The 72089-nt window shown below is 38.2% G+C and overlaps 1 pseudogene; it reads left to right on the plus strand.

The window, feature by feature from the left end:
- The first annotated feature begins 15271 nt into the window (after nucleotides 1-15271).
- Nucleotides 15272-46382, plus strand: LOC127214946 (peptidyl-prolyl cis-trans isomerase A-like; annotated as a pseudogene).
- The last annotated feature ends 25707 nt before the right edge of the window (nucleotides 46383-72089 follow it).

Below are 72089 nucleotides of genomic sequence, written 5' to 3' on the forward strand. Positions count from 1 at the left end.
AGTGGAATTTATAAAACCAAAATGGATTGGATTGGGTCTGAGGATCGAATTTTGCTACTTTTTATAGATACATAATCTGTCTATAAAATCTTTTATATCATATCATGCCACTTTCAATGATGGAGTACTGTGATGTTGGTATGAAGACAGAGTAATTGTATGGTCTACCTAGTACCTGCTTATTGGTAAATATTTGTATATGTGATCAAATCTAGTCAGAGACTTATCCCATTATTGTTTATGGTAGGGAGTTAGGTAAGTGATTTTGTTGTACACAGTGTGTGTTCCATGCCCATCAGCAAAATAAAAAAAAGATTTTATATTTTAATGGAAGTGGGGTCCTGATGTGTTTACATTTAACTGCCAGTATAACATTGTGAATTAGGTAGGTGTATAGATTTAAAAATGTACAAATATACAACACCAACATTAGAGGTGCTCATTCATAATTTACCATCCAAAGATCAGTTAAGATACTGTTTCATATCTGTTGTCTGGAGTAGGAAAGTGAAGCAAAATTATAAAATTTGTACAAAAATCAATGTTATGCCCATGTGGTTTGACTTAACTAGTGTGACTTGGAGATGAACTTTTGATTTTTGAAGTGACCCATTGTAGGTAACACTAGAAATAACTGAGAAAATAGATTACAGACTGTAACTAGAAGAGTGGAGATTCATTCCTTTATTTATTTTTGCCATATTTTCTTCCTTTCTGTCTCCTTGCCATTATACTGGGAGTTAATGCCTATTTCATCATTTACAGGTTACAAACATTTATTAAATCACCTCCTCTGTGTATTTTACTATGTTATCTGCCCTGAAGGCACAAAGGTGCAAAAAGTATGATCCCAGATATTGAGGTCAGATGCAAAAAGTGAAGGAAGACTTTTTGTGTGTGTGTGGAGAAATCATGTACTACTTCATATATCTGGTGGTTCAAAGCCAAGCTTGGATGTAATAAAAGGTAAGAGCCCCTTGAAAAGTGAGACTTCTGAGGGTGTTTACACAATCTAAGTTACACAATCTAAGTCTAGGAACAATGAGGTGTTATTGTTCTTGGGGATATGGGAGTCTTGAGGAAGGAGAATAAGAAAGATTGGGACATTGAATCACTACTTTTCACAATGAGAAATGAGCTCTTGAAGAATAATAGTACTGTGCTACAAGTCCTCACCAGGTAACACCACTTGAGTTCTGACATTATGGTCTGTCTGCTCTGAGAAGAAAAGAGCCAAGGTCTGTGTGATTTTTTTTTTTTTTTTCTGAGAGCGAAGAGAAAAGTCATGTCACTAAGGATGGTTCCAATTCTAGAAGGGAGGAGATTGGTGAAAACCTGAACACACAATAAGGTGTGAAGCTGGTAGGTTGCTGAGACTTTGTCTCTGTTCATTTCTTCCTTCTTGTCTCTCATAACAGAGATGGTCAGGTTAACTAACCTCCTTGATGTATTTCTTACCTCTATAGAAATTACCTGAAGAATGTTTACATATGCAGAGTTCTCAGATCCACTGTAAGTCTAAATCAGTATAACTTTCAGGTCCAGTGATAAAGAGTTTGAATGGATACAGTTTGATCTTTGTTGTTATGGATTTGTACTATACATTAGTGGCCTCAACTCAAAACAAGTAAATGACCTGAGCAGGAGTAGGCCCAGTTTGACAAACAGTCTACTATGGCCCAGTGACAAGGAATAATCTTGAATCTTCTGAACCAGTTTGAAACATCTACAAATCATAACATGGTCCAGAACTTTTGGGAAGAACACATGAGTAGAATCTTGGGATTGTTTCAAATCAAAGTATGAATGTACTGCCACTTGCCATTGAAAAGATTCAAAGAGATCTGCGGGTCCACTCGGAGTTCCTGCAGGCAACATCCTTGATCCCCAAATCCTGGCCTCGGCCAAAGAATGAGGTCTCAGCTGGAGAGCGCCAGTTTCCAGTGAGATATCACTTTCCTGCAAAACTTTCTCAAGTTCCAGCTCAGCCCTAGTCCTCTTCCACCACCAGCTATTGGCCAGAGGTGAGTCTGGGCCCAATCGGGGCTGCCTGTCCCCTACAACCTCTTTTTCCCCCTCCGCCGCCCGAACTCCCTGGGTTGGCCCCTGATCCTGCTGCTCCTGTCTCAGGTCCCCATAGAGAACACCCTTGGAGCTCTGATACACCCCCACCCATCCCCACTGCCAGCCTACCCCCCCTACCCTGTGCCCTACCCTACCCACGGTCCTGCCGCTCTGGTTGAGCACTGGGACTGAGGGTGGAGACAACAGTCCACCCTACTTTGGAGACTTCTCAGAGCAACTCTGAACAAAGGAGACCTAACTATCCTCATATGACCACTCACCATCAGCTTGGTCTCTGACCCCGCCTCCAGTCCTCTGCTGGAGTCCCAGGCCCCTCCCAGAGATCCGCCTATCTCTGCAGGCCCACTCAGAGTTCCTGCAGGCAAGATCCTTGACCCCCAAATCCTGGCCTTTCCCAAAGAACCAGGTCTCAGCTGGAGAGGGGAGCACCAGTTTCAACTGAGATCCCACTATCCTGCTAAACCTTCTCAAGTCCCAGCTCAGCCCCTGCCCTCTTCCGCCAGCTACTGGCCAGAGCTATTGGCCAGAGGACCACTGTGAGTACCTGCATACATCTTCTGGATCCTCATCCTTGACCCCATCCCTGGATCTCTGTCTGCGGAGAAACCTCCTAGAGAGCTTGGACCACACAGAGCTAGACATATTGAATCTCAGACCCAATTAAGCCCATGGGGGAAGTACCATAGGGAGAGGGGGGATACACCACCAACACCTATGGGAAGAAACTATAGGAAGAAGGCAATACAAGAGAACACCTAACAACAGAAAGACAAACATGACACCACCAGAATCTAGGCAATCTACACCAACTAGAATGGAACACAACAACAAAGCAGAGGAAGCAGAAGGGTACGACTTAAAAATTACCATCAGAAAAATGATAGAGACCATCAAAGAAGATGTGAGAAAATCCCTTAAAGAAATGGAGGAAAAAACAAACAAAAAAGTGGAAGAAATGAACAAATTCCTTAAGGAAAGTACAGAAAGCCAAGAAAAAACAATTAACCAGGTGAAGGAAATGGTTCAAGACTTGAAAACTGAAATTGAGAAAATAAAGGCAACACAAACGGAAGGAATTCTGGAAATTGAAAAGCTGGGCAAAAAATCAGCAACTACGGACACAAGCATAACCAATAGAATTCAAGAAATGGAAGAGAGAATCTCAGGCACAGAAGATAAACTAGAAGAAATAGATTCATCGGCCAAAGATAATCATAAATCCAACAAATCCTTAACACAAAACATCCAGGAAATGTGGGACACGATGAAAAGGCCAAACCTAAGAATAATAAGCATAGACGAAGGTGAGGAAGCCCAGCTCAAAGGTGCCGAAAACATATTCAACAAAATCATCGAGGAAAACTTCCCAAATCAGAAGAAGGACATGCCCATGAAAGTACAAGAAGCATACCGAACCCCATATAGGCTGGACCAAAGAAAAAAGACCCCTCGACATATAATAATCAAAACACCTAGCATACAGAATAAAGAAAGAATATTAAGAGCAGCAAAGGAAAAAGGACAGGTAAAATATAAAGGCAGACCTATCAAAATTACACATGATTTCTCCATGGAAACCCTCAAGGCCAGAAGGTCCTGGATAGATGTTCTAAAAGTATTAAGAGAACACGGATGCCGGCATAGGCTACTATATCCAGCAAAACTCTCAATCACTATAGATGGAGAGAACAAGATATTTAATGACAAAACCAGATTTTCCCAATATGTATCTACAAATCCAGCCCTACAGAAAGTATTGGAAGGAAAACTCCAACCCAAGGAAGGTAACTATGCCCACAAAAATGTAGGCAACAGATAATCCAACTACACCAGAAACCAAGGGTGAAGCAGAACAAATATATTCACAATACCATTGCCAACAACATACCTAAATCAAACAAGCATCAACAATCAATGGTCCTTACTCACCCTCAATATTAATGGTATTAACTCACCTATAAAAAGACACAGGCTAACAGAATGGATACAAAGACAGAATCCATCCTTCTGCTGCATACAAGAAACATATCTAAGCTTCAAAGATAGACATTACCTGAGGGTGAAGGGTTGGGAAAAGATTTTCCAATCAAATGGAAATAAGAAGCAAGCAGGTGTAGCTATCCTAATATCCAACAAGTTAGACTACAAACCAAAATTAGTCAAAAGAGATGAAGATGGTCATTTCATATTCATCTCAGGAGAAATCCATCAACACAAAGTGTCAGTTCGGAACATCTATGCCCCTAATAAAAAGGCACCCACATTTGTAAAAGAAACACTACTAAAACTCAAAGCTCATATAAAACCTCACACACTTATAGTGGGAGACTTCAATACACCACTCTCAACACTAGACAGGACCACAAATCAGAAACTCAACAAAGAAACAAAAGAATTAACAGAAGTTATGTCTCAACTGGGGTTAACAGACATCTATAGAACATTCCATCCAAAGACAAAAGAATATACCTTCTTCTCTGCTCCACATGGAACCTTCTCTAAAATCGACCACATACTAGGTGACATAACAAACCTCAACAGATACAAGAGAATAGGAATAGTCCCCTGTATCTTATCGGACCATGCATTAAAATTGGAATTCAACAACAACACAAATAGCAGAAAACCTGCAAACTCATGGAACCTGAACAATGTGCAATTGCACCACTCCTGGGTCAAAGAAGAAATAAAGAAAGAAATTAAAAACTTTCTAATATTCAACGAGAATGAGGATACAACATACCCAAACTTATGGGACACCTTGAAAGCAGTGCTACGAGGGAAGTTCATTGCACTAAGTGTCCATATGAAGAAAACAGAGGATAGTCACATAAGAGATTTCACAGCCCAACTGAAAACCTTAGAACAGAGAGAAGCGAATTCACCCCGCAGGAGTAGACGCCAGGAAATAATCAACTTGAGGGCTGAAATCAACAAAATAGAAACCAGGAAAACAATACAAAAAAATCAATTCAACAAAGAGTTGGTTTTTTTGAGAAAATCAACAAGATAGACAAACCTTTATCCAAATTAACGAAAAAGCAGAGACAGAACATGCAAATTAACAAAATCAGAAACGAAATGGGGAACATAACAACAGACACAGAGGAAATCCAGACAATTTTCAGGAGCAAACACCCATACGTAAACACTGAGTTGAACTAGAACCCATAAGCAGATGGAGAGGACAAGACCATGCGGCAGAAGCACATAGAGACAGCTTACCTGAACAAGGAGGAGCTAAAGGGCCCCCAGACTGATAGCTGGGAAGCCAGCATGGGACTGACTCAGGCACCCCTGAATATGGGTCTCAGCCAGAAGGACTGAGCAGTCTAAGGGACCTCAGACAGTGGTGCCAGGATGTATCCCTGGTGTACAAAAGGACTTTGCGAACATATCCCCCATGGAGGGATAACTGCCTTAATCTAGAGACAGGAGAGAAGCCCTAGTCCCTACTTCACATGACCTGTCAGATCTACATGACCCCAACTGGATGGCCTTCCCCTACACATGGAATTGGGGTGGGGGGATGGGAGGGGAGGGTGTTTAGAGTGCATGTGAGAGGGCAGAGAGGGTAAAAGGGAGGGAAGGAGGGAGGGAGGGAGAGGGAACTGGGATCGACATGTAAAACAATAAATTAAATTAAAAAAATGCTTTGACTCCAAAATTTAAGTTAAAGGACAAGTTACTGGGGAAAAGGATTTCTATTTTTATTTCCACAGAAAATGAAAAGATGTGGATTCCTTCCAGACTAATGAGGTTTGATCAAGCCAGACCACCTGAAACAGAGCACAAGCTAATCCTACATTCAAAACAGCTGGACAAAACAGCCCTACAGACTACAGCCAGGATATCTGAATCTTCTTCAAATTCCCCCAAAACAGAGCCCGTTACCAGCAGAAAGTAGCTTGGAAAGAAGGACGCCCAAATTACCAAATATTGTGTATAAATATTTGTTTTCATTTAATTGGACTTTGTTATATAAAATTAAATAAAATATAAAAGAAAAGAAAAGATTCCAAGAGAGGACTGAATACACACACACACACACACACACACACAGAGAGAGAGAGAGAGAGAGAGAGAGAGAGAGAGAGAGAGAAATCCATGGCTGCTGTTAAAGTTGTTTTCTGTTTAGGAAGATTTTGTTCATATTTCAATCTTTTTCCTGAGGTGCTATTCTGGATGGTCAGGTATTCGGCAGGAGGCTTTTTAAAAGGGGGAAAGAAAGGAAAGAATGTGTTTCAGGTTTGCTTCTTAATGATGTTCAAAAGATGCAAGTATAGGTGTTTGAAGTATGAACCTACAGGCAGGGTACTTTTTAATTTCCATTTAAAGTGGAGAGCAAGCCAGTGGGGAGCTAGCCTGACCTCATTTAGCTGGCAAAGGCATGTATGTGCATAACTAATAATGAAATATCTTATATTTATAAAGGATTTAATGTTTTAAAAATTCTTTGACATACTTTATTATATTTTTTATCCTTCCAATTGTCCCAGGAGGGGGTCAAAATTATTATTGCCTTTTTGGCATATATAAAAGGAGACACAAAAACAGCAAAGATGAGCCAGTGTCACCTGTAGTCCCATAATTACAGTGGGACAATGACAGCTCTTAGAGGTCACATCTGTGCTGTTTCTGTAACAGTAAAAACAATCAGAAAATATGCTAAAAAGTTCACTTTAAAATCAAAGCCAAATCACTATCTTACTAGGGAGCACCTCTGAGTTCTCTGGATTAATTTTCCAACTAGGCACAACATTTTATGCCTCTAACATCCCCTCTTGAAAAAATCTGATGGCAAAAGAGCCCTAAATTTCATCTGTCTTAAAACTGTGCCTTCTTTCCTCTTTCCTCCTGTCATTTCTTTTATTCTTTTCTGGCAGGGTCTCATGTGAAGGTTGGCTACAAACTGAGTACATATCCAAGGCTGGCCTTGAACTCCTGATCCTCTGGCTTCCACCTCCTAAGTACCAGCTTTGCAGGCATGGTCACCACAGTACCTAGTCCTTTACTTCCCTTTTAAAGATTTATTTATTTGTACTCCATGTGTTTTGCCTGCATATATGTTTGTGAACTATGTGCATTCTCATCATTCCCTAAAACTGAAGCAAATTATACCATGTGTGTACTGGAAATCAAACTCAGGCCCCCTAGAAGATATTAATAGTCAGTATTCGCAACCATGTCATCTCTCTAGCCCCAAGTCCTTCACTTTCAATGCAACATTTCATCCCATGTTCTCTTACCAATTTCTAGAAAGGTGAAGTACATTTTAGTTTGTTTTCCAGAAATGGTTTGAATATTTAGGACTTTGTAAGCATACCTATAAAGATACAAAGACTGTTTCTCTTACTGCTAAGGCCAGAGAAGAAATCAACCCAACTAATATGGTCCTAAAACTATAGCTATGCTACAATGTCATCAAAAATACTATCTACATTATGTATACACAAAGGCACATACTCAGTCATGCGTGCTTCCTAAAGGTTGAGAGATGCAGCTCAGTGGTAGAGTACTGGCCTAGAATGCATGAGGTCCTTAATTTAATGTGTAGCACAATATTACAGATGTTTTAAAATTTCTCTGCAGAATTAATGGTAAGGAAAATGATGGAAAGGTTGAAGGAAGGCAGTATAAAACTAGAATATTCTGGTAGATGTCAGGAAAAAAAATGTAAAAACATATGTGTTAAAAGAAGCACAGTGTAAGAGCTAGGAAGCTGCTAGGATCCTAGAATCCATAGCTCAGTGGTAGAACACTTGACTGGCATATACAATCCATGGGTTCAATACCCAGAACTGCAAATTCTCCTCACTTCACATGCATGAACCCTTGGCTCAGCAAGGTCAAATAACTTACCAGAAGTTACCAGTGCCAGAAAGAAGGAGTGTATTTCTTGTTTGTTTGTTTGTTTGTTTGTTTGTAGCCTTTAAAATGAAAATCTCTAGATATCATGCTTTACTTGTGTCTCTAGTTCTTTCTTGCCACCTCAGGTTATAAACTGTCCTTCTGATCCTTTAGCTAGGATTGGCCTTTGTTTGGTGGGTCTTCACAAATATAACCAAGCCAAAGGGAGGCCATTAAATACAATATGACTGACATCATGACAGACATAAATGCACAGAACCATCCAGAACCAAGAAGAATGTGCTGGAACCAATCCTTTTCACACAAGCTCAGAAGAAATTAGTTGCCAAGACTGAGCTCTTAAACTTCCAGCTCCTAGAACCCCAGGAATGTGGATTTGCTTTGTTGAAAGCAACCAGGGTTTTATGCATTGTTACCATAGCCAGAAATAACTATCCTATGACTGACTATGAGAGTTCAGGGAGCTGAAAGGCCATAGTTATGTAGATTATTGGAGTCCCTGGACAGAGGAAGGAAAATGCTCACCTTTCTGTCCTCACAAATATTGTAGTGCTGTGAAACTATTGAAGGCTTCAGAGCATGTAGTGATCACCCAGTTTTCTTTATAGGTGAACCATGTAGTTTTTCCACATTGTTTTTAAAAGAGAGGCTTTTTTCCTCAAGTATTTCAGCTGTGAGAACTGGTGGGTCACATATAGAGGTGGAAAAGCCTTCAGCTTTAGCAGCTGGAAAATTTAAACACTTCAGTGTATTAAGTGGCTTGTTTTTCCTTGAACCCAAATACAGCTGTGGTGTCCCAGTGGTGCAGGAGGCAAGATGGACTCTTTCCATTGTTAGGAATCACACAGTGAATGGGTTAAACTGTGAGGTAGTGGTGCCCTCTGACAGGCACCTAAAAGCTCTAAAAGTTCCTTAGACTGAGACAATGCCTACCTGTCTCCTGGTTCCGTGTGTGTGAGTGTGTGTGTGTGTGTGTGTGTGTGTGTGTGTGTGTAGAACAGATGAAAGTTTGTATATGGTTCCTTGGGAGCCTTGTTTTTGACACAAGGTTTCTCAGTGGCTTGGAGCTTGCCAAGATGGTGATGCTGGTTGGACAGTGAGTGCTGAATAAGGTGTTGGGATTACAATCATGTCCAAACTAGACTATGGGTTCTAGAAAAGAAACTTCAGTGTGGAAGGCAAATACATATATTACTGACTATGCCATCTTCCCAGTCATTATACTCCAAGGGTATTATTTTTCAAATCAGTGTAACTGTTTTATCAGCAAGGTCTCTTCTGAGTGAAGCTTATATGCAAATATTCAACTACTGAGAGCTGGAGAGGTGTCTCAGAGGTTAAGGGGATGGCTTCTTTTGCAGAGGACCTGGCTTCAATCCCCAAAATCCATTCAATGTCTGACAGCTGGCTGCCTGTAACTTCTATTCCAGGGGATCCAATGGCCTTGTCTGAACTCCACAGTGACCATGTACACACATGGCAAATAGTTATACATGCAAGCAAAATACTCATACTGTAAAAATAAAACAAGACATAAAGAAATTTAAATAAGTACCCACCTATTAAGTTTTGTTTTTTAAAATCTTTAAACTAAAACTTTGTTAAATAAACCTCTGGAAACTCTGTCTTGTGGATTGCTATGAGGATGAAATAAAATATGTATCCAGAAATTAGTAAGGAATACCCTAAAGGAAACAATTTTTAATCAGACTATAAGTAACCCATATAAATGTTATAAATGTCTTATCAGTCCTCATTTAGAAACTACATCCAAGGTATTCCCATGCTGTTTCTGAAGTCCAAAGTGAGGGTATTTCATTTTTGAGGAAAAATGATCAATAGATCCGAGGCCTTGATGTTAACTGGGATGGCTCTCCTATTCCAATGACAAGATATCTGTTCATAAGTTTCTCTTATTGGTTGATGACTAAAGTACTGATTGGTCAATTACCAGTAAGGAAGTATAGGCAGGGCTACCAGACATGGAGAATTCTGGGTGGAGAGGAAGGGAGAGAGACTGCCAGGAGGAGACACCATGTAGAGACCAGGAAGATAGAACACACCAGGCATTCTTTAGTAAATAAGGCCATGTAGAAATACATAGATTAGTAGTTATGGGTTAATAATTAAGAGAGCTAGTAGCTATTAGCTAACAGTTTTATAATTAATATAGCATCCATGTGTTTATTTGTGACTGAAGGATGGCCAGACCTGGTAGAACAGAAATCTCCATCTTCAAAATTGCTTGCTGTTACATTGCTCTACAAGTTCTCATTCTACTTGTTTCTGTGTTTCTATCCCTACTAGGCCAGCCAATGATTTGTGCTTACAGAAGTCCAAGATTTGAGTTCTTTTTTTTTTAAGTAAAAATGCAAATAGTGCCATTTCTTCCATACTGCTAATATCACCCCCCCATACACACACACACACACACACACACACACACACACACACACACACACACACCTCCCATATCCTCTCTTATATCCATCTGGATAGGTTTTTGGGATTCAGGAAGAAAGAAAAGAAAAAGGGTTTTATGAAATTTGGCTAACTTTGAGGGGGAGGTAACAGAAGACAAATTCATGTGTAAGGTCTGTGGAGTGGAGAGTTAATGTATGTGATTCAAGTTGGGGCTGGACACAGGCTTCATGGCTTTAAATCCCAACAGTTTCCTATCTATGCCTACATTTCCTCATCCATAATATAGATATGATACAAGTGTAATGAAGAATAAGCTATACATAGATGACAGAGCTCAGGATAGGCATTCCATGCTAGCTATTTTTACTCCTTTATGATAATGTTCTCTCTCTGAGCCTCCCAATAGACAATGAGCCTCTGGGAGATGTCCTGTTTACATTTCTGCTTTTTAATGAACACTAAACTGTTTCTTCTTACCACATCTCCTATTCCTAGTTCCTTTGTCATGCTCATCATCAAGGAGAATGTGAGTGTTAGTTTTATGGGTAGAGTGGAGCCAGGTATGGAAATCATTCCTGCATATCTCCAAGTATTTGGTTCAGGTTGTAGATAAGACATGAGAGGTCTTGGATAGCCCCTTAAGTGGCAGCAGCACAAACTCTTAAGTTAGAGACAAAAAGAAGCATTAGAGGTTTGTTACTTATCATGTGTTACAGGCATCTGCCTAGAACAAAGTGACTGTATATAAAATTTGTTTTGACAGGAGGGAGGGCCTAGTCCCTACTCCAAATGACTTAACAGATTTTGTTGATCCCTCCTGGAAGGCATCACCCTCCTTATGGAGTAGGGGTAAAGGGGTGGGAGGGTGGTCAGGGGGCATGGGAGGGAGGGAGCGAATGAGGAAGAGAGAGAAAGGGAACTGGGATGAATATGTAAAATAAAAAAATTAAGCATTTAAAAAAAATTGACCTTGATGAATCAGCTGTTTCTTCACAGATCTTGAATGACTCATTGGTTATCATAGACCTGCACTGTCCTGGTTTTATGTGGCCTTGCTGTTGTTTACCTCCTATATTTCCTCTTTTTAGTAGCAAGGTTGTTTGTGGGGATGCCATTCTTCACCCTAAGAGAGTGAGGAATTCAAGAGAAGAGCCATTTTTCCCTATTCTTGTTGTCTTCCTCTCCTGCCTCACCCCACAGAAATTACAAAGTAAACACTAGAGATGCAAGATGAATTTAGTTCCTGCATCCTTCCATCTTGCTCCCCTCAAAGCTAAACTGAGGCTTGCATAACTGTGAATCTCACACACTCAAATATATTTCTGAAAGTCACAATTGAGCCATGAGATTAGTTCACATACTATAAGAAATAGCAAGTAAACAGATAATTTGTGCCCACAGTGGTTTACACTTCCTTAGGTCTCTTCTGAAGCCCTATTGATCTGTGGCTGGAAATGTAGAGCTATTATCATGAAGGCAGGAGAGTAGAAGCTCCTGTACACTGGACTTATGAAGATAATTTATTGGAGAATAAAGTCTGATTGTTGTTTGGAATCTGTGTATTTTCTTTTTTATTAGTTTTTAGTTGACATTCAAAATAAAAGGTTTAATTACACACACACACACACACAATATACATATATATATATATATATATATATATATATATATATATATTCTCCCTCTTCTACTCTTCTACTATATATCTTTTGGTTGGTACAAACAAACCTTCCTCCCAGAGGATTCCCATTATTACCCTCCTGAATGAATGTGAGGGGGAACATGAGAGGTAGGTCTTCCTCATCCTTCCCATAATACTTTCTCATTCTTTAGAGATCTTATTCTTTTCATATAGTCTCTCTTGTGCTTTGATATCATATATGTATTTCAGTCTAGATTCTACATTTTAAAAAAAAACATGATATTCATTTTCCTAAGTCTGGCTTATTATATATATATATATATATATATATATATTATTTATTTATATATATACCCAATTTCCCATACATAAATTCCACATTTTAAATTGTCAATTGCAAGTGTGTGTGTGTGTGTGTGTGTGTGTGTGTGTGTGTGTGTGTGTGCGCGTGCGCGCGCGCACGCCATTGTCTCATAAATATTCAGGGAGTTTTAAGTTGTTAAACTTAAGTTGTTAAACTCCTGCAGTAAACAAGTAAACATAGCTATTTAATTTTGCTGATCCCAGTGTCTCTTAAAATTTTAGTCTACAACACGTGTGACCAGGTAGATTGAGCCTGGTTAGGAATAGAAGACAGGAGAAAGAGAGAGAGAGAGAGAGATAGAGAGAGAGAGAGAGCATAAAAGAGGGAGCCAATATTGGTTTGAAGATAAAATTGAACACAAAGAAAGGTCTCGAGAACTACAAGACTGCCATCAACTAACAATTTGAGCTTCGGTGGAAAGGCTACCATAAACACCCTTCCCAGAGAGTGAGATCAACAACTAACTTATCCATGGAGCCCTCAACTAATGCCTGTTGGAAACAGGAGCAACACCCATACATAAACACTAAGTCGAACTAGAACCCAGATGCAGATGGAGAAGACAAGACCTGGCTGCAGAAACACATAGAAACAGCTTACCTGAACAAGGAGGAGCTAACGGGCCACCAGACTGATAGCTGGGAAGCCAGCATGGGACTGACTCAGCCCCCCATGAATATGGGTCTCAGCCAGAAGGACTGAGCAGTCTAAGGGACCTCAGACAGTGGAGCCAGGATGTATCCCTGGTGCACAAAAGGTCCTTGTGAACACATCCCCCATGGAGGGATAACTGCCTTAATCTAGAGACAGGAGAGAAGCCCTAGTCCCTACTTCACATGACCTGTCAGATCTACATGACCCCAACGGGATGGCATTCCTCTACATATGGAATTGGCGTGGGGGGGGATGGGAGGGGAGGGTGGTTAGGGTGCATGTGAGAGGGCAGAGAGGGTAAAAGGGAGGGAGGGAGAGGGAATTGGGATCGACATGTAAAATAATAAATTAAATTAAATAAAATAAAAAAAATTTAGTTTACAATTTTATATTTGCATGATGTCAATAAATATCCTGGATAATGGTGTTTCTTTGTGATATGCTTAGAAAGTATTTTGGTAAAAAAAAATATAAGCATTTTGGCTAATACGGAGGGCTTTTTAAATTGAAGCAATTCTACTAAAGTTAATTTTTCTAATAAAATCTTAAAGAGACATTTGAAGTGCCATGTGTACAATAATGGACAGAAGGTGACAATTTAAAATGAGTATCTTAACAGAATGTGCATGAGAGAAGAAATGCATCTCAAGGTTTGTACAAGGACATTGAATGTGAATAAGAATTAAACAAGAACTAGCTAGAGTTGCAGAATAATAACACAGACTGAACTCTAAGAGGTTGCCTAAATAGAATTTGAGACTCTTTGTGTCCAGTTAGCAATGGATTTGTAGTTACTTACTAGTTTCCAGCACCATGCTAGGCTGTGAGGATGTAACTCTGAAGATACACAATACACAGCTCCTTTTTTTTAGGACTAGTAAGGAAGACCAAAAGTACACAGATGATGAAACTTCACTATGAGAAGAGCTTCCATCCTGTCAGGTAACCACAAAGGATAAGCAACTGTTAAAACCTACTGAATATGAAAAAGTTTGTCAAAAGCAAGAAATAAGCAAGTGCAGATTGGAAGAGTAATGGGGGCTTAAAAAGAGTATACTTAAAAGGGGAATAGCTTGTGTAGTGTCTGGAAGGAAAGCAACAGTAGCATGTTTGAAGAACTTCAAGAAGAGCATGACATGTGCAAGATGACCAGAGAGGACAGGTGCAGGCCAGAGTATTGCTGGACAATGAACCCCTGACTATTATACTTAGGAAGAGTATCTTTATTTCTTTGATTAGCATACATTTTGACATATAGGCCAATACGGTGGCTCATAGAAGATGCTTTTGGCTGAGCCTGAGTTCAATAAATACATGGGAATCACATAATGGAAGGAGAGAACCAATTCTTGCAAATACCACATGCCACTGATAAAAAATGATTACACACATGACATTTTTTTAATATGATGGTCTTTTGGTGACTATACTGATATGTGGACAGCTAAGTAAAGTAGATGATTTACAAGCAAACAATCAAAGAAGAAAGTGCTCTAGGTAAAGTGTCTCCTTCTACCCCCTAGTCAATGGATAACCTCAGCATTCTGATGGGCAATCAGCAATTCAGACAAAAGCACACTGGAGTTACAGATTATTTTGTCAGTTGAACCAAGTATTCCTGTGCATCTCTTTCTGTGTCCATATAATTTATTTTATGACTATATATTATTTTATAGCTAGCAGAAACATGTTCTTTGATTATTATTTGTTCTATAAGCATTAATCAAACTTCAGAAGTATCAGGTGCTGAGGATATAATTAATGACAGAACAAGTAGTTTGTACTGAAGTTTGACCACATTGTGAATAACACATTAGAGGAAGCCAGAGTGTATTATGGATGAGTAGATTGAATGATTGTCTGACTTGAGGTGAAGATATTGTGCCTTGGATTAAGTGGTAGCAGGTGGGATAGAGAGAAATAGCAAATTCAAGAGATAGTTTGTAGTGTTTACAGGTGTGTGAAACATTGTGCATAGAGGAGGGGGAAGGGAAGGATAATCTTCAGACCATATGTAATCAAAGCAGACAATATTGAATCAGACTATGGGAGAACATGGATATAATGTGTGAGAATTAGCATTTATGTGAACAGTGCTATGTATGATTATAGAAGAAGCTTTAGCAAGAGCATAAAAACTGAGAAGCACAGTGGAGGGAACTCTTAAGGTCCAAGCACATACACATATAAGGTAGGAGGAGACCAGCCAGAGAATGAGGGGGAATAGCAACATGGCCATGAAAAGCAAAGGTAGAGATTCTGAATGGGAAGAAGGGCTCATTGATGGTCATAGAAGCATCCAGTATAAAGACCAAGAAAAGGAAAGTGGCGGTAAATCTTGGGTTTCAGTTTCCAATCCTCTTTAATTCCTTTGCTTTGCTTTCATAATATGTTAACAAAAAATTGTTATTCTACATTGCTTAAAGAATAACAACAACAAAAACAACCATTATTTTGCTCAAAATGTTTCCATTGTGTATATGTAACCCAAAATTTTAAATATCTGGCTCTATTAGCAAGAATTTTGTGCAAATAAATGGGTATGTTAGCACCCATGCAATTCAAATTTCAGTATCATTTTAATTACAGAATATTGGTTATCAAAATATACTTAGACCACCATCATTTTGAAATTTGAAAATCTAAATTACTACAATTTATCTCAGACTCAGTAAATCTGGAGATAAGGTGGATGATATTACCAGTCTTCCAGATGATCCTGAGACTCATAAAAATCTGTGAACCACACTCCATATTTAGACACATACCAAAGTCAAAGTTATATGGATCTAGTGTTCTTTCAATCTCAGTTTTTTGCCAATTTCAAAAAAAAAAAAAAGAGTCATTTTTTTTTTCAGACATTTAGGTACCTCATTCCTAAGACACCTCAGGATCTGAAAAGCATTTTAATTTGAAATATTTAATTTTGTACATTTATGATTTTTTTTTCATATCTATTTTTAAAACAAATATTTTCTAAGAGGCTATAGTTTTGAATCACTTTTATTTCTCTGTTTAACTTTTATAAACAGTTGTCTATATAGCCCTTTGTAGTGAGTGAACTTGCACTTAATTTAATTTCAATTCCATTTCAATTATTCACTTCAGCTTTATGCAAAAGGTATTCAACTGTTTCATTCTTGTGGAATGATCTTTCTATATGCCGTGGATATATATTGCTCCCATTGGTCAATAATAAACACTGTTTGACCTATGGAAAGACAGGATAAGGTTAAGCAGAACAATTGAACTGAAGACTCAGTTGAAAAGGGGAAGAGTCAAGGAAGACATGACCCAGCCACCCAAGGAACAAGATGCCAGAGGGATGCTAAGCCCCAAACCATGTGGCAATAAATAGATGGATAAAAATAGGTTAATTTAAATGCAACAGCTAGTTAGTAATGAGCCTGATATATAGCCCAAACATTCTGTAATTAATATTAAGTCTCTGAGTGATTATTTAGAAGCAGCTGTGGGATGAGGCAGGACAAATAAACTTCTGTTTACATTTCATTTTTATAGTTATTTCTTCAATATATTAGGAAAGTCCAGTTGAAATTCCTCACCTACTCCTGTTTTCAAAGGTCAGTGTCTTCAGCTTTTCTTTTCTAACTTAAAACTACCTTCCATTAATAAATTTTGAGATGATTCTTCCCTTTCTAACTTAGAATATTCTTTCTTTTTAGACTTACAGAAAACAGAATAGGTGAAATAACATTTTCTCTTATTAATACCTTACATTCATCAATTTTTTATTCAACTGCCAACAACTTAAGACAATAATTAAAACCAAAATCGGAATCTCAGGCATCAGCAACTTCTAGTAGCATGACAATTTTTGACTCTTAGTGGCAATAGGTAATTATCACTGCCTTAATGTTTCAGAACACTAGACCTGCCTATATCCATACTATACCACCCTGAGACCCTGTCTGCCTGGTCTTTGATCCCATAACAGGGCCTCTGCTGGAGGACCAACTTGAACCCCACCTGTCTGATTTTTGACCACCATCAAGGGGCACCTGCCTGAGGAGAGACCACCTAGAGAGCTTGATTACACATACCTACAGATATCAAACTTCTGACCCACTTAAGCCCACCAGGAGAGTAGCATAGAGGGAAAGAGACTCTATGTGCACTCACTGGAAGAAAAAAATGGGAAGACAGCAATACAAGAAAATGCCTGACAATGGAAAGACAAGCATGACACCCCCAGAATCTATGTACTCTACAACAACTAGGCCTGAACAAGCCAAAAGCAGATGAAGCAGAAGAGAATGACATAAACATTATCTTCATAAAAATGATAAAGGTGATGTGAGAAAATCCCTTAAAGAAATGGAAGAAAAAAAGAAAGAAAAAATTAGAAGAAATAGAGGAAAAGACTATGGGAAAAATGCAAGAAATGAACAAATGTCTTAAAGAAAGTAGGGAAAGCCAAGAAAAAACAATCAAACAGGTAAAGGAAAAAGTTCAAGACTTAAAAACTGAATTAGAGAAAATAAAGAAAACACAAACTGAGGGAATACTGAAATTAAAAAAACTGGACAAACAATTGGGAAATATAGACACAAGCATAACCAACAGAATACAAGAGATATAAGAGAGAATCTCAGGTGCTCAGATTCCTCAGATAAACTAGAGGAAATAGATTACTCAACCAAAGAAAATCTTAATTCCAACATATCCTTAACACAAAACATCCAGGAAATGTGGGACACCATGAAAAGGCCAAACCTAAGAATAATAGGCATAGAAGAAGGTGAAGAAGCCCAGCTCAAAGGTGCAGAAAACATATTCAACAAAATCATAGAAGAAAACTTTCCCAATCTGAAGAAGGACATGCCCATGAAAGTACAAGTAGTATACCGAACAGCAAATAGACTGGACCAAAGAAAAAAAGATGCCTTGACACATAATAATCAAAATACTTAACAAACAGAATAAAGAAAAATATTAAGAGCAGCAAAGGAAAAAGACAGGTAACATATAAAGGCAGACCTATCAAAATTACACCTGAATTCTCCTTGGAAACTCTCATGGACAGAAGGTCCTGGATAGATGTTTTACAAGTACTAAGAGTCCACAGATGCTACCACAGGTTACTATGTGCAAAAAAAAAAACTCTCAATCACTATAGATGGAGAAAACAAGATATTTAATGACAAAGCCAGAATTCACCATACTTATCAACAACTCCAGCCCTACAGAAAGTTCTGGAAGGAAAACTCCAATTCAAATGCACACAAAGGCATAAGCAATAGATAATCCCACTTCACCAGAATCCAAGGGTAAAGCAGGGCAAATATATTCACAATAGCACCACAAACAACAACAAATAAAAAAAAGGCATTAAATATCAATGGTCCTTACTTTCCCTCAATACTAATGGTCTTAATGCCTATAAAATGCCTATAAAAAGACACAAGCTAACAGAATGGATATGAAGACAGAATCTATCCTTCTGCTGTGTACAAGAAATACATCTAAGCTTCAGTGACAGACATTACCTCAGGGTAAAGGGTTGGGAAAAGATCTTCCAATAAAATGGACTGAAGAAGCAAGCAGGTGTGTCTATCCTAATATCTAACAAGTTAGACTTCAAACCAAAGTTAATCAAAAGAGATGAAGATGGTCATTTCGTATTCATCGCAGGAGAAATCCATCAGTACAAAGTCTCAGTTCTGAACATCTATGCCCCAAATACAGAGGCACCCACATTCATAAAAGAAACACTACTAAAACTCAAAGCTCACATAAAAACTCATAAACTCATAGTGGGAGATTTCAACAACACACTCTCACCTCTAGACAGGACCACCAATCAGAAACTTAACAAAGAAACAAAAGAACTTACAGAAGTTGTGCCTCAATTGGATTTAACAGACGTCTATAGAACATTCCAACCAAACACAAAAGAATATAGCTTCTTCTCCACATGGAATGATCTCTAAAATCAACCACATACTAGGCTACCACACAAACCTCAACAGATACAAAACAATTGGAATAGTCCCCGGTACCTTATCAGACCACCATGGTTTAAAGTTGGAATTCAACAATAACACAAATCTCTTAGAATACACCTTGTACCTAGTTCCTCTGGTGGTATGAATTATAGGCTGTTGATCCTTTGCTCTATGTCTAAAATTCATATATGAGCAAGTACATACTATGTTCCTCTTTTTGTGACTGGGTTACCTCATTCAGGATAATTACTTCAAGTGACATCCACTTGCCTGTGAATTTCAAGATTCAATTATTTTTTTCTGCAGAGTAGTATTCCATTGTGTAGATGTGCCACATCTTCTTTATCCATTCTTCAGTTGAGGTGAATCTAGTTGCTTCCAGGTTCTTGCTATTACAAATAATAATGCTATGAACATAGTTGAGCAGATGCCTTTGTTGCATGGATGTGGATCATTTGATTTATGCCTAAGAGGGGGATTGCTGGGTCCTGTGGTAAAATCCCTCACAGAAAGGGGAAAGGACAATTCCCCAGAGCACGGGGGGGGGGGGTAGTGATTGGAGATAGTAGTAGGAGAAAGAGAGGGGGAGGAGAGGAAAGCATGTGCGACTAGGAAGATTGAGTCAGGGTAGGAATAGAAAACAGAAGAGAGAGAGAGAATGTAAAAGAGGGAGCTATTATTGGTTAGAAGAGAAAACTGAACCTAAAGAAAGGTCTAGAGACCTACAAGACTGCCGCCAACTAACAATTTGAGCAACCATGGAAAGGCTACCATAAATGACCTTCCTGGATAGTGAGATCAAAACTAACTTATCCATGGAGACCTCATATAATACCAGTTGGAAACAGAAGCAAACACCCATACCTAAACACTGAGTCAAACTAGAATCCAGATGCAGAGAGGACAAGACCAGGTTGCAAAAAAAAAAAAACATAGAGACAGCTGACCTCAACAAGGAGGAGCTAACCATGACTGTCAACCAAGACTACTGTAGCCAGCAAAAAGATCTTCCATAGTTGAAGGAGAGCAAACATGATTGCCATGATTCAAAAAGCCTTAAAAAATTCAATAACAAAAAATACTAAACAGAATATTGAAAGTAATACTTCAAACTGAAGAGAGAAATAAGGACAGCGAAAAGAGGCTAGAAATAAAACAAACTAACAAAAAAATAAAAAAACTTACAATGACTGCAATCACACATGTCTTTCAATAATAAAACTGAATGGACTCAAATCTGCAATCAAAGATGCAGACTTCTTGAATGAGCTAAGAAGCAAAATACTGAGTAAGGTAACCCAGACCCAGAAAAAAATACATGGTATGTACTCACTCATAATTGGATATTAAACATAGAGCAAAGGATTACCAGCCTACAATTCATAACCCCAGAGAAGCTAGGAAGCAAGGAGGACCCCAGGAGAGATTTTATACCTTGAAAGTGGGAAAGATACAAGATCTCATGAGAAAATTGGGAGCATAGGAGGTGGGTGAATTGAGGTAAAAGGAAGGTAAGGGGAAGAGTAGAACATGAGAAATCAGAAAGATTGAGGCCAGGAAAGAATAGAGAAAAAGTGCAAGAAAAGAGATACCTGAATAGAGGGAGCCATTATACGTTTTTGTGTTTTTTGTTTTGTTTTGTTTTGTTTTTTGACATAGGGTTTCTCTGTAGCCATTACAGGTTTAAAGAGAAATCTGACACTAGGAAAATGCCCAGGGATCCATAAGGATGACACCAAGTAAAAATCTAAGCAATAGTGGAGAGGCTACCTTAAATGCCTTTCTTTATAAGGAGATTGATAACTAACTTATATGCCATCCTAGGGCCTTCACACAGTAGCTGATGGAAGCAGAAACAGAGGTCCACAGCTAAACACTGAGCTGAACTCCAGGAATCCAGTTGTAGAGAGGTAGGAGTGATGAGCAAAGGGGTCAAGACCATGATGGGGAAACCCACAGAAACAGCTGATCTGAGCAACTGGGAGCACATCAGTCTGATAGCTGGGGAACCAGCATAACACCAAACCAGTCCCTTTAAACATGAGTTTCAGTTGGGAGACCAGGGCAGTCAATGGAATCTCTGGCAGTGGAACCAATATTTATCTCTAATGCACAAACTTTGTGAGCCCACTCCTTAGGGAGGGATACTCTCTCAGCCTAGATACTCTAATATGGTCAGGTTTACTCTGCTGCCCAGGCAATACTGATTTTTTTTCAATGCATGGGGAAGCTAGCCCTGGGAGCATGAGAATGGGAGAGCAGATTGAGCCCCTCTTGTCTGTCATATGGTGGAATAGGAGAAAGATGGCTTCCTCCCCTCACTCCTCAACACCTGCAGCAGGTAGGAGACCTAACCAAGGTTCTGACCAGTTGACCCATTTGGGAGAAAGGGTCCTCCCCCATTTGCCTCTACCACCTCCATTGGTGAGGGAGCTGACCCTCCACTTCACCAGCTGCAACACTTGTGAAAGCAGTGGTGCTGGCCCTGTGGTCACCTGTGGGTGAGGCAGCCTGAGAATGCAAGCATAGGAGATGTGGCTCAGCCCCTTGCTTGCCTTTTCACAATAATAAACATATTAATAACATACTCTGGTACAGGCAACAATTCATAAAATTATAGTAATGGAATTAAAGACAGATTAACACTAACCTGACAATAGTAGGCAATTTCAATACTCTACTTTCTCCAATAGATTAATCATCTGGACAAAAATAAATAGAAACATTTGATTTAAACAGGACCTTGTGTCAAATGGACCTAGCAAATATATACAGAATATTCCATTGAAACACTAAAGAAAATATATTTTACTCAGAAGCACATGGAAGCTTTTCTAAAATATATAATATGGTGGAACACAAAATAAACCTTAAAAAATACAGAAAATTGAAATTATCCTACTTGACTATTATTCAATAAAGCTTAAAATGAGTAAGAAATGAAACTCTTATAAGTGTATAAAATCCATGTAGATTAAACAGTTCATTATTGAATGATGAATTCTCAAAGAGGCAATCAAGAAAGAAATAGATATTTTCCTGGAATGAAATGAAAATCAAAACATAATACAACACAAATCTCTGGTGCATAATAAAAATATTCCTAAGAAGGTTGTTTACAGCCTGGAGTGTCTACATTAAGAGATCAAAATGGGCTCCCTGGGAACCTCCAGTCCACACCTGCAAGGGAAACACTTATTCTGACTATAGATCTTCACTTCTCCATCTGATTTTTCAAATCCAATTCCCCAGTCTCATCTCCACCTAGGCAGCAGAATATCCCCTGCAACCCTCCTTCCTCCTTTGTCCTCATCTCCGGTGGATAACATAACATGTTCCCCTCCAAACTTCTCCTAACTAATTGCTTTGTTCTGGCCTCCATCTCAGTAGATACTCCCTGAAATCCCACAGACCACGATGACTAGAGAAGTTTTTTTTTTTTTTTTTTTTTTGGCAGATCTCCATTCCTCCAAGTCTAATCCCTCAGTCTGAACCCCAGATTCATTGCTGTCATCTACCCTCATTTTCTGACCCAAAACAGATTCTAGTGGAAAAACCTGCTTTTCTCCCTCTTATGAACCCCCACAGCCTCCTCAGCTCATCATCATTCCTAAGAGTCAGTTCCCAATACCTAGAAAAATATTTTACCTAGAATATCAGTGCCCACATCTATCATGATATCAGAAAAATTTCCTACCATGCAACACACAGACACCATACTCTCTGAAGAATCAGAGAGGAAACAGAAAGCAAGGAACATCCAGCCAATAAAGATTAGAGCAGGAATCAGCACCAAGAATTACCATCTTCCCAAACACAGATGATTAGAAGCCCACATGAAAATATAATCAATATCAGTCAGAAAAATACTTCTCCCCTAGAACCCAGTAATTCTACCACAGCAGGCCTTGAGTATTCCAACACAGTTGAAGTAGAAGAAAGGCATTAAAAGTACTTTAATAAATATGATAGAAGTCTTTAAAGAGGAATCAATAAATCTGTTAAAGAAATCTATAAGAACACAAACTATGAAAGTAAATTAATAAAATCAAGGCCAGGAATCACAAATAGAATCAATAAAAAATAAATAATAAATATTAGGGAAATCTGGAAATGGAAAACCTAGGAATTTGTACAGAAACCACAGATACTAGTTCTGTAACACAAGACAAGAGATCGAAGAAAGGATCTCAGGCATTGAAGACATGATAGAAGAAATGGATGCCTTTGTCAAAAAAACAATAATATTTAACACAAAAACCTCCTTCATACAACATCCAGAAAATCTGGGACATTGTGAAAAGAACAAATTTAAGAATAATAGGGATAGAGTAGAAATATGAAACACAGCTTAAAAGCACAGATATTTTCAAAAAATCATGGAAAATTTCCCTAACCTAAAGAAGATTCCACTCAAAGCACAGGAAGCACACAGAATACCAAATAGAGAAGACCATAAAGAAAGTTGCCTTTACATACAATAATAAACAGATGAGATGTCCTGAGTAAACTTGGGGTAGAAGGGCAGTATAGAGGAAGGGATAGGGCAAGAAAAGTGAGGGGTTGAATTGGGGGAGGGACAGAGAAAGAAAACACTGAAAAATATCTTGATATAGGGGTTCATTTTGGGGCTAGGGAGAAAGCTGATACTAAGGAAATTCCCAGGAATCCACAAGGATGACCCCAGCAAATACTCCTAGCAATGTGGAGAGGGTGCCTGAACTGGCCTTCTCCTACAATCAGGTTGGTGACTACCATAATTATCAACATACAACCCTTATCCAGTAATGATGGAAGTAGATGTAGAAATCTACAGCCAAGCATTGGGCTTAGCTCCAGAAATCCAGTCGAAGAGAGGGAGGAGGGATTACATGAGCAAGGGGAGTCAAGACCATGATGGAGAAACCCACAGAAACAGGTCACCTGAGCTTATGAGAACAGACTCTGTACCAACAGCTGGAAAGCCTCCATAGGACCAAACTAGGCCCTGTGAAGGTGGGTGATAATTGTGTTGCTTGGTCTGTCTGTGAGAAACCTGGCAGTGGAACCAGGATCAAACCTTGGTATATGAGTTGGCTTTTTTTTGGAGCACATTCCCTACTTTAGGATGTCCTATTCAACCATGGTGCAGGGGGAGGGGCTTGGTCCTGCCTCAACTTGATGTGCCCAGCTTTGTTGACCATCCCCCATAGGAGGCCTTACCCTTTCTGTGGATGGGGTGGGGTGAGAGGGTGGTATAGGGAGCAGGAAGAGGAGAGGGAGGGGAAACTGTAGGTGGCGTGTAAAATGAATAAAACAAATTGAAAACAAAAAGGAAAAGAAATATCTGAGTTCTTTGTGGTCTATGTGGGTTTTAGGCCAATATCTAGAACAGTGTTGTCCAAAAAGTACAATGTAAGTTATATGTGTAATTAAATATTTATAATAGCTCTATTATGAAAATGAAATAGTTAAAATCAATGTCATTACATATTTAATTTACCTATATATGTATATTCTAAACATTTTAATGTATAATCAATATAAAAGCTGAGATATGGAAACAAAATGAAGTCTTAATGATTAGCAGCTCATGAGTGTTGAGAACATCCTATATCAAGAGAGAATTTGGGTGGGAGGATACAGCTATCTGAAATTGTAGCATTTGTGAAGCAATTATGGTTTTACTTTTCAAGTTCAAATGGCAAGGTTCACATTTTAACCTCAGATATGCTTATATTTAGGCCTGAGATTATAAAAACATCATGATATAAGAACTTATCTAAAGTCATCTCCAGAATCCATATTCAAACTAATAAAAGATGCAGACACCTGTATTATTTATTCTCTTACTTGATACCATTCTACAGAGCCATCTATAAGTCAGATAAGGATTTGACAGACATTCTATTCTTAGCCTGTTTAGCTTTTAGTTATTCTTATAACATCAATAGGCAATTACTATGTTATCCATCCAATCAGATCATAGATTTTAATTGAGTATAAAAAAGGAAACTTCAAATCATTAAATAAGCTTTCAACTCTCACAGTATTAACAATGACAACATTCTTCAAGATACTTTCATCACTAACCAAATACTGTCATTACAAAATAAATGCATCTCTCCCATATCCATTATTTAAGTAGATTATAGAAAATTCCATAAATAACTAAATTTTAAAATACAACACTTGGAGAAGGTGTGTGTGTGTGTGTGTGTGTGTGTGTGTGATGGTGGTGGTGGGGAGTAAGCTACAGAAGTGGCCTGAGAGATGTTCATGCCTCATGGTGTTCTAACTCCTATCTCTAGACTCTTTTTAGTTAAAAAAAAATGTTTGAGACAGACTCTAAGTAAATTTCTGAAGCTGGTATTCACATCACTCTGTGGCTTAAGCAGGAACTGAACCTGTAGCCCTCATGCCTTGGCTTTCTAAACATTCAGACTTACATACTTTCACTATAAGGCATGCATTCTGCGATTTTTATTAAAGTTTTTTTAGTGACATTGAAGCAAAAAAGAATTTCTAAAAGGATCACCAGCCTATAATTCACACCACCAGAGAAACCAGGATACAAGGAGGAGGAGGAACCTAAGAGATTCATACAAGGTCCCTCACAGAAGGGGAAAGGAACAAGATCCCTTGAGCATATTGGGAGTGGAGGGGGCAGTGAGTGGAGATGGAGCTAAGAGAAAGAGAAGGGGAGGAGAGGAAAGCATGCGGGACTAGGAAGATTGAGTCAAAGGAGGAATAGATGACAGGAGAGAGAGAGAGAGAGAGAGAGAGAGAGAGAGAGAGAGAGAGAGAGAGAATTGCCATAAAAGAGAGAGCCATTATAGGTTTGAAGACTGACTCTTCAGAAATGTCCAGAGACCTACAAGGATAACCCCAACTAACAATCTGAGCAACAGTGGAAAGCTTACCTTAAATGCCCTTCCCTGATAATGAGATTGAAGACTAACTTATCCACCATCATAGAGCCCTCATCTAGTAGCTAATGAAAACAGAAGCAGACACCCACAGCTAAACACTGAGCCAAACTGGAATCCAGATGCAGTGAGGGAGGAGTGAAAAGAAAATGGGGACAAGACCAGGCTACAGAAACCCACAGAGACAGCTGACCTGAACAAGGGATAGCTAAGGGACTCCCAGACTGATAACTGGGAAACCAGCATTGGACTGACTCACATCCCCTGGACATGGTTATCAATTAGAAGGCCTGGGCAGCCTAAGGGACCTCTGACAGTAGAACCAAGATGTATTGCTGGTGCACAAAAGAACTTTGGGAGCACATTCCCCATGGAGGGCTACTCCCTTAACCTAGAGGCAGGAGGGAGGGCCTAGTCCCTACTCCAAATGACTTGACATATTTTTATTGATCCCTCCTGGAAGGCATCACCCTCCCTGTGTAATGGGTGGAATGAGATGGGAGGGTGGTTGGGGGGTCACGGGAGGGAGGGAGGAATGGAGGGAGGGAGAAAAAGAGGGAGGGAAGTTGAGGAAACTGGGATCGATATGTAAAATAAGAAAAATAAATTAAAAAGCTGAGGTATATGGCATTTCTTTCCATAGCAAGTATTTGATTGAATCTTCCATGTAGTTTATAAATTACAGCACATCACAGCCAGGACTTGAACTTCATATGTGTGAAATAGTAGTTGCATTTGACTACTGACTGTTATAATGGCTAGAGGGACAATGTATTTCATGGTAATACAAAGTATTTTGTTTGTGTTTATAAAACTTCTTCCTACAATTTAGAAATACACTTTCATATTTCCCAAATATTTTTGCAATCTGTCTGATTGTGAACCTCTCTAAATTACAAAGTTTTACTTTGAACATTCGTAGAGACTGTTATAGGAGCTTCTTTCTGATTGGAATGGCATTCCTCTATAGAACACATGAGAATCACAAAGGTTGAAACAAATAAGTTTGTTTTCTGTTTGATATAACAATAATAAATTTTGAATTAGCATTTGTGTGCTATATATTTTTCATGTGAAATAAAAAGTACTTGTTTTTGCTGACCCAAAATGTTAGAGTGATAATAAGTATCCCATGTTAGATGTGTAGAGGAATCTATGACAATAGCTATAGCGTAGTAGAAGTGGATGCAGCATCCTAGGGATGTCTTGTCTCCCTGTTTGCAATGGAAGCAGTTAGATCATTTCTATGCATTTCTATGCTCTTTCTTTCTTTTTTTAAGAAATATAATTCTTTTATTTACAGTATAGAATGTCTATGCTCTTACAAAGGACAAATAGTAAGGAAAACTGATGCACTGATGGGGTATAGGCAGGGATGATGGACATCTCCTAATTGAGGACTAAAATTGGGCTTTGTCAGATACCTTCACAACTAGTAGGTATTTATCATTTACTTAAAAAGTACCAACATAATGCCTCTCAGGGAATAAAGGCTGTCCAGGTGTTTCATCAATGTTCACTCTCTTAATTCACAGGACAGATCATTGAGCACAGAAGTCATGTGGCTTATCCGTAGTGTTGTAGGTTATCACTGGTAGAGGCAGGAAGGAAGTCAATCAGATTACATGTTTATTGGGTCCTCGGAATGGGAGATGGAAATAGAATTTTTTTTCAGAGTGAGATGTTAACAGTTTTTATAAACATGAATTTATTGTACATAACAATGGGTTTTATTATGACATTTCCATTCATATATAGCATGAATGCCCTTTGATTATATATCATTCCTCTCATTCTCTCCCGCCACCAGTCACCCTCTTTATTAATGATCCCTGTTGCAGTGTGTGTGTATGTGTGTGTGTGTGTGTGTGTGTGTGTGTGTGTGTGTGTGTGTGTGTATACACATATGCATATGTATATACTTAAATCTAGATTCTATATGTTAGAGAAAACATGTTATTTGTCTTTCTGTGTCTGGCTTATTTCACAAATATGATGATATCCAATTCTATCCATTTTCCTGCAATTGGTAAGATTTTGTTCTTTTTATAGATAAATAAAATCCCATTTTGTATATCATCTACATGCAATAGAAAGTTTAAGTTATTAGAAATATTATATGAATTTCTTACCCACTTTGCAAATGTAATTTGTTATCATTAATTATTGGCTCCCAGAGCCTGTTTTGTTTATGTACAGACTTTTTAGATTTGGGAATGATATGTGTCTCCTTCTCTATCGCTGCCATAGCTACCTAACGTTGTGTGGCAGCTCGTCTTTGTTTCCACTGTCAAAGGCCACAGAGTCCAGTTAGGCATTCTGGTGAGAAGCTGCTTCCAATAGATATATTTACAGAGGAGCAGAGTTTGAAAAGTTCAGGGTGTATGCAGATACTGGGTAACAGCTAGCTTGGAGGATAAGAAGAACTGCTAAGGAAAATTTCTTAGCAAGATAAAAAGTCATGGAAACAATTATATTTTGTTTTTTACAGCTTAAAGGAAACCCATACTGAATAAACCAAGTGTTGTTCGTAATTGTGAACAAAGCTCAGTAGTTGTCTGATAGAAAAACATGCTTTCATTTTAAAGGAGCTACTGCAATGGAAACTATTTCACATGAAGATGTAAAGGGAAACTTGCTGGCCTACAGAAGGGTTTGGCAAGCTTGTCACTGCATGACCATGCAGTAAACACCACAGAGCCACATGAAGTCTCTCCTATAGTATGATTTGGTTTCAGAAATTCATATTTGCCCATTTGATTTTGATGCACAGTAGTTTTGTTGGAAAGCTTCGTTAGCTGAAGGGTTCCATTCAGCCCTCAAAGAGAACAGCCTTTTATATCTTTGCATGAACTTCCACATCTTTGGAGAATTATTTGCTGTCTGTTCATTGCGTAGAAGACAGTCTAAGACTTTTGAACCTTTCCTCTTTTACTTGATGCACTGTCAGAATAAATTTACCTTGGCTTGTGACCCCTGATTTCACCCCATGGCATAAATGGCTCATGGTTGACCATGTTCCTGACTATAGTTTTTAAACTTTCTTTACTTAATATTTCTATAGTAAGGTTCAGAGAAACACATTCAAAATCTGTATGGGGTCTAATAACTCATGAGAGTGAAAGAGTATTTCTTGCCATTTGATTTAAGAAAGTACAGAACAACCACAGTAGCAGAAGTAAGGCTAAGAGAGCAAAGCAAACAAAGGCATTAGAGGCACTACTTGACTGTCCAGAAGAGCTGAAATGATTTACTGGACAGGAGATGATGTAAGGTAATAGACAGGTCCAAGAGATCAAATGATGGGTTGTGCACGACAGCCAGATAGCCCTCCTCCTGGACATAGACAGTATGAGATGCCACCTGGCTGTCACAGTCAAATATTCTTCTTGATAGTGAATTTGAAATAGTGGCATATTTAAAGGCTCTGTGGAAATACTTTATTCCTCTTTTTCCTAATACAGTAATTGGACATGAAGGTGGGTGATATGGCCTTTTAAAAAAAAAGATGGAGAAATGATAATCCCTATGCCATATAAACTTTTAGTCTATATGTCCTGTCCTACTCAGCTCCAGGGATCAGACATGACTAGAGGCAGTGAGGGAATGAAGAAAATATAGAGACAGGAAAAGCTTGGATCTGTTAGACTGAACTGTATGATGGAGAATACTGCAGCGTGTTTATAATATAGAGTTGAACAGAGATGTAGGGTTATTGCATACAGTTAACAAGATGGGATTATGACACACAGAAAAGCACAGAGGAAGGTTTATGCATACAGTTGCATCAAGTAGACAGGTTTACTTAATTTTGGTAGGAGTAGTCTCTGTGAGAGAGATTAATTAAGGCCATAAATATCTAGGGGAAGGAAGTTACCATGAACATTTTTTGCATGAATTATCAACATCCACACAGGAACCACAAGAAGTCATTGCCGTTTCTCTGCTGCTCATGTTGGGGGAAGTCCTTGGTATTTTCCTAAGTTATGCACATGTCAAGACCATACATTCCCTAAGGACATCCTCCACTCCCCACAGCCAATTTCACTGTATATCTGAGCTCAAAAGTTTCTCAGGGCCCTGATTAGGACTCATAATCAAATTGCTTATCACTCCTGTGGTAAGCTAAATCATCTAAAAGGCAGACTCTTTGGAATTACTTCTGCTAAAGACCCCTCTACTTCTTCCTCTCAAAATGTAATTGCTATTCACTTTTCCTACCTGTACAAAGCTTGCTTTAGCTAGAAAGGTGAAATATTCTTTTGTTTCCTGGCTAGTTCATTAAAATAATTTGAGTGTAGAAAGAAGCTTGAGAACATGAGTGTTATTGTCTAAGTGTGTTACAGCTTTTGTTTTCTAATCTGTCTCTGAAGGAGTTTTACTATGAGCAGAAAGTTCATTTCCTTTCATTTGAATGTCATCTGCTCCATCTGTCAATATACCCTTGCTCAAGTAAGGCAAGGCTAACTAAGTGAAATGGGACTCGTTCTCTTTTTATAAGGCAAGGAGTACAGGAACTCTACAGGAACACTGTTTCTGGGAGCCACAAGATATCACTATAGAGGTGGCTTTTAAAGAGTCTACTTTCTGCATAGGATAGAATATGCCCAAATTCAGACTCATGGATCATGAGACTAGTAATTACCTCTCACAAGCTTGTCATTGACACTCTGAACAATACAACATAGCCATTTGTTCATCTTGACCAGGGTTACCTGTCCTTTTTCTTAGTTTTTGCTTGAGTATGTACTGCCTGACAAGAGTCTCCAGTAGTTTCATTCCATATCACTGTGTCTTGGTCATGTTCCTGGTAAATCTAGCTTTGAACTTTGAAAAGCAAGGATGCTTTGTTGGTATTGCCCAGCCCCTTCCTCTTAAGATTACACAATCTTCTTGACAAAATTCATAGCAGGAAGCCCATCAATGTAATCAGTCCAACTGTTTCCCATTGGACTGATTAAGTTAGTACTGAATTTGGTATCTAACTTTGATGCAGAGGCCCAGAGGTAAGGCTTATATTATTTGATGTTTGTTACGAGCACTTCCACCCCCTGCCCCAGCCTGGTCCCAGAGCTGTGTCAGCCCCAAATAACACACAGAGACACTGTAATAGATATAAAGCTATTGGCCTATAACTAGCATTTCTTATTGGCTAGCTCTGTCTTAAATATAAGCCATTTCTACTAATCTAAGTGTTTCTACATGGTCTTATCTTATGAGAGAGGGTCCGGACCTCTTCCTTTCAAGTCTCTACATTTTGACTCTTCCACTACATTTCCCAGAATCCTCCTTGTCTCCTAGTCCTGCCTATCTTGCCTTTGTATTTGCCAACAGTGCTTTATTCATTAACCAATAAGATAAATGTATTTACAAAATGACATCTCCTATCAAATGTTTAGGTGTCAAATCATTGGCTTCTGATCTTGAGGTATGCCCATCATGGTTTTTAATAGTTCTGTATCTCTAAGATGGAGGTGGTAAGGAATTTATAATAGCAAGTTATTTGAAGGGATGCTCTCAGGAAGAAGACAAGAACATGTGGTTAGAAGCCAGGTTAAAGTTAGTCAAGCTGAAGGAGAAGGAAGGTCATATCTTTTACTAGAAGAATTCATTCAAGACCACAAAATTTTCTAACTCATCTCTCTCTACACACATCCTAACTAGTATAGCTTTCCTCATAGCTACACATCTAATATTGAGTTTCCTATGGCAGGGAAAAACAAAAAAAATTATCCTTGTGAAAAAATGTTTATAGTGTGGTAAAAGATATTGATGCAGATTAGGTAAAAACCTTCTTTATGGAAAGTGAATGCAATGCTTTAGGCACAAAGAGAACTAATCAGTTGAGGGCTGTGGAGATGTCTCAGCCCACAAATGGCCTGCTATAAAAGCAAGAAGCACTGATTTCAGATTTCCAGACTCATTTAAAGACAGATATGGTGGCGCATATCAAGAATCCCAGTGACGGTAAAATAAAGGCACACAGAGTGTTTGATGCCTGGATTTCACTGGCCAGACTAGTCAAATCAATGAGCTTTGGGTCCAAATGTGTCATAAGGTGGAAATTAAGAAAGAAGACAAATGATGTTGTTGACATCTGGCTTCTATACACACAAACTGTGGTGATTTGAATAAAAGTGGCTCCCACAGGCCCACAGGCAGTATCACTAATAGGCTGTATGGTCTTGTTGGGGTAGGTGTGGCTTTGTTTGATGACATGTGTCACTAGGGGGTGGGCTTTGATGTTCCAGAATCTCAAGTGAGTTCACTTACTTCCATTTGATTATCTGGACTTAGAATTTGCAGCTCCTTCTCCAGCACCATATCTACCTACACACGATTCCCACCATGATGATAATAGACTATACCTTTGAAACTGTAAGCCAGTCCCAATACATGTTTTCCTTTATAAGAGTTGCCTTGTTCATGGCTCATCTTCACAGCAATTAAACCCTAACTAAGACACAAACACATAAGTATACACTCACACACACATGCATGAGAGAAGAGAGAGAGGGAGAGAGAGAAAGAGAGAGATCTACTTTATTATGTAGATGCTGAAATACAAACTAAGCACTCTCTACCTTGCTATGGAGTTGCTGGATGTGGTAGTGTGAATATAATTGCCCCCCATAATCTCATAGGGAGTGGCATTATTAGGAGATATGGCTTTGTTGGAGTGGGCATGGCCTTGTTGGAGGAAGTGTGTCTCTGTGGGGGTGAGTTTTGAGGCTTCCTATGATCAGAGTACCATCAAGTATCTCAGTCAACTTTCTCTTGCCTGTAAGATATAGAACCCGCAGATCTACTACCATGTATTCCTGCATGTGGCCATTTTCCCCTCCATAATAATAATGGACCAAACCTGTGAAACTTATAAGCCACCATCTCAATTTAATGTTTTCTTTATAAAAGTTGCTGTGGTCATGGTATTTCTTCATAGAAATAAAGACCATAACTAAGACACTGGACTATAATATGGGCAGTCCATGTTTAATTTTATTATTATTTATAGCTCCTGACAAATGGAACAAGAGACTATTCTTCCTAGGAAATCAACTCCTTGTCATTTTCTAATGTATAGCTTAAAATGTGTGACAATGTATATCATTTATGTATCTAGTGGTTGAAGGGACTCACTGGGAAGCTAGTGAAGTTTACTTGATTGCTAAATTTTCAGAGGCATTTAAAAGTTCTATGTAATGATCTTAAGATCCCCATTGGGATTTAAAGTGAGAATTATTATTTGTGTTCAGATCAAGGCATAATAAAGAAACCTCTGTCAAATCAATACATCATTCTATTGTCTCTCTTTTTGTGCTTATCAAGCCAGGGTCTACAAACACAAATGTCCCCAAGCACTATGGTGCACAGTGTGCTCTGTTTGTCACCAGAGAAAAGGAATCTTACATTTCCATTGCTAATAACTCCTCACAGAGTCTTTTGACACTTGAGTCCTTTTTTTTTTTAAACCAAATTAACAAATAACAAATACCTGCCTGGTGAAACCAAGAACCACACAGTTCTTGGTTGCAAATGATATAGGCTGTTGAGGAGCCAGGAGATAAACATGTAGACAATGAAGAAAAAATAGCATACTACTTAAGTAAATGTTCAAATTTTCATCAGGGAATTATCGAAGAATAGGAGTAGCTACAAAATAAGCTGTGCAGACATTATTTACTGCAGGTAGTGAGAGGATGAAAAAGGCATGTGGAAAATTAATCTAATGTTTCTCTTCAACTATCTCTGCTATTTCATGTATCCGCCCCCCCTACAAAATGTCTCATGCACTTGCTTATTCCCTCTTCCCTGATTTCTCATGCCCAACCTCCACTGCAGATTAATCCTTAACTCTCTAAATTCATAACATATAACATGACTACCTCTTCAGAAGCTCTCTCCTCAGTATGGTATCTTCTACTGTGTTAATTTCTTAGTTAAAATTTACATGCTCCTCCAGGGAGCTTATATAGATCTTGTCTGTCCTGATTTCCCAGAGTTCCACTCATTATGAAGCTGGGCGTTTCTGGGTTCAATTCTTTGCTCTGTTTACTCCTGAATGTGTGGAACACTTGTCAGTACTTCAGAGAAGCTGTGTCCTCGTCTTTGTAGTGAGGGTGTCTATGAATTAATTTTTAAACACAAAAGCTTATAGTAATTATAAACAGTTTTGCTGATTACTCAGGCTTCTTATTGGTTAGCTCTCTCTTAGTTATTAACCGATTTCTACTAATCTGCGTATTTCCACATGGTCTTGGCTTACTGGTGATGCCAAGACCTCTGTTCCTTGGCACCTATGTAGTATCTCTCTGGTAAATCACTTTCTATGTTCCTCTTCCTAGAATTCTCCTATACTGGTAGCCCAACTTTTGTTTCCTACCTGGCTACATTTTGCCTGTCCATTGGCCAAAACAGCTTGATTCATCAATAAATAAGAGAAACATATATTCACAGCATATTGAAGGAAATCCCTGATCAATGCATGGATGTTGCAGACACATATAGAAAGGAAGATATGGATTTTAGTTTCATGGACCTTGGATGAATTTATGCTTGTAATTATATCTGGTATATATTGGGTGGTTTAGTATAGCCTCCAAATAGAAAAATTTAAATATTTTTGTCAGTTTGTAACAGGAGTAACTTTGAAAAATGTTACTCGACATTAGAGGAACTAGAAATTCTGAATCAGACTATCTCATTTTTACTTTTTAAACCATTTACATTCATATACAGTAAAATGTACCGTGTGTATGTGTATCTATGCCTTTCTTCACATATAACACATCTTACCCAATAATAATCTGGTACATGAATGAAGCAGGAATACCTGCTATGAATAACACGCATGAAGTATCTATTTTTTTTTTTTTTGTATACACAGATCCATCCACATCAGTTCTGCTGATACAAATGCTCTTCTCTCTACAAAGTAGAAATATCTTAACCAAATCAATTCTCAGTTAGACTTGACCTTCAAGCCTCTATCTCAGGCCACGGAATTTTACTCTGGTGCTCTTTGCAGGGTTCACTGGTGGTCATTCTATGAGCATCATTAGAAATATAAATCTTCAGACATTATCCCAGAATTACAGATGCCTCCTTTCTGGATTTATTATTTAATTACAACACAGTTATTATGTATTATGTTATAATCTAGGATTATATATTAAAGCCAAGAATATAAGTTTTAACATGTTCTCTAACCAATACTCACAAATACAGTTTTGGGAACCATACACTTAAAAAGCTCTGGTTTTTTTTTTTTTTTTTTTTTTTTTTTTTTTAATGATAATACTGTGGTGCACCACTGTCTTGCATATGTTTCAAATACAATCTCTAAAACAACATATCTTGAGTCTATTTCCAGAAGAGGAATGGGTCTTGTTCCTATTTTCTCAGGGACTGGATATATATGAGGAGCTTGAACTACCGGTGACACTAACAGACATATATCAAGCCTCAGCCAGGCAGCATGGAACTGGGGAAGGAACAGGGGTGTAGTGAACTATTTAGTTAATTCTAAATTGGAAGGTATAGTTTATAGACCTTAGGAGATAAATTGTTCTCTAGCTTGTCACCTATCACTTAAGTAACCAAATAGATGGTATGTAGGCCCCATGATTACATTTCCACACTAGACCTGCAAACAGTAAGAGTAAGCTTCCCATGAAATACTTTCTTAATAAAATATTTGTATTTATCTATCTGTACCTATCTATCTATTTATTTATTGCTTGTGAGTGTTGAGTCTGCATGTATATGTACCATGTGCATGCATTACATGTGAAGGTCAAAAGAGAGGGTTAGGTTCCCAGGGAACTGAAGTTACAGTATGTTGTGAGCTTCCATGTGGATGCTGGGAACCAAACTCTGACCATCTAAGGACCAAAACACCAAATAACCCTATTAAAAACTGGGGTACAGAACTGAAGAGAGAATTCTCAATAGAGGAAATCAAAAAGGCTGAAAGACACTTAAGAAAGTGTTCAACATCCTTAACTATCAGGGAAATGCAAATCAAAACAGCTCTGAGATACCATCTTACTCCTGCCAGATGGCTAAAATTAGAAACACCAATGACAATTTATGCTGGAGAGGATGTGGAGAAAGATGAATACTCCTCCACTGCTGGTGGAAGTGCAAACTTGTACAGCCATTTTGGAGATCAGTATGGTGGTTCCTCAGTAAAATGGGAATCGGTCTACCACAGGACCCAGCAATCCCACTCTTAGGCCTATATCCAAATGATCCACATTCGTGCAACAAAGACATGTGTTCAACTATGTTCATAGCAGCATTATTTTTAATAGCAAGAACCTGGAAGCAACCTAGATGTCCCTCAACTGAAGAATGGATAAAGATGTGGCACATTTACACAATGGAGTAGTACTCTGTGAAAAAAAACAATGGAATCTTGAAATTCACAGGCATATAACTGGAACCTGAAGAAACCATCCAGTCACAAAAAAGAGGAACATGGTATGTACTTGCTCATATATGGATTTTAGACATAGAACAAAGGATCACCAGCCTATAATCCACATCACCAGAGAAACTAGGATACAAGGAGGAAGCTAAGAGATTCATACAAGGTCCCTTACAAGAAGGGGAAAGGAACAAGATCTCCTGAGCAATTTGGGAGTGGGAGGGGCAGTTAGTGGAGAGGGAGCTAGGAGAAAGAGAAGGGGAGGAGAGGAGAGCATGTGGGACTAGGAAGATTGAGTCAGTAGACAATAGAAAAGGAGAGAGAGAGGTACCATAAAAGAGGGAGTCATTATAGGTTTCAAGAGAAAACTGAATCTAGAGAAATGCCCAGAGACCTACAAGACTGACCCTGTAAGACCCTGAGAATGAGGAGTCTCCTAATTTTGGTCGGTACCCCCAAGAACTCAATGTCCAGTCCAGTTGCTGCAACACGCAAGAGGATTTAATGAACAGGAAACATTTGCACAAACAGGCTCCTCCAGCACGCAGGCTAGAGAGAAGCCCCCTCCCCTGGGCCCAGATGTTTTTAAAGGCAAACCCACAAGCTTAGGGAGGGGGTGGGACCCTCTGTCCATTGAGTATGTGACCCTTTGAGGCCAGATGGTCTCACTATTAGGCTATTAGGGTCAACAGACCTTAGGGCCTCAGGGTGTGCTAATTAATTTTGTCTGTGAAAACTGGAATTGCAGCTATCTCTTTGTTTTCTAAGGACCATATTCACCACCTGCTGACTCACAAGAAATGAGGGCAGTGTGAATTCTTGGTATCTTGTTATCTCAGGACCTTGTGAGGGGAAGTTAGCAAATTCCAAGGAACAGATATTGGTTTCCAGGTTAGTCCTTTATTTCAAGTGAAGGGTTTCTTTAACTTTACTTTTTTGTCTTTCAACCCCAACTAACAATTTGAGCAACAGTGAAAAGGTTACCATAAATGCCCTTCCCTGATAATGAGATTGATGACTAACTTATCCACCATCATAGAGCCTTCATCTAGTAGTTAATGAAAGCAGAAGCAGACACCCACAGCTAAACACTGAGCTGAACTGGAATCCAAATGCAGAGAGGGGAGGACAAGACCAGGCTACAGAAACCCACAGAGACAACTGACCTGAACAAGGGGGAGCCAATGGGCCCCCAGACTGAAAGCTGGGAAACCAGCATTGAACCAACTCCGACCCCCTGACCATGGGTCTCAGTTAGAAGGCCTGGGCAGTCTATGGGACCTCTGACAGTGGAGCCATGATGTATCCCTGGTGCACATAAGGACTTTGGGAGCACATTCCCCATGGAGGGACACTCCCTTAGTCTAGAAACAGGAGGGTGGGCCTACTCCCTACTCCAAAGGACTTGACAGGTTTTGTTGAGCCCTACTGGAAGGTACCACCTTCCCTGCAGAGTGGGGCGGGGATGGGAGGATGGTAGGGCATGGGAGGGAAGGAAAGAGGGAGGAATGGAGGAAGGGAGAGGGAACTGGGATTGATATGTAAAATTAAGAATAAATAAATAAAAAAGAATAGCAAGTGCTTTTAACCACTCAGACAGTTCTGCCCTTGCCCTAAATTCTTAATGCTGGATTCTTTTTTGTAACTTCCAGTAGCAACTCTCTGGGGACAGCAACTGGAATTTACCTGACTTTTACTTTCATTGTCTTGGGTATAGCTGAAAGGGGTAATAACAATGAAGACTTGGGTTTGCCAGAGAAAACTGTGAAACAAATACTGACTTGTGATTGTTCCCTGGGCAGCAGGCAGCATCAGAGAGAGATCACTAGTACTGAATGCAAAGATCCAGTATTAGGGATTGCCTTCTGCTCTTGTCATGTAAGTTGTTAGAATCAAGGAAATGTAAGATGGTATAATATAGACATGAAATGATTCCTCAGAGAAAACAAAACTAAGTGATCTCTGTAGTTCATACAAAGTGACTATTATGGAATAAATGTGCCCCACTGATTTTTCTGTTTGAGTCTCAGTTCCCAATGTGATGGTAGTTGGAGACAAGGTCTCTGAAGGAATTATTATATTTGAATGATATTGTATTGGTGGAGTTCTGATTTGGTGGCCTTAAAAAGGAAAAGATACCAGGATTCCATCACACTCTTTCCCCCTTTCTCCTGTCTGTGCCTCTACATTTCTTCCACTCTTCTATTTACTTTCATTTTCTCTTTATACATACATGCATGTGTGTGTGCGCACACACACATGCACACACACACACACACACACACACACACACACACACCAGGAGGAGAGGATGGCAGAGAGAAACAGAGAGAGAGAGAGAGAGAGAGAGAGAGAGAGAGAGAGAGAGAGAGAGAGAGAACAGCAGGAAAAGAGCCCACACCTGGAAGCAAACTACTGTAAACTTGATCTTGGATTTTTTGGCTTCCAAAATTATGAAAAAATAAATACATTCTGTATTTCTTTCTTTTCTTCTTTTCTTTTTCTTTTTACTTTTGAATCCAAACTGACCAGTACAATGGGAAAGATAATGAAATGCCATAGATCAATCAGATGTAATGAAAACAGCTGTCAATTACAATTTGGTGTCCAATAGGAATTAATTAATTAGCAGTTCCCAGGTGTTGGCTTTATAGGCAGTGTAAATTATGCATTGAGGTAGGAAGCTCTGTCCATATTTAGGCCTTTGCTATCTCTTTTTCTTTTATGTGAAGCATTTGATTTGGGTTTTACTGTAATGTCTCATGTCAGATCTATCAGAGAGTAGTATCATAGAAAAATTGCATATGAATATTAAACATTTAAATCTATATAGTCTGATTTTTTCTCCCTTTGAAAAAGAAATTTTGTAACCAACAAAGTACACATCCCATAGACATTCTTATATTTTGCTGGCTTAATATCAGGGGAACCTAGAAAGAAAGTCTTATAAATGTGACCTATATTTTATTTATTTTTAATAAATTTTATTTAAATTAGAAACAATCTTATTTTACATATCAATCCCAGTTCCTCTCCCTACTATGCTTGAATGCCTCCCACTATCCCCCCCCCCCAGGGAGGGTGAGGCCTTCTAGGAAGGATCATCAAAACCTGTCCAGTCACTTGGGGTAGGGCCTAGGCCATCCCCCTTTTCTCTAGGATAAGGGAGTCTTACTCCATGGGAAATGGGCTGGTGAAGACCATTTATGCACTAGGGATACATTCTGGTTCCATGGCCAGAGGCCCCATAGATTTCCCAGTCCTCCTAGCAGACACCCAATTTCAGGGGCCTTGATGTGGTCCTATGTTGGTTCCCCAGCTGTCAAATTGGGGTCCATGAGTTTCCACTTATTCAGGTCAGCTGTTTTTGTGAGTTTTTCCCGTTTAGTCTTAACCCCTTTGTTTGTCACTCCTTCCTCTCTCAAACTGAATTCCAGGAATTTGGGTCACTGCTTAGTTGTGGATCTCTGATTCTGCATCCATCAGCTATTGGATGAAGGCTCTAGGATACTATTTAAGGTAGTCATCATTCTCATTATAAAGAAAGGGCATTTAAGGTAGCCTTTCCACTATTTCTTAGATTCCTGGTTGGGGTCATCCTTGTGGATCCCAGGACATTTCCCTAGTGCCAAATTTCTCTTTAAATTTATAATGTGTCCCTCTATTGATGTGTCTCCGTTCTTCCTCTGCTCTATTAATCTCCCCATTCAGTCTTCCTGATCCCTCATGTTCTCTGCCCCCTTTCTCTTCTTCTCTCCTCATTTTCCTATCTCCTTCTCCCCTCTCCCAATGCTCCCAATTTTTTCAGGGGCTCTTGTCCCATTCCCCTACACTGGGGGTCTGTGTATGTCTCTCTTATGGTCCTCCTTGTTTCCTAGCTTTTCTGGCAATGTGGATTGTAGCCTGATAAACCTCTATGTCTAATAACCATATATGAATGAGTACATATCATGTTTGTCTTTCTGTGACTGGGTTACCTCACTTATGTTGGTTTCTTCTAGTCCCATCCATTTGCCTTCAAATTTTAATATTCCATTGTTTTGGGTTTTTTTCCTGCTGAGTAGTACTCCATTATGAAAATATACCACATTTTCTGTATCCATTCTTTGGTTGAGGGGCATCTAGGTTGCTTCCAGGATCTGGCTTTTACAAATAATGCTGCTATGAACATAGTTGAACAGATGTACTTGTTGTATGAATGTGCATCCTTTGAGTATACGCTTAAGAGTGGAATTGCTGGATCTTGAGATAGACTGGTTCCCATTTCTGGAGGAACCACCATACTGATTCCCAAAGTGGCTTTATGAGTTTGCACTCCCACCAGCAGTGGAGGAGTGTTCTCCTTTCTCCAAATCCTCTCCAGCATAAACTGTCTTTGGTGTTTTTCATTTTACCCTTCTGACAAGTTTAAGATGGTATCTCAGAGTTGTATTGACTGGCATTTCCCTGATGGCTAAGGATGTTGAGCACTTTCATAAGTGTCTCTCAGCCATTTTAGATTCCTCTACTGAGAATTCTCTATTTAGTTCCATAACCCACTTTTTCATTGGGTTGTTTGGTACTTTGGTGACTAGATTCCTGAGTTCTTTTTATATTTTGGAAATCAGCCTTCTGTCAGATGTGGGGTTGATGAAGATCTTTTCCCATTCTGTGGGCTGCCATTTTGTCTTGATGATTGTGTCTTTTGCTTTACAGAAGCTTTTCAGTTTCAGGAGTTCCCATTAATTAATTGTCTATGTCAGTGTCTGTGCTACTGGTGTTATGTTCAGGAAGTGATTTCCTGGGCCAATTCATTCAAAGGTATCTCCCACTTTCTCTTCTAAGGGATTCAGTGTGGCTGGGTTTATATTGAGGTCTTTGATCCATTTGGAATTGAGTTTTGTTCATGGCAATAAATATGGATCTATCTGAAGTCTTCTACATGTCCACATTCCACATTCATTTTTGCCAGCACCATTTGTTGAAGATGCTTTCCTTTTTCCATTGTATAGTTTTAGCTTCTTTGTCAAAAATCAGATGTTTGAAGGTGTGTAGGTTAATGTCAGGGTATTAGATTCAATTAGTCTACTTATCTATTTTTGCAAATACCAAGATGTTTCCTGCTGTATCTCTATAGTAGAACTTGAAGTCAGGGATTGTGATGCCTCCAGAATTTCGTTTATTGTTCAGGGTTGTTTTGGCTATCCTGGGATTTTGTTTTTCTATATAAAGTTGAGTATTGTTCTTTCAAGGTCTATGAAGAATTTGCTGGGATTTTGATGGAGATTGCCTTGAATATGTAGATTGCTTTTTGCTAAGATTGCCATATTTATTATGTTGTCCCTACCTATCCAAGAGCATAGGAAGTCTTTAAAACTCAAAGTTCTTGTCATTACAGGTCATTAACCTATTTTCTTAGATTTACCCCAAGATATTTTATGTTGTTTGTGGCTATTGTAAAAGGTGATGTTTCTCTAATTTTTTTCTCAGCCCCTTTATTGTACCCTGTATTTTTAACATTTGCTTCTGTGAAATGTTGACAATAAACTGGAACTAAAGGCATCACTACAATTCCTTACTCAGTTTTGATGGTAGGTTTCCCAGCAGAGTCTTGGTCTCTGCTCTTATTGCCAATGCTTTATTTGTTCCTGCTAATGGTGACACAGTGAGTCCAAGGCTTCTGGGATGCCATGAAATAGCAATTTCAAAGAAACACCTGACATTTGGATTACTCTTGATTGGTGATTATTCCTTCAGAAGTTGTTAATATGTAAGACTCATTTAACCAATCAATATAATTAAGAACAAAGCATTCTTAATACACTTTCCCTGTATGAAGCCTGCATACCAAAGGAAACAAAACAAAACAAGTAAATAAAAACAATTGCTCTTAATTCTTTCAACACCACTAGGGACTTTCCACTCCATTTCTTTCTTACGTAATACTTTGTGCATGGAAGATTGCCTCAATCTTTCTGTTTAGCTAGTCTTAGTTTTATCTTTACTTACTTGCATGGGCAACTTTCCATTCGACCTCTCAAGTCTTATAGCTCTTCATTAAGTTGACATTAGGAAATTGTTCTCTTTGACTTACCTTGTGGTCACATAGATTATAAAGTCCCTTTATTCATCCTTACACATAATACAGTTCATTTGGCTGCAACATTGTTGAGTTGGTAAGTATTCAGTGGACGAAACAGACTTTCAGTTTAAGAACACTATCCTATTGCAATATTAAAACCAAATACATGGAGGAGGCAAAGCGACAAACCACTCTGCAAGGATATACCAGGTTCACAAAGCCCTTTCCTCTGTTAGCACTTAAGTCAGGGACATCTTTCTGCTCATCTGTTTTCCCATGGTTCTAAGACTTTTCTGGGACACTTCTGGTTCCAAAGCAAATGAAATTATCATTACTTCCCACTCATACATACAAGCTCACACCATGGTAGTTCCAGAGCACAGCACCAGAATCTCTCCCTAATTTCCCTCTGTAGCATCTGCCCCTGGGATTCATAACCAAGCCCAAGTTAATGTTCAGGCACTCTGCTGATCACAGCCATTGCCCTCCTGTGATGAAAGATGTGATCTTCATTGTCGTCTGACACAGGATACTCCCTGTTGTAAATCAGTCCTGTGTTTCCACAGCTGCTTCCTAAAAGAACAGGAAACTATTACACCATCCCACGCTTCTCTTCATTTGACGCACTGTATTAAATATACCATTTTCCCCATTTTCATTAATAATCTTTCTTTAACACCTGATCAACCTCTCTATCTGCTCTAGGTTAAAGCCTATTATTCCATTACAATTTGACATTTGGAATGCAATGAGGCATCCATGCACAGGTAGTTTTAATGGGGGAAATGGCTTGAGTCAGGGTTTTATATGCATCAAGCATTTTGGAAAATGGTAGGGGTCAATTAAAAATACTGAAAGCTGCATCTGTGCCAACTCCAGGACACAAGATCTAGGCTAAGTAATGGCTGGGGTTAGAAGACAGAGAAACAGGATCTATTTGTCACGTGGAGGTATTTTTAACAAGTAGGTCTAACACCTAGGTCATGTGTTTAGAAAAAGCTTTAACTGCCATAAAGAAATTAAGCAACAAGGCTAAGGACAACTCAGTGAGATCAAAGAAATGTAATTTAATGCATTTTACTTTCCTTTCCAACTCTATAAAGTATGGAACAGCCTGGAATTAGTGGGTAGGAGTCATAGTTCATTCAGTGGCCTTTACAGTGTTCATGTTCTGCTTCTTTATCAGGTGAGCTAGTTAAGAGTAATCCTCAATAAAATTAGCCACTCACAGAAGTCAGAAGTGAGATAGCCTCAGTGCAACTGGTATGTGGTCTCTAGCAAGCAAAACCAACCATCTCCATGTTTCTTACTTATTCACTTGTCTTTTATTTAAAACTACTTATTGAACTGGGATCAATATGTAAAATAAAAATAAATAAATAAATAATTTAAAAAGTACTTATTGAATTCAGACAGCATAGTTGATTGCTGTAATTGTCCCCATGACTCATCATTCTTATAATTTTTAAAATTATTTTTATTTTATTATTTTTATTCATTTTAATTATGATGGATTTCTCCACATAAGAGAGGGAAATTCAATCTGTTTTTGACATATAAGCATAATGAAATCTCAAGGAATATTTTAACTTAAGCTAAATAAATTCTTCTTTTGTAGAAATATATTTCCTTAATAAATTAAACATTATTAAAATTTTTAGTTAAAATATAAATACAAATTCCCCTTTTTATTATTAACTTGACCCTAACTCCAAATACCCATCTCATTAGGCCAAAGAGAAAGTCAACCATATATTCCTGACAGTGCCTCTCCAACTTAAGGTTTTTTAAAATGGCTGTAATTATATGCATGTGTTTGAGTCTTCTATTTTGTCCCATTGTGACACATGTCTGTTTTTGTAACAGCACCATGTTGATTTTAGCACTGTAGCTCTGTAATATAGCTTGAAATTTGTGTGATTGCTGTTCAAGATAGCATTGACTATCTCTGTTCTTCTGTTGTTTGATTTGATTTTTAGAATTTTCTTATTTTTCTATGAATAATGTCATGGGTATTTTTATTGGGACTGAATTGAATCTATAAATTGCCTTTATTAAATTTTATAACATTATTTCTTCAAATTCATGACCAGGGGGTGTTATAGAATATCACTTTAACTAGGTAAACTTGCATTATATTTGTTTATATTGTGGAATATTACTTTAGGTAAAGATTCATTGCATTTGTTTTTGTTGCATTTTTTTTTAACTATGTAAAGACATGTTGCTGTTCCACCTTGCCTGCCTAAGGCACTTAGCTGGTCTAATAATAAGCTGAACAGACAAGATCTGGTCTGTAGAAGAATAAGCTAAGTGGGGTTGTTGGGCAGAAGGAATAAGTAAGAGGAGGAATCTAGGCGGGAGAGAAAATGAGGGAAAAAGAACAATAGATGCCTGGAGCCAACCTGCCAGGCAGCCAACAACCAGCCAGATATGCAGGAAGAAGGAAAGTAGAATGTACAGAATGAAAGATGAAAAGCCTGAGGGAAAATGAAGATGAAGAAAAACAGATTAAACTGAGTTATAACAGCTATCAGGACAAACATGAGATAAGGTCAAATATTTATAACTAATATATAAAGTCTCCATGTCATAATTTTTAGGCTTGTGGTCTAAGAAAGCCTGATACATAGGAGCTATCCATCTATGACCTATCTGATATTTGACAAACATGCCAAAAGTGTACACTGGAGAAAATAAAGCATCTTCAAAAGTAGTGCAAAGAAGTCTGTATGTATATTCACAAGTAGAAAACTGAAATTAAACTCCCATCTATCATTCTGCACAAAAATCAACTCTAAGTAGATTAAAGACCTCAATGAGTAATCGAAAAGGTAGAATATTCTGGATGAAAATGAAGGCAGCACCATACAAGATATAGGTACAGGCAAGGACTTTCCAAATAGGATTTTTTTATTACCTCAGGTAAGGCTTACGGATGACTAATGTGACTGTATAAAACTACAGTGCAGTGCAGGACACTAAAGGAAACAATCAAATAAACCCACAGTGAAGGAGAATATATTTGTCACCTGTATATCTGATAAATGATTAATATCCAAAATATGTAATGAACTGAAAACACGAGTGATAAAAGCAGACAATGTAATAAAAATGAGCTGTGGATCTGAAGAGTTCTCAAAATAAATGAAAATGACTCAAAGTCCATTAAAACGTGTTCAATATCCTTAGCAATCAGAGAAAAAGAAATTAAAACTACTTTCTGGTTTCATCCTATCAAAGTTACAATCATTAAGACCAAGAAAAAAATGTTGATAAGAATATGGGGAAAGCCCGCTTTGCAGACGCTGCTGTCCTGATGGCGAGCCCCTGGGCCGCGTCTCCTTCGAGCTATTTGCAGACAAAGGTCCAAAGACAGCAGAAAACTTTCGTGCTCTGAGCACTGGAGAGAAAGGATTTGGATACAAGGGTTCCTCCTTTCACAGAATTATCCCTGGATTCATGTGCCAGGGTGGTGACTTCACACGCCATAACGGCACTGGCAGCCGGTCCATCTACGGAGAGAAATTTGAGGATGAGAACTTCATCCTGAAGCGTACAGGTCCTGGCATCTTGTCCATGGCAAATGCTGGACCAAACACAAATGGATTTTATCTGCACCGCCAAGACTGAGTGGCTGGATGGCAAACATGTGGTCTTTGGGAAGGTGAAAGAGGGCATGAACATTGTGGAAGCCATGGAGTGTTTCGGGTCCAAGAACGGCAAGACCAGCAAGAAGATCACCATTTCCAACTGTGGACAACTCTAATTCTTTTGACTTGGGGGCTTCTTACCCATCAGACCATTCCTTCTGTAGCTCAGGAGAGCATCCCCCACCCCATCTGCTTGCAATGCCCTGTAATCTCTGCTCTCGCTGAAATTGTTTGGGTTCCATATTTTCCTCATTCCCCTCCAAGTCTAGCTGGATTGCAGAGTTAAGTTTATGATTATGAATAAAAACTAAGTAAGAACTGTTAAAAAAAAAAAAGAATATGGGGAAAGGGGAACTCATCCAGTACAACTGGATGCAAATTGATGCAGTCACTATGGAGTTCAGTATAGAAAATAATCAAAAAGCTAAACAAAGATCTACTGTATGAACCAGTTACACCATCCTTTGGGATATGCCCAAAGGACTGGACTTCCTACTCCACAGATCCTTGCCGGTCACATTTGTTGCCATTTTGTCCATAATAACTAGGAAATTGAAACAACCTAAATGCCCTTCAACTGATGAATACATAATGAAAATATGGCACATATTCACAATAGAATTCTCTTCCACTTTAAAAATCAATGAAATTTACAGGTAAATTGATGAAATGAGAAAATATTACACTGATTGTGGTGTCCTGGATCCAAAAATGCAGTTGCTATGTGTTCTTTCCTATATGTGGACCATATCTCTGGCTCTTTCATTGTAAGCATTATCACCTGGAGTAACCATAGAAGCCAGGAAAGTTAAAAGGAACTATACTGGGTAGGTAGAAGCACTCTAGAGAGGGAGAGAGTAGGATGCAGGGGCTGTGAAGGGAATAATGGGGGACTTTAAGTGGAAGAAAAATAGAGAGGGAGAGAAGGAACAGAGGGAAAAATAACATTAAAGATGTTGAAAAAACCATAGGGAAATATTATTTTATGCTTATTTTAATTCATGTATAATATTGTCTTACTTAATTTTCTATTACTTTGATAAAACACTGTGATCAAGGCAACTAATCAAAGAAAATGTTTATTTTGGCTTACAGTTTTTTTCACAGGGTTACAGTTATAATGCTGGAACAAAGGAATGGCATAGGAACAACTGAGAGCTCACATCTTGTTTGAAAACAGGAGGCAGGAATAAGAGAGGCAAAGCAGGAATGGCATAAGTATTTTGAAACCTCAAAGTCCACTGCTAGTAATACACTTCCTCCAATAAGGCCACAACTTTTAATCCTTTCCAAACAGTTCTACCAACTAAGGACCGATTATTGGAAAGTATGAGCCCATGGGTTATATTCTCATTCAAACCACCACAAATGAGTGTATGAGGCTGTGTGTGTGTGTGTGTGTGTGTGTGTGTGTGTGTGTGTGTGTGTGTGTGTGAAATTTAAATGCAGTTATGTATTTAGGATGATAATCTTCCATCCAAGATCCATGGACCACCAACCTCCTCAAAAAAAAAAAAAAAAAAAAGTACCAGGCATGGGAAACCTACCTTTAAGTTTGTGTCAGGGCAATCCAAGAGATTTCCAAAGTAATATAAGCTATTATTGGTATCCTATCCTTGTTCTTGGTTACCTTTCAAAACTGGCCTACTGCTGAACACACAGCATACTTCAGACAAAGGACTTGGAGAAACTGATTTGGAATTGTTGTGGAAGTCTCCTTCCTGAGGACTAGCTCTCACAGTATACAAAGTTGCTGAGCAAGCTGACAAGAGAAAAAAAAACAGTCAATAATCCTATCCAGCTTCAAAGCCTAGGAAACACAGTGACCAAGGTGACATGATATCTCAAAGGATTCAAATATCTTGGGAGTAACTATATAATTCAACTTAAAGGAGTGAATTTATGCTCAGTACTGCAAACCTGGCCAAAAACCCATTGTCGGAGAGATCATAGAACCTAGAGGAAAACATTACTGACACTTTTTCAACCAGTATAATTTATAATTGCATTCATAGTACTTATTTTTATACTCCAAGGTAAGGGCAGCTTATATCCCTCATCAGAGAAGCTTCTGAAGCAGGTGGAGAGTATTATGAAAATCCACACTGCTCAAAATGCAGAGGACATCTGGCCATCAGGTGCCCAGCTCCTGCTGATACATTTACAACACAACCCCTAAATCTAAGTGTAGTTGAGCTTTTTTTTTCTCTCCTACTCTGTTCTTTGGGGTCCCACTGACCAGATCCCAAACAAACATGCTTATTGTTATTCTTACTTATAAATGCCTGGCCTTAGTTTGGTTTGTTTCGAGCCAGATTTTCTTAAATTATCCCATGCACCTGTTGCCTCTGTACTTTTAACATTCTCTATTCTATAACATTTCTTTCCTTCTTACTTCATGTCTTGTTCTGTACCTGGGTGACTTGTATCTCTTCTTCTTTTCCTTTTCTCAATCTTAAATCTTCTATTTTTCTCCTGTTTTTTCATTCTCTCTGCTTGGCAGCCCTACCTATCCCTCTCATGCCTAACTATTGTCCCTTCAGCTATTTATTAGACCAAGCAGGTGTTTTAGGCAGACAAAGTAATACAGTTTCACATAATTAAACAAATGAAACATAAAAGGATAAAACACATCTTTGCATCATTAAATATTTCACAGCATAAGTGAATGTAACATATCTTCAACTCATATTTACCAAAACTTATGACTCAGTAGATAACATAGAAGGGTCGGTGAAAAGATTGTAAGAGGATCAAGACATTTACTCTGAGATATTGTCTTCTATATGTAGTTTGGAAGTTTTACCCACAAAAATCTCAACAATATCATTACCTAAATAAGAACAGAACAATCACAGACAGTATCAGTCAGCATGCCAGTGTAGACGATTGATATCTCATAATGCCCCACCCCTACATGACTAGATAAAGTCAATTAATGGCTCTAGTTATGTACACACTGATAAGTTATCCAAAACAAAGTGGCAGCACTAACCATATATACATACAAAATGGACTCTATGGCTTGTATTTACTGTGTGTATGGTGTGTGTGTGTGTGTGTGTGTGTGTAACAAAATATTTAAAGAACAAGTTGTCATGAGAAGGAATAGAAAGGAGAGGGAAAAGTTAAATGGGAAGAGAAAGCAATGAGAATTATTTAAATGATGTAAAAAATTCATTCAACTATAAAATTGAAAAAGAAAAAAATGATTCAAGATATTTGAGAAAGCTTTGTTAAATGGACAAATATGAGGCATTATTAGATTTATGAATTTTAACTTCCACTAAAATTTGTTTTCCAGAAATTCTGCTCTTAGGCATATACCCAAATGATCCACATTCATGCAACAAGGATATCTTTTCAACTATGTTCATAGGGACAAGAACACAGAAACAACCTAGATGCCTCTCAGCTGAAGAATGGATAACGAAGATGTGGCACATTTACACAATGGAATACTATTCAGCAGGGGAAAAAAATGAAATATTGAAATTCACAGGCAAATGGTTAAAACTTGAAGAAACCATCCTGAGTGAGGTAACCCAATCACACAAAAAGGAACATGGTTTTTACTCACTCATATATGGATTTTAGACATAGAGGAGATCACCAGCCTATAATGCACACCACCAGAGAAACTAGGATACAAAGAAGAAACTTAGAGATTAATACAAGGCCCCTCACAGAAAGGGGAAAGGAACAAGTTCTCCTGAGCATATTGTGAGTGAGGGGGGCAGTGAATGGAGAAGGGACTAGGAGAAAGAATGGGAAGAAAGGAAAGCATGTGGTACTAGGAAGATTGAGTCAGGGGAGGAATAGACGAGAGAGAGAGAGAGAGAGAGAGAGAGAGAGAGAGAGAGAGAGAGAGAGAGAGAGAGAGAGACCATAAAAGAGGGAGACAGTTTCAAGAGAAAACTGACTCTAGAGAAATGTCCAGAGACCTTCAAGACTGACCCCAACTAATAATTTGAGCAACAGTGGAAAGGCTACCATAAATGCCCTTCCCTGATAATGAGATTGATGACTAACTTATCCACCATCATAGAGCCCTCATCTAGTAGCTGATGAAAGCAGAAGCAGACACCCACAGCTAAGCACTGAGCTGAACTGGAATCCAAATGCAGAGAGGAAGGACAAGGCCAGGCTACAGAAACCCACAGAGACAGCTTACCTGAACAAGGAGGAGCCAATGGGCCCCCAGACTGATGGCTGGGTATCTAGCATTGGACCAACTCAGACCCCTGAACATGGGTCTCAGTTAGAAGGCCTGAGCAGTCTAAGTGACATCTGACAGTGGAACCAGGATATATCCCTGGTGAACAAAAGAACAAAATGACTTTTGGGAGCATGTTCCCCATGGAGGTATATTCCTTTAACCTAGAGGCAGGAGGGAGGGCCTAGGCCCTACTCCAAATGACTTGACAGATTCAGATGACCCCTCCAGGAAGGCATCACCCTACATGTGGAGTGGGGGGGATGAGATGGGTTGGTGGTCAGGGGGCAAGGGAAGGTGGAAGAGAAGGAGGGAAGGAGAGGGAACTGAGATCAATATGTAAAATAAGAAATACATACATACATACATATATATATATATATATATATATATATATATATATATATATAATGAGACCTATAGAATTACATCTGACTTCTCAGCAGAGACTATAAAAGCCAGATGGTCCAAGACAGATGTCAGTTCAGACTATTATACCTAGCAAAACTTTCAATTACTCTAGACAGAGAAAACAAGTTATTTCATGACAAAGACAAATTTAAAAATCATCTATCCACAAATCTAACCCTACAAGAAGGTAGTAAAAGATAAACTCCAACAGTTCATTACATCTTTGTTTCTAATAGTAAAAATAACATAACTAGCCAACAATAAAGGAATGTTAAATTCATTATACAAGAGCCATACATACAATACAAAATTTTGTAATCATTAAACTCATTTATTAAAGAAAACAAGTTACTCAGATTGGATAAAAGGGGAAAAATTATGGGAGTCATTCCAAAGTAGCATATATTCATTTATTCTTCCTCTCTTCTTTCTGTTCCTTTTTTTTAAAGCTCTGCCATTGCATCTCACAAGATATAATGAAACATCTGAGACTGTGAGCCAAAATGAATAATCCCTCTGCCATTAAATAGAATGAAAATGTTAAAACATAGCAAAAGAACCCAGTCTTGTTAAAGGATAACCGAGTCTTGTTGGAGAGGTCTCTGAAAACACATGAAAAAGAGTCTGCCCTCTGTGTTTCCTGAATCTATATATGGCCTTCTGTATAATCTATAGTATGTGTCAGACAAATGTGTTTAATTAGTTTATCTTATGTAAGTTCTGGGAAAGGGCTGCTCTGGTGATATTTAGTATATGCTTGATTATATGCTTTTATTCACATTTTTCTGTACTCAAATAACACACCTCCCCTTTGATCACTGCCCTCTTTGTTGCATTCATTTAGAAAAGTATAGTAAAAACAAAGTACTTATATTTAGCATAGACTGTAATCTTCCCTATTGTTTCAGCTCTACCTGTCCCCAGGTTCTCACCTGCCTTGCCAAGAGACAATTCACAGGAAAATACAGGGAAATTCTCATCAGAAAGGTAAACAAAAATAAAGTGTAAAAACATGTGTTAAATAATAACTCTGTGTGTGTGTGTGTGTGTGTGTGTGTGTGTGTTTACATGAGAAAAGGGAAGAGGATGTATAACAGTCCTTTTTTTGTCATGAATGCCACTTCACAAATAATAAGAGTTCGGCCTTAGTTTAGGCTTGTCCAACTAGCCCTTATAACTTAAATTAACCTGCTTTTATTAATCTGCATTTTACCATGTGGCTTTTTACCTTTCTTTCATTTTGTATGTCTGACTCCTTCTATGCCTGGTTGGTATCTCTCTGGCTAAATTCGCACATGTAAACTCCTCCTCTCTTTCTATCTCTGCTGAAATCCCATCTATCTCTCACTCAGCTCTTAAACCAATTACAGTGACACATATTCACAATGTGTACACATGTCCTACAAGAGGGATGAAAAAGGAAGGTCAGAAGAAATTCATCAAAATATCAAAATGATGTCAAAACTTGTCAATTAGAATCCTTCAAATATGTGCAATTAATACTATATTGATTATTTCTGGATAGTCAGGTCATATATTATTTTATTATTATTTTAATTTATGTATTTAATTTCTTTATAATCAAAATACTTTAAATGGTTGCATATTACTTTAAAAACCATGGACAATTAATTGAATACCATAATGTTGGAAAAGGAGATTCTGATTCAATTGATTAGACCTCTGTTATATTTTGCTTATTAATTCTCCAGGTGATTCTAAATCACACCCTGGCTGGGAACTGGTATGTAGGCACTTTTAGCCCAGTAACTGGTTGATGTGATAAAGCTGTTGTGTAAAACTTTTCAGCATTATTGACATATTTACATTCTTTCATCATTTGAGAAAAGACATTGATGGGGAACAGATGGCTCAAGCCATGGCAGATTCATTGGAAACATCGGTGAGTAATCAGGTGTTGGAACTGATGATATTCTCCTGTCTCAGAATCCATCAGAAGTTTCATTTCTGGGATTAGTATTGCAGAACTTCTTCCAGACTGTTAGTGTATAAACCTACAATACAAAACCTTTGTACTAAAATTAATGATGCCAGGCGAGCTGTAGGAAATTCATCTCCCAAGTGACACGTTCAGTGAAGCCGCACCAACTTCCATAACAGATGTCTAGACAATTTGACTTTGAAATATATAACTCAAACCTGAGCAGCCAGTGCTCAGCCAAAGTTCAAAACAAGAGACCAGACAGGGATTTTAGATTTGAAGATCATAAATAAATTTATTCATAGAGAAAGCAGAGCAAATGTGGAAAGTTAAAAATCGATTGCCCAGAGAGGATGACTCGTCATGGAGACCATAAAAGGCTCTCTGGCAGTGATCACACAGCAAGACAGTTCATTGTCCTTAAACATTAACTACCAGTCACACCAGGTCTCCCATCAGCAGACTCCAAAGCCCAGAGCTCTCTGGGCATCCCCTTCCAGCAATTAAGCTGTCCATTTCACTACCATCTCTTTGAAGCTTCACACTGAAGAGAGCACATTGAAAATCAGTGCCCTAGATTGCTAGTGTGTCAGCCAGTTGAAAGGATTTGGCCCAGGTAAGTCTGGCCTGTCTGGACAGTTTTAAGATACAGAGTTTTTGATTGAATATTCTAACAGGTGGACAAAGTCTAGCCATGAACAATCAGAGACAGTCTCCAGCTCCTCCATGGTGGGAAAACCACTCTCACTTCCATCATGGATTTTTTCATAAACAAAACATCACAGAACAAACAGTAAGACCATTCTTAGGAATCTGTTTCTTTCTTTCTTGCCACAATATGTGTGTTTTCAGATGATTAAAATTACTCCAGCAGCCTTGCAATTCCACCACAATTTTAAGTTTCTAAATGACATTGAAATACAAAAGTACTGTGAACAACAAATTATCAGAAGAAATATCAACAGTGTTGCTATTCTCCCAACAACAGTGGAGTTGTTTACCAACAAAGTTCTCCTCAGTCCTAGCTGGAAAAAAATGCATATTATGAACACTGATGCACTGATAGGAAGGAGTAGATGCTAATCTTCTCATCTATGATCTATTAAGGAATGACAGGAATGAACATAAATTTAGGTCATAAATGTCAAGGTAACACTTGCAGCATAGGTAAACGGCTACACTATAAAGATTGGGGAAAGGTGTAGAGGAAACAGAAAGATTTGAGCAGTTGGTGCTGTTTGGGCTTGACTTTAAAAGATGGAATATGGAAACATGCAAGGATATTACATATTACATGTTCCACCTGCATAAGGAGGTGGGTTAAAGAGGACAGGGTTCCCTCAGAAGGCCTGTACCAGAACAGGGTAGAAAAGGCTAGATGAGGTCAGGAGAACACAAACCACAGACTGCTCAAGATCACAGATTTGCCATTAATTTTGTGTAAACGTTACCATGAAGAAGTCAATTTGGACTTCAAAGTTACATACAGAGAAAAACAAACACCAAAGTCAGAAGTACAACCTTATACATCTGAGCAGCAGACCACCAGAACTCATAAAAAATTACTATTTGCATGCACTTATTGACACGAGTCCTCAATATATTAAAAGAGATGGTAGAAGATGTGGTTCCTTGTGCTCACCCATAAGCATGTGGGGAACCAGGAATGTTAAACATGCAGGGTTATCTCTGCAATGGGAGAAGTGTATAACCACAAGACTGAGAGGGGAGGTGGTTAATAGCCTGGTGACCTTTGAACTATCTGTGTGACTGAGACCACTCCAGATTCTCCCATTAGACTCTTAGATGTTCACATATGATCAATCTATAGAACCAGGAGTGTTCAAGACTTGCCCTCTTGCAGGATCTGACCAGAGCTAAGAGGCCTCCAGTTGCTTGCCCACCTCCAGTCCTCCTGATACAAGGATCACGTTAAGGGAAAAGCAGAGTCTGACACCTCACCTGCATTCCAAGAAATGGCTCCATTATTTCCCCAGTGCTTAATTCTTTTTGATTTTTCTCAAAGAAGAAATGATCCAAATGAACCAAAAGAACAAAATATAAAGAGCTTTGGATGAAATACAAAAAGCAATCACCTTTTAAATTATTTGGAATATATTACTCAACAATAAATTATCATCCTCACGAATTAAAATTTTCCAAACAATGTCTCCTCAGTTACTTTCAAAGGATCTTAGGTCATATCAGTTGGGTAAGCTCTTACCTGCCTATTACTACATACTTGGCTCTCCTCTTTAAGTTGATTTCTGGAGAATCAATTAAACTCTATAAGAAACATAACACCTGAAGTAGAATAGATTATTAGCTTGCGAAATAATATTGCGGCTAAAGCAGTAGCTCATTAAATTAATCCCTTACTTCTTTATCAATTACTTGCTCTTCCTTCCTCTTCCTTACCTGCTAGAATTATGCATCAAGGTGACAGTATTATAGAAATGTATATAAGTTATAATTCTCCCCAACAATCTGTAACTTCTTATTTACAAAAAATATATACCCTTGACAATGATGGGAAGGACATGTTTTAAACAACTTACTGGTAAAGCATCAACAGAAATTATTGTGGTGCTAAGTAAAATACATGCTGATCATTTGTTATAAACTGATAATAATTGACATATTGCATTAGCATGTTACTCAATATCATTATCCAAGAGATCCCCTTTTCAAATATTTTGAAGATTATCCACATGTATTGCTTAAAATTACATTGAAAAATCTTATGGAAATAATTTTTAATGCTTTTGCAGTTGGTTCTCCAAAAGGACAAAGAGGACAGGTTTTAAATGTACCTATATCAAGATGTACAGCTCAAAAGTCTTAACTTGTAATCAAATCAGCTTTTATTAGATGTTTCTCAGCCATTGAATATTTAATTGACCTTATGTATAATTGTATATATGAGTGACTCTGATTAGGTCAGGATTAACGATGTAGATTAAAAATGTGTCTTCATACTTCAAAGATCCAGATTAGAAGTGGACTTTCCCATGTCAAACTAAGCAAAAATCCCTCATAGGTGTGCCCTCAATTTTAGGGTTTTAGTTAATTCCAGATATAGTGAAGTTGACAATCAAGAATAGAAAGACACAACTCTAACTTGGGAGAAAAGAAATGTTGCAGAAGGGCTGAGAACATGGAGAAGAATAATGGAAGGATAGAAAGAGTTGGAAAGATATTCTAGAAGATGGTGTCTAGCAGAATGTTGGGGATGTAACAGAAGTGGCTTGAAGACAAAATATAAAAGAAGGAGTTAGTATGCTCCTTCAGATGGCTTTTTTTTTTGCCTTAAAAATGAAAAGTAAATATAAATATAAATACAAACCTACTGAAACTTGACAGTGATACTAAACTGGTGGTATTTCCTCTCTAGGGAACAAAAGCATGAAAAGCCTGCCTAGGAGGAAAAACAAGAACAGCCCTGGATATTGCTGGTAGAAGACTGCTCCAAAGAGTTGATTGGGTTGTCTGTTGCTGAGACTATAGAGATGATTTCCCTGCTGATGCCTGCTTGAATTATGCACCCATCTAATAGTTCACTCACAGCATTAGCAAAATAACAAATTTTATCTTATCCTTTACATAAAAAATGGAGACTTTCTCTTTTCAGATCTTTCAGGAAGTGAAAGTTCAAACACCTCCTAGATTTCTCTGTGTTATGTTTATCAAAACTTCTTTTGTATTATTTTTATCTTTGTAAAAACCTAGCTAGAATATTTAAAGAACAATTTGAGCAAACTTGAGATAAATTTTTAAAAAGGAAAATGGGGGAAGATTGGAATAAAACATTTTTTAGGGTATTTCTTCTGGATAATACAATAGTCAAGAAATGCAAGCCTAATTACTTATTACTCAAATTTACTTGTAGTCAAAGAGGGGTTAAAGCAGAAATGCAATCACTAGGAGTTATACTATTTTAAAGTTTTCATCTAAAATTATTTTTGCTACAGTTGAAAATTAGTTACATCAGCCTATGAAATGTAGCCAGAACTTGCATTCCAGCAAGTTGTTCTTCTATGAAACTGTTGTTTTGATACTGTTAAGATTTCAGTTTCATTTATAGCATCAGTTGGATATCTACTCTCATATTTGCTTGGAAAAACACAATTGTTTTATTCTTCAGATTTTTTTTTTTTTTACTTATTCCACAAATACTCTTAGGTCTCCTGTTACCTACTCAGAAAGTCTTCTCTAGCTCAAAATAAAATTGGCCTGAAATTTGGAGATCATAAATCATGTAAGCTTAAGTTTAAATCTTTAAACATTAATTGACATTGTAAATTAAATGGATTTTGCTTAGTATTTTGTTTGTTTGTTTTGTTTTGTGATATGACATAAATGGTCAGGCTCTAGTAGGAGAGGAAGTTAGAGAAGTCTCATGAGAACCTATCTTTTATTGAAGACGTATTTTCTGCACTATTCCAAGCTTCTAGTGCATAATTAGTAGTGACTGGTTCTTACTGGAACTAGGACTATCTGTGTCTTGGGCCTGTGATTGAAGTGTACTACAGTTGTGCACAATGTCTTTCTCTAACCAGTCAGCTACAGAACCCAGTGCCAGGCACTGCATTGGGTCCTGTGGCTCCAGGAAAATACCATTGTTTCATACATGAAACCTGATTTTTATCAAATAGTTCTGAAGAAATTTCTTTACTAAGACTCCTATTACCACTAAAACTGATAATGGTCTTGTTTATACTAGCATATGCTTTAAGGAATTTTGCAATTTACAGAATATTAATCATGTTACTTGAATCCCTTGAAATCAAAAGAGACAGGCTATGTGGATCATCATCAAATACTTAAATGGCAATTAAAAAATAAAAATGGAGGTACATACACTCACTTAAATCCCCATTTACTATGCTATATTTAGTTATACTAACTTTAACTTTTTTCTCACTTTAGAAACTAATGTTTCTTCTGATCACCAAAAACATTATGCCCTGGAGGACATACAGCTTAAATTATATGTCAAATGGAAAGACCTATAAACTAATCAATGAAAAGGACCATATATTCTTCTAACATAGAGGTAAGGCTGCTTATATGTTTCCAGAGAATGGATAAGGTCCCAGATGGCTCCTGCTTGATGCATCTGACCAAGATGGCATCCTTAGAGAAGATATCCCAAGTGGAAGAATAAGACAATAACAGAGACTTTAAAAAATTGTTATTCCCAGTAATGATTACTGAGATATAAAGAAAGATCTCAAAGATGCCCCGTATTATTAATAAAATTGCTAATATTACAGCCAAAAAGTATTAGGAGAAATTAATCAAGAGATAGGTAAATTGAGAACCAGTCTTAGAAAAGGGTGCTATAATATATTGTTTATTGTTCAAACATACTCTTGGTTGCCAATAATTTCATGTTATGTGTTGCTTTAATATGTCAGGATTTCCTCATATTATCGATGATCAAATTATCTCTCATGTAACCTTTGAATGGCCATCAAGGTTAAAATGGATTTCCCCATTCCTTGGACCTTAGTTAGCTGTTCTTCTAATACTTTTATGCTTGTCTATAAATAAATTAGTGATAAAGGCAACTCATTCAATCTCTATTACAGCCACAATTTTATCTTTAGAAAATAAAAACAGGGAGACGTAGGAGACAGGAGGTCCTTGTACTCACAGGTAAGCACTAGGAAAACCAAGAATGTAAAACACACAGGGTTGTCTCTTCAAAATGAAGGACATATGACATACTTTCTGCTCAGAAGACTAGGTGTTGTGGTGGTTAGCAGCCTTTGTGTTATCTGTATGAACAGGATAACAACAGATCCTGCCCCTGGCCTTTAATATGACACACTTAGTCAAACTATAGAACCATCTTTATAGATATCACATGTACTTTACAAAGAGTTTTGATTTAGTTATGCCTTAGGCTTTATTGTGCATGTGGTATGTGGTATTGAGTCAACAGGAAACAGTTTTTCAAATTCTACTGTATTTAAATATGATTGAAATCAACTGCCCAGTTTCAGATTAATTAAGTTTTGAACCAAAACCAGCTGCTGAAATGTGTTGAACAAGACTTTGTTCTTAACTCAGGTGATCAACATTCAACTGGTCTGGGTATTTGCAGAGATCACCCCCACCCCCATAGGAGATAAAGGGAGCTTAGAATATGTTGATATAAAATGACCACCTAGGTATGCAGCAAAATAAATCCTATTCCACTAGCATGTACGAAAGAAACATTTAATTTCTTAATAATAAAGTGGATATTTTGAGCTCTCAATAGGCAGAAGATTTTATCTCTGTCACACTTCTGCAGTTGCAGGATCTCAAAACCTCAGATAGTACACAAAAAAAGTATGTCCTTTATTCATTCACCCATCGCTATTTCCATGCATTGTTTATTCCTCCCTGTTTTTTTAATGTGTGTCTATGCCATAATGTAACAGTAAAAAAATAAACTTATGATAGCTTTAACAAGTGAGAATTTATTCTGTCCATCTTAATCCAAAGAGGAGGTATGGAACTAGACACTGTTAACTCTACAATGGGGCCTTCTCTTCCTGCTCCAACACCTTAGATAATGATTCGTGTTATGGTCCAGTAATATTGTTAGACCGTCATATCTTCAGTGAAAGTCATAAGAAAAGAAAGATGACAAACAATGTTTTCATACGTGATGGTCATGTATTAATTTAACACAGAAATGCTGTTACTAAGAATACAGATATGATATACATATAAATAAATAGGTCTGTCTTCTACTAAAGCATAAGAGGAAGGCTTGTGGCCCATCAACATTTGAAGACAAAGAACCCACAGCCCAAAGAGGAGACTGATAAGTCATCAGAGAGTGAGAGAGAGAGAAGACATCTGGAAAGCAGCCATTTCCCAAAAGGAAAGGGTGGGATATCTGTAAGGCCAGAGAAATGATGATTGGAGGACATTTAATTTTTTAAAGAAAATGGATCTCCAGAAAGCAACACTTCAGGATCTATTTCTTTTATTATCCCCTGCTCACATACTCAGAGGTATTCCAAATACAATGGTTAGACACATTCCATCTTGTTAAGTGGCCATTCCATCTGGTTAGTTCCAAATGAAGCTTCCATAGCTACTTATCCTCACACACTACCACCACCCAACTCTGGTGCATTCTTAGTGACTTTGCATAAATTGATCATTAAATACTCATGGGTTTTAAGAGTCCAAATAAGAGGCAACTGTATTATAATCAAACACTGTGGTGATTTGAATAAGAATGACCACCATAGGGTCATATATTTAGATGCTTAGTCACTAGGGTGGGGCACTATTTTAAAGGTTTGGAAAGATTAAAAGGTAAGGAAGGCCTTGTTTGAAGAAGGGTGTCACGGGGGGGGGGTGAGCTTTGAGGTTTCAAAACCTGTGCCAAGCCTATAATCTTGTTCTTTCTGTCTATGAGTGAGAATATAACTCTCAGATACTGTTCCTGTGACAGGTTGCACACACCAACCTTCCCTCCATGATGATAATGGAACAAATGCTTTCTCTTAAAAGAGATGTCTTTTCACATCAATAGAACAGTGACTAAGACAAGAATATGCTCATAGTGTAGCATAATAAGATAACTAGCCAGCATTTACTATATGTATACAACTATTCAGGCATTATACTAACTGCTCAATGAACAGCATCTGTGTATGTGGGTGTGAGTACAAATGTGGATGCAAACACTTTTGTATGTGATTCATCCTCAAGCTGCTCTATTTGGGCTGTTGTAACAGAATACCATGAACCGAGTACAACTAACATTTATTTAAGTATTTATTAAGCAAAAAAAAAAAAAAAACAAAACAAAACATCTGTTTCTTATAGCCTGGAAACCACAAAGTCCAAGATTCAGGTGCTACAGTTTTAGCCTTCAGTGAACTTTCTTCACCTGATTGGCAGGTGGCTTATCTGTTCATTCTGTCTACATGTGGCATTTCCTTTGTTTATACACACAGATTGATCCTGTGCCTTCACATCTTCTTATAAGGGTATTTATTCCTTCTTCAGGGCTTCACTGTTATCACACTACCCAACCCACTTTATTGTTCTCTACGGTCCTTACTTCCGTTTTCTGTAACATGAGAATTAGGAATTCAACCTATAAACTTTGGAGAGATACAAACATTCATTACATAAAAGTAATGGATCCATTGCATCATCATTATACAAGTCAGAGGGTTGTGGAGATATTAATTGTTCTAAACTCTGGTGGGGAAAGAACCCCTCCATGTCTATTGTTGCTTCTGCTTAATTCATTTCTGCCACCAGAACAATATTATTTTTAGCACATTTCACATTATTTTTAGGTACAGCTACTTCCACCCTCAAATTTTGTCTTTCACCCTCGGGGCTATGATGAGTTATAAAGCCAATTAGTGAGTGAATGGCAAACAAGGTTATACAGAGCAGATCTTCATTTTCTTCAAATTCCCTGGATTCCTGAAGGCCTTTTGATTATAATATCTAGATGGCAACAATAATGTCTAACATCTACTGGGTACTTATATTTTAAGCATTTAACTGTAATTAGCTCATCTAAGTGATCTTATGAGGTAGACAATTGTTTTCCCTATTTGGCAAATGAAAAAAATGGGAAGAAAAAAAATGCAGAACAAGAAAGTGAAGTTCACTTTTACAAAAGTAAGTAAATATTGGAAATTGAATTTGAATTCAAACAGAATGAATCTATAATCCACATAATAAGAACTCGGGTACAGTAATGTGTGTGTGTGAACATACATGTGCTACATGTGCACTCATACATATTTTATTTTTATTTTTATTTTACATATCGATCCCAGTTCCCTCTCCCTCCCATCCTCCCATGCCCCCCAACCACCCAGTTACAAAAAGAGGAACATGGTATGTACTCACTCATATATGGATTTTAGACATAGAGCAAAGATCGCCAGCCTATAATTCATACTGCCAGAGAAACTAAGATACAAGGAAGATTCACATAAGATCCCTCACAGAAGGGGAAAGGAACAAGATTTCCTGAGCATATTGGGAGGGGGGCAATTAGTAGAGAGGGAGCTAGGAGAAAGAGAAGGGGAGGAGAGGAAAGCACGTGGGACTAGGAAGATAGAATCAGGGAGGAATAGACGAGAGGAGAGAGAGAGAGCATAAAAGAGGGAGCCATTATAGGTTTGAAGAGAAAACTGAATCTAGAGAAATGTCCAGAGACCTACAAGACTGTACTCATATACTTGTATGTGTGCTCATATGTATAAGGGCCAGATGTCAATGCTTGGTACTTCTTAAGCCACCAACTACTTTATTTTTGAAACAGAGCTTCTCACGGAAGCTGGAATGTAATGATTTACCTAGAGTGGCTGGCCCCTGAGCTCCAGAAATCTACCTGTTTCTGCTCCCCACCTCTCTGTGTCAGCATACATGTGCTGCTGTACCTCACCTTTGATATGGGTGCTGAGACTACAAACTCAGTTCTACTGTCTTCCACCCCACCCCAACAGTATTCTTCAATAGAAGAAAAGGAACAACACAATATGTTGCTTGAAAGAACATCTTGTCTGAAATAACTTCCCTCAGCAAATCTTCTGAAGGGACCAACTCCAACAACTTTCCCAAGAAGTTCTCCTATGCAAGTTATAGACCACAATATTGCCACTTTCCTAAACACATCCTGATAAAGCTGCACCAGAACCTTTGCTGTCTAGAGTCTCAATAACATTAGCAAATGAAAACAAGAAGTTGTGAGGAATCAGAAACCCATGGGCCATTAATTGGAGCTGTTTTAGTTCTAAGGAGCAATCATTTCAACTTCAAAAAGTAATAAAGGCCTGACTAATCCACTCAAGTTGAGCTCAGTGACAAGGAGGTGAACAATCTCCAAATCATTCCAGCCAAGAGGACCCATGAAAGAAGAAGCAAAATACCAGCACTTATTCACTCAGTCTATTAGTGACCTCAACTGAAGCCCCAAACCTCTTTCCTGTAGGATGGGTTTGGTGCCAAGAAACATATATGAGAAACAAATATATACCTGGCATTACCTCCCCAGACTAATGATAACTACCAGAGTAAGAGGCAATAAAACTGTGTTACATTCTGAACAACAAAATATACAAGTTAGCTAAACATTACAAAATACAGACCCATCAAGGGTTGCTAATTTCCTAAAGTGAAACAAGTGGCATTTAAAAACAAAAGACAAAAGTGTATAAAAACAATGATAAATTGGGGACCTGAAAAATCAGCCTATGTCTTCAGTTATACTATTCTCCATCAACCTCATTCAACACACTCCTTGGTCATCACTTTCATGTGACCAAGAGACTTATGTTCTTTTCATCTCTAAACCTAACATATCTACATAGAAAGAATCTAAGGGCCCCAAAGTACAAATGTGAACTACATACTTTTATACATAGTAGGACTTTAGTACAATTTAGATTAAACATGGACAGTCATGGTAGAGTTCCATCATTTGCTAATTGGGTAAATAGTTTTTTGAGGAAAACAAATGCTAAGTTTTTCTTCAAATGTCTTGACACTGTTATAAAAGGTAAGCCAGAGAATTACATTTGTTAAGTTCTTTTAACTTTTATTGATTCTTTTGGATTTCATATCACACATTCCAATTCCACCTATCTCCCCATCTTCCCTTCACATCCTCCCTCAACCCTTACAACACCCCTCAAAAAAACAAACAAAAAAACAAAACAATTTTTTAAAAAGACTAAGCATGACAAACCAAAAAATCCCAACTAAATAAATAATAAGTCTTTTAAATTGAGTCTGCTAGTAATACAATGTTTGTAAACAAGTAGGGAGTTAGATCAAACTAAATATACAAATAATAAAAGATCTAATATGTTCAATTAAGTTTCAACTTCTCCAATATCTGTCAATAACCGAGTAAGGTTGAATTACTTTTATGACCTGTTTTTAATAATAAATGTTTTGTTGAACTGAACCAAAGATGGTATTTGGACAACTTTATTCCACTCATTTTTTTAAAACTGGACAGGAACTGATTTGTACTGGGGCTAGACCCAGTGACTTGATCCTTCTAGGCAATCCTTGTTCCATTGATCTGTGTCCTCAGTCTTTGGTTTTATTGTAAGACAGGACCACAGGATGTAATTCAGGTTGACTTTGAAATCACAATCACTCTCCCTCAGCCCCCTGGATATTTAGATTATTGACATACATAAACATAACATCAACTTTGAGAAGACTACTTATTGAAAAATAGAAGATTCAGAAAACAGGCAACATTCCAGGATTAAATAGAAACCAGTGAATCTACATAAGTCTTACACTGCCATTACTTTTAAATTACATTTACAGTTTAATAAATATTAACAGCCACTACTGTGGAAGGATATCCAGAATAATATTTGAACTTGGCTTTCAGGAAGCCTCAACATCCAATTCACATAAAATATTTGTGTTGATGGTAAGAAAATTAAGCTATATTGGTATATTACTAAAAGTCATATATATATAGTATTTATATATGTGTTATATATATTATATATTATATATCCTAAAATGAGGAAAGGCTTTTTTAAAAAGTAACAAACATTTATTAATTATTAAGTATTCCATGTATAGCAAAAATTTCACATTGAAGTAATATCTTCATGGCTAAAAGTACTAAATTGAACATATGCACTCAATTACCATTTTACATTCTTAAAACTGCAATTGTGATAACGGGTAGCAGAATATGACAAACAAAAACAATGGGAAAGATCTTTTCTATAAATTAGAAGGCAGAAATATAGAATATTTTGAATTTTCTGGCTCAGCAAGATTTGACTCTGAGCAAATAGGAAAAGAATAATTTCACAGACTAGTCACAAATATTCAAAAGACAGCGATCCCACGTGTCCTTGGTGATTTAGGTGGGAAGAAAAGAAAGTCATTCAGGTGACTACTTAAAAACCTGTACCTTTAATTCCAGCACTCTAGAGGCTAAGGCAAGCTAATATCTGTGAGTTTAAAGCCAGCCAATTTGTAAGACAGCTAGGGCTATACAGACAGACCTGCTTCAAATAGCATACTCCCCCAAGATAAAAGAAAACAAAATCTGTTCAAGAACATAAAATAACATCCAAGATTTATCTTCTTCACACTGTAAAACTAAATAATTATTTTTAGAGGACTAATGCTTTATCCTCTTAGCAATGAATTTTAAAGACAATGGAGAGTGTCTACAGTGAAAAGCACCATACCCAATTAAGGGGGAGAGGGAAAATGAAATAAAACACTGTATTAAAATAAGAAAATACATTAAAAAATATTAGGATGGTGATAACACTAAGTCCCTCTATTATTTGGTTCACAAAATACTGATTGTCATGCATACCAAGAATACACACTGAATCACACAGGTAATTGGTATGCAGAAGCTTTCCACTGAAAACAGTCCAGTCAGAGATCCTGGCCATGGAAACCAGAGCAGACAAGCTCCATTCGAAATAAGTTTCCAATCTCTTCTACCATCTCATATTTAAGGATGAACATATATCTGTGAATCAAGGAGCATTTAAAGAATATGGCTACAATTCTTTTTAAAAACTCAACAAGTGCAAGAAGAAAATTTATATTTGTTTTTTAAATTTATTTTATATAACCAAGTCCATTTAAATGAAAACAAACATTTATAGACAATATTTTGGAATTTGGGTGTCATTTTTTCCAAACTACTTCCTGCTGGAACCGGGCACTGTCATGGCGGATACTAAGAAGATCCAGAAATCCTGTCTGTAGTCTGTAAGGCTGCTTTGTCCAGCTGTTTTGAATGTAGGATCACCTGGTATTCTGTTTCAGGCAGCCTGGCTTGATCAAACCACATTAGTCTGGAAGGAATCCACATCTTTTCATTTTCTGTGGAAACAAAAATAGAAATCATTTGCTCCAATAACTTGTCCTTAAATGTAAATTTTGGAGTCAAAGCATTTTTTTAATTTAATTTATTATTTAACATGTCCATCCCAGTTCCTTCTCCCTCCCTCCCTCATGCCTTTCCTCCCTCCCTCCCTCTCTCCCTCCCTTTTACTCTCTCTGCCCTCTCACATGCACCCTAACCACCCTCCCCTCCCATCCCCCCACCCCAATTCCATATGTAGGGGAATACCATCCCCTTGGGGTCATGTAGATCTGATAGGTCATGTGAAGTAGGTACTAGGGCTTCTCTCCTGTCTCTAGGTTAAGGCAGTTATCCCTCCATGGGGGATGTGTTCACAAGGTCCTTTTGTGCACCAGGGATACATCCTGGCTCCACAGTCTGAGGTCCCTTAGACTGATCAGTCCTTCTGGCTGAGACCCATATTCAGGGGGGGCCTGAGTCAATCCCATGCTGGCTTCCTAGCTATGAGTCTGGTGGCCCATTAGCTCCTCCTTGTTCAAGTAAGCTGTCTCTATGTGTTTCTGCCACCTGGTCTTGTCCTCTCCATCTGCATCTGGGTTCTACTTTGACTCAGTGTTTATATATGGGTGTTTGCTCCTGTTTCCAAAAGGCATTAGATGAGGGCTCCATGGATAAGTTAGTTGTTGATCTCACTATCCGGGAAGGGCATTTATGGTAGCCTTTCCACGGAAGCTCAAATTGTTAGTTGGCAGCACTTTTGCAGTTCTCTAGACCTTTCTTTGTGTTCAATTTTATCTTCAAACCAATATTGGCTCCCTCCCTCCCTCTCTCTCTCTCTCTCTCTCTCTCTCTCTCTCTCTCTCTCTCTCTCTCTCTCTCCTGTCTTCTATTCCTAACCAGGCTCAATCTTCCTACTCGCATGTGTTTTCTTTTCCTCCCCCTTGTTTTCTCCTACTTCTCTCTCCTTTCGCTACCCCCACCACTTCCCCTGTGCTCTGGGGAACTTGTCCCTTGCCAGTTCTGTGATGGATTTATATGAATCTCTTAGAATATACCTTGTATCCTAATTCCTCAGGTGGTGCAAATTATAGGCTGGTGATCCTTTGATCTAGTTCTAAAATCTGTATGTGCCTCTTTTTGTGAGTGGACTACCTCATTCAGGATGGTTTCTTCAAGTGCCATTCACTTGCCTGCGAATTTCAAGATACCATTATTTTTTCCTGCAGAGTAGTATTCCATTGTGTAGATGTGCAACATCTTCATTATCCATTCTTCAATTAAGGGGCATCTAGGTTGCTTCCAGATTCTTGCTATTACAAATAGTGCTGCTATGAACATACTTGAACAGATGTCTTTATTGCATGGATATGGATAATTTGGGTATATGCTTAAGAGGGGGATTGTCGGGTCCTATGGTAAACTAATTCCCATTTTCCTGAGGAAGCGTCACACTAATCTCCAAAATGGCTGTATGAGTTTGCACTCCCACCAGCAATGGAGGAGTGTTCCCTTTTCTCCACATCCTCTCCAACATGAGTCATCATTGGTGTTTCTAATTTCAGCCATTCTGGCAGGTTTAAGACAGTATCTCAAAGTTGTTTTCATTTGCATTTCCCTGATAGCTAAGAACGTTGAGCATTTTCTTAAGTGATTTTCAGCCTTTTTGATTTCCTCTACTGAGAATTCTTTCTTCAGATCTGTACCCCATTTTTTAATAGGGTTATTTGGTGTTGTGTTGACTAGTTTCTTGAGTTCTTTGTATATTTTGGAGATCAGCCCTTTGTCGGATATAGGATTGGTGAAAATCTTTTCCCAGTCTGTGGGCTGCCATTTGGTCTTGTTGACTGTGTTCTTTGCCTTACAAAAGCTTCTAAGTTTGAAGAGGTCCCATTTATTAATTGTTTCTCTCAGTGTCTGTGCCCCGGGAGTTATGTTCAGGAAGCGGTCTCATATACCAATTTGTTCAAGGGTACCTCCTCCTTTCTCTTCTAAGAGGTTCAATGTGGCTGAATTGATGTTGAGGTCTTTGATCCATTTGGACTTGAGTTTTTTGCATGGCGACAGACATGGGTCTATCTGCAGTCTTCTACACACCCTCATCCAATTGTGCCAGCACCATTTGTTGAAGATGCTGTCTTTGCCGCATTGTATAATTTTAGCTGTTTTGTAGAAAATCAGGTGTTCATAGGTGTGTGGGTTAATATCAGGATTTCAATTGGTCTACCTGTCTATTTTTATGTCAATACCAGGCTGTTTTCAGAACTATAGCTCTGTAGTAGAGCTTAAAGTCAGGAATGGTGATGCCTCCTGATGTTCTTTTATTGTATAGGGTTGTTTTGGCTATCCTGGGTCTTTTGTTTTGCCATATAAAGTTGATTATTATCCTTTCAAGGTCGGTGAAGAATTGTGGTGGGATTTTAATGGGGATTGCATTGAATCTGTAGATTGCTTCTGGCAAGATTGCCAGTTTTACTATGTTTATGCTACCTATCCAAGAGCATGGGAGATATTTCCATTTTCTGGTATCTTCTATAATTTCTTTCTTTAGAGCCACAAAGTTGTTATTACATAAGTCTTTTACTTGTTTGCTAAGCATTACACCAAGATACTTTATGTTGCTTGTGGCTATAGTAAAGGGTAGTTTTTCTCTGATTTCATTCTCTGTCTCTTTCTCGCCTGAAAAAAAGTAGGGCTACTGATTTTTTTGAGTTTATCTTGTAACCTGCTAGTTTGCTGAATGTGTCTATCCCTGGTAGAGTATATTGGGTCGCTTATGTAAACTATCATTTCATCTGCAAATAGAGACAGTTTGACTTCTTCCCTTCCAATTTGGATCCCCTTGATCTCATTTTGTTGTCTGGTAGCATTAACTAGAACTTCCAGTACGATATTGAAGAAATATGGAGAGAGAGGGCAGCCTTTTCTTGTTCCTGATTTTAGAGGAATTGGCTTAAGTATCTCTCCATTCAGTTTGATGTTGGCAGGTGGTTTGCTGTATATTGCTCTTATTATGGTTAGGTATGTTCCTGTTATCCCTGAACTCTCCAAGACCTTTATCATGAAATGGTGTTGAATTTTGTTGAAGGCTTTTTCAGCATCTAGGGAGATAATCATATGGTTTTTCTTTTTCAGTTTGTTTATATGGTGGATCACGTTGATAGATTTTCACATGTTAAACCATCTCTGCATTCCAGGGATGAAGCCTACTTGGTCATGGTGATGATTTCTCTGATATATTCTTGAATTCTGTTTGCCAGTATTTTATTGAGTATTTTTGCATCGATGTTCATCAGGGATATTGGCCTGTAGTTTTCTTTCTTAGTTGTGTCTTTGAGAGGCTTGGGTACCAAGGTTATTGTGGCCTCATAAAAAGAGGTTGGCAATGAATCTTCTGTTTCTATCTTGTGGAACAGTTGGAGGAGTAGTGGTACTAGTCCTTCCTTGAATGTCTGGTAGAATTCTGCATTGAATCCATCTGGCCCTGAACTTTTTTTGGTTGGAAGGCTTTCGATGACGGCTTCTATTTCATTGGGGTTTATAGGTCTATTTAAGTTGTTTGTTCTTGATTTAATTTTGGTAAGTGATAGTTATCCAGAAATTTGTCCATTTCCTTTCAATTTTCAACTTTTGTGGAATACAGATTTTCAAAGTATGACCTGAAAATTGTCTGGATTTCCTCTGTGTCTGTTGTTATGTTCCCCATTTCGTTTCTGATTTTGTTAATTTGCATGTTCTGTCTCTGCTTTTTCGTTAATTTGGATAAAGGTTTGTCTATCTTGTTGATTTTCTCAAAAAACCAACTCTTCGTTGCATTAATTTTTTTGTATTGTTTTCCAGGTTTCTATTTTGTTGATTACAGCCCTCAAGTTGATTATTTCCTGGCGTCTACTCCTACGGGGTGAGTTCACTTCTCTCTGTTCTAAGGTTTTCAGTTGCGCTGTTAATTTTCTTATGTGACTATCCTCTGTTTTCTTCATATGGGCACTTAGTGCAATGAACTTCCCTCGTAGCACTGCTTTCAAGGTGTCCCATAAGTTCGGGTATGTTGTGTCCTCATTCTCGTTGAATATTAGGAAGTCCTTAATTTCTTTCTTTATTTCTTCTTTGACCTTGGTGTGGTGCAATTGCACATTGTTCAGTTTCCATGAGTTTGCAGGTTTTCTGCTATTTGTGTTGTTGTTGAATTCCAATTTTAAAGTATGGTTGTCTGATAAGATACAGGGGACTATTCCTATTCTCTTGTATCTGTTGAGGTTTGTTATGCCACCTAGTATGTGGTCAATTTTAGAGAAGGTTCCATGTGGAGCAGAGAAGAAGGTATATTCTTTTGTCTTTGGATGGAACATTCTATAGATGTCTGTTAACCCCAGTTGAGACATAACTTCTGTTAGTTCTTTTGTTTCTTTGTTGAGTTTCTGCTTTGTGGTCCTGTCTATTGTTGAGAGTGGTGTATTGAAGTCTCCCACTATAAGTGTGTGAGGTTTTATATGAGCTTTGAGTTTTAGTAGCGTTTCTTTTACAAATGTGGGTGACTTTGTATTAGGGGCATAGATGTTCAGAACTGAGACTTTGTGTTGATGGATATCTCCTGTGATGAATACGAAATGACCCTCTTTATCTCTTTTGATTAACTTTGGTTTGAAGTCTAACTTGTTAGGTATTAGGATAGCCACGCCTGCTTGCTTCTTGGTTCCATTTGATTAGAAGATCTTTTCCTAACCCTTTACCCTAAGGTAATGTCTATCTTTGAAGCTTAGATGTGTTTCTTGTATGCAGCAGAAGGATGGATTGTGTCTTCGAACCCATTCTGTTAGCCTGTGTCTTTTTATAGGTGAGTTAAGACCATTAATGTTGAGGGTGAGTAAGGACCATTGATTGTTGATGCTTGTTTGTTTTAAATTTGTTGTTGGCAGTGGTATTGTGAATATATTTGTTCTTCTTTACCCTTGCTTTCTGGTGTAGTTGAATTATCTGTTGCCTACATTTTTGGGGGCGTAGTTGCCTTCCTTGGGTTGGAGTTTTCCTTTCAATACTTTCTGTAGGGCTTGATTTGTATATACGTTTTGGGAAAATTTGATTTTGTCATTAAATATCTTGTTTTCTCCATCTATAGTGATTGAGAGTTTTGCTGGATATAGTAGCCTAGGCTGGCATCCATGTTCTCTTAATACTTTTAGAACATCTATCCAGGACCTTCTGGCCTTGAAGGTTTCCATGGAGAAGTCAGGTGTAATTTGATAGGTCTGCATTTATATGTTACTTGTCCTTTTTCCTTCACTGTTCTTAATATTCTTTCTTTATTCTGTATGCTAGGTGTTTTGATTATTATATGTCTGTCGAGGGGTCTTTTTTCTTTGGTTCAGCCTATTTGGGGCTTGGTATGTTTCTTTTACTTTCATGGGCATGTCTTTCTTCAGATTGGGAAAGTTTTCCTCAGTGATTTTGTTGAATATGTTTTTGGCACCCTTGAGCTGGGCTTCCTCACCTTCCTCTATGCCTATTATTCGTAGGTTTGGCCTTTTCATGGAGTCCCACATTTCCTGGATGTTTTCTGTTAAGGATTTGTTGGATTTATTATTTTCTTTGGTCGATGAATCTATTTCTTCTAGTTTATCTTCTGCTCCTGAGATTCTCTCTTCCATCTCTTGAATTCTGTTGGTTATGCTTGCGTCTGTAGTTCCCGATTTTTTTGCCCAGTTTTTCTATTTCCAGCATTCCTTCGGTTTGTGTTGCCTTTATTTTCTCTATTTCAGTTTTCAAGTCTTGAACCGTTTCCTTCACCTGCTTAATTGTTTTTTGTTGGCTTTCTGTACTTTCTGTACTTTCCTTAAGGAATTTGTTCATTTCTTCTACTTTTTTATTTGTTTTTTCCTCCATTTCTTTCAGGGATTTTCTCACATCTTCTTTGAGGTCCTCTATCATTTTTTATGATGGTAATTTTTAAGTCGTTCCCTTCTTCTTCCTCTGCTTTGTTGTTGTATTCCGTTCTAGTTGGTGTAGATTCCATAGATTCTGGTGGTGTCATGCTTGTCTTTCTGTTGTTAGGTGTTTCCTTGTATCGCCGTCTTCCCATAGCTTCTTCCAGTAGGTGTTGGTAGGGTCTCCCCCTCTCTCTATGGTACTTCCCTGGTGGGCTCATGTGGGTCAGAGATTCAATATATGTAGCTCTGTGGGGTCCAAACCCTATAGGAGGTCTCTCCACAGACAGGGACCCAGGGATGGAGTCAGGGATGAGCATCCAGTAGAAGATGCCTCTAGGCAATGGCTCTAGCCAATGGCTGGTGGAAGAGGACAAAGCCTGAGCTGAAACTTGGGAGGTTTCTGCAGGATAGTAGGATATTACTGGAAACTGGCACTCTCCAACTGAGGCTTCTTTCTTTAGCAGAGGCCCTGCTTTGGGGGTCAAGGATCTTGCTGGCGGGAACTCAGAGTGGACCTGCAGAGAAAGGAGGGATCTCTTGGAGGGGCCCGGGTCTCCAACAGTGGACTGGAGGTGGGGTCAGAGACCAAGCAGGTGGAAATTACGGGTGGTCCCACGTGGATAGGCAGGTCTCCTTTGTTCAGAGTTGTTCCGAAAAGTCTCTGAAGTAGGGTG

This window comes from Phodopus roborovskii, unplaced genomic scaffold, assembly GCF_943737965.1.
Source record: "Phodopus roborovskii unplaced genomic scaffold, PHOROB, whole genome shotgun sequence".
In the NCBI taxonomy this organism is placed as follows: domain Eukaryota; kingdom Metazoa; phylum Chordata; class Mammalia; order Rodentia; family Cricetidae; genus Phodopus; species Phodopus roborovskii.